At 33.9% G+C, this 72,089-nt stretch overlaps 2 long non-coding RNA genes across 2 annotated transcripts; one reads left to right on the forward strand and one right to left on the reverse strand.

The window, feature by feature from the left end:
• Positions 1-21,839: 21,839 nt before the first annotated feature.
• On the forward strand, positions 21,840-23,532 carry LOC131942549 (uncharacterized). The gene is made up of 3 exons (XR_009386775.1): positions 21,840-22,026; positions 22,474-22,655; positions 22,778-23,532. It is a non-coding gene; the product is annotated as an uncharacterized LOC131942549 (long non-coding RNA).
• A 5,386-nt stretch (positions 23,533-28,918) lies between these two features.
• On the reverse strand, positions 28,919-52,473 carry LOC131942597 (uncharacterized). The gene is made up of 3 exons (XR_009386791.1): positions 52,329-52,473; positions 41,806-41,929; positions 28,919-29,078 (listed from the first exon to the last, which is right to left on the reverse strand). It is a non-coding gene; the product is annotated as an uncharacterized LOC131942597 (long non-coding RNA).
• Between the last annotated feature and the right edge of the window lie 19,616 nt (positions 52,474-72,089).

The following is a 72,089-nucleotide window of genomic DNA, read 5'->3' on the forward strand; positions in this document are numbered from 1 at the left end:
TTACCAGAGACATAAGAACGCAGTACAGCGCTGTCAACTTTGACACGACTGATGCAATAACGCAGGTGTTGGCTGATAACGATCAGAAAGCCAAGGCGTAGTATCCTGGGAAGCGATACGATAAGAACGCAATACGGTCTGTCAACTTTGATGTGACAGGATGCAGATGGCTTATTAAATCGGACTGTACGACAGAAGCGGCGTAATTAACATTCTGATGCAACGATTAGAATCGATTACGATTACGATTATGATAGAACCGAATACGATTACGAATACGAAGGGGATATATAGGAAGGCGACGGCTGAGCTCTCTCTCTCTCTCGATCAGTCAGTCAGTGTGGCAGTATCAAGTTGGTTATTGAACGGGTTAGCCGTATTGTGTTAAGAAGGACGATAGACATGTGCATTCAGTTATGTGAAGACTAGTGAGGACTGTTGGGGGTCAGTTGATTCCGACTATTATTGTGAAGCCTTTCTTTTGATTCATTATATTATTGTGAAACATTTCTTTGATTCATGTAATAAAAGGATCAATAGTGAACCTGCATCTTCGAGTATCTATACTGTGGTCGATGTTGTATAGAATGAGTGGTTAGACTCGTTAACATTTGGCACTACAGGCAAATAGACTCGTTACATATATATATATATATATATATATATATATATATATATATATATATATATATATATATATATATACATACATATGGGAGGGGGTGACAATACGAAGTGCCGCACCGGGTGAGACCCGACCTAGCGACGCCACTGGCCTAACGGCTGACGAAGGGGCCCACTGATAATTTTTGCATAGGGGCCCAAAAATCCTAGCTACGCCACTTCACTGACAATACCGTTTCTGTAGAGACTAAGTCTCCCGGCAAAGCGGTCTCATTGAATATGACATCTGCCAGTGAGACCCCTTCATCAATATTCTTTAGAGTTAGCTTATCCAACACTCTTATGTAATACAACGTATGCATCTCTTGTTCGGCAGGCCTTATTTTTATATTAGTTTATCTATTATAAAATATAGTATGTTTTAATTTAAGGGTCATCTATCTATGACATCCATAATTGAGTCGGTTATAGGCTGTTCCAACTCATTGTGTGCGGAGAAGGGTCCACGTTGTACCTTCCTAACTGCAATATGCTTGTACCGCACCGGGTGACACCATTTAGGGGGGTGACACAAAGGCAAAAAATAGCAAAATATATAGAGAAAAAGTTGAGGGGGTGGGGGTGCAAATCGAAAGCTTGGGGGGGGTGCAAATCGAAAACTTGAAAGTTTGTCCCCGGGAAGGGTCGCAACGCCTCTGGGGGGGGGGGGTGACACCATTAAGTGCCGCACCGGGTGACACCCGACCTCGCTACGCCACTGTGCTTGTAGGTTATCAAAACAAAATGCTTTTATCATGTTAACATCATGTATATCATACATTTACACTTCTGTGCTCGCTTTTAAGCAACAGATCTTTTCTGTTGTAAATTAAACATTATCAAAACTTTAGAATTGGTGGAATTTAGCTGTTAAGGGCTCGATTTGTTTGTGAATTAATGTTGGTTCATGAAAAAGTAATTTCATTCGGGTATTAAAAAGAGGTTATGGTGGTATTGGAGGTAGGACACAATGGTTACTTTTATGCCAATAGTGGTCATATCATTCATTTTTCTGGAGCCAATATGTCGGGAGTCATTTTGTCAAAAGCCAATATGTCGGGAGCCCAATTGCCGGGAGCCAATATGTCGGGATCCCATTTGTCGGTAGCCAAAATGTCGTGAGCCCATTTGCCGGGAGCCTATTTGTCTTGAGCCCTATGTCGGGAGCCAATATGTCGGGAGCCGCTTTGTCGGGAGCCAATATGTCCTGAGCCTATTTGTCAGGGGTTAATATGTCGGGAGTCCATTTATCGGGAGCCTAAATATCGGGAGCCCATTTGTCGGGAGCCTATATGTCGCAAGTCAATATGACGGGAGCCCATTTGACGGGAGCTAATAAGTCGGGGCCCTTTTGACGGGGCTATTTTGACGGGGTCGGTTTGTCGGTAGTCGATTTGACGGGGTCGTATTAACGGGGCCGTTTTGACGGGGCCGATTTGTCCCGGGCCGTTTTGACAGGGCACCGTTAATCACTCACCGTAACAGTGAGGTAGAACACATTTCGGCGACCACCAAGGTGTCAGGGACGCAGAAAGAGTGCTTTGGATAGCGACCTAATTAGACTATCTCAGGGGCGTCGCGTACGGCTCCTGGCACAGAATATCGTGTGCCGCTTTGTCAATATTGTAGAGTGCTCTATAAAAATAACGTCGGCGCTTACCGGATAGCGCTGGGTAAAAATTGCGCCCTGTCGGAGTGCCGCTGGAACCCCAACCCCACGTCCACAATTGTGTGGTCTGGCGGCATGGTTGTTCCGCCCCTCATTATATCCAAGCTTTGTTACGTCGTATAACACTTATACTCATGGGCCAAATTAAAACCTAGAGGTCAGTTTTTGTTTTGATACAAGTGGTTCGTGCAACATCTTGAGTTGGTGTGTTTTCAGTGGAAAGTTGCATTTTCAAAACAATAGTTGGGGTTTAGCGCATCAGTTTTCACATTTACTTTTACATTTCTCCTATCGATAACCTTACCATGAACGCAACATTTTGCCTCGTCATCTGGGTTTACCAAAAACATTTCTCCTGTGACGTCGCTAGGTCGGGTGTCATAATATGTATTTAAATATGTTTTTTAAGTATTTAAATGATTTTGAAGCTACTCATTTTGGGCGTAACTTTATCTCCTTATTTCATGTTTATGACAATGTGGAAAATAGCGACCAAATACTTTTTTTAAAAAACGTTTGTATCCGCTAGAAGATCCTTGTCGATGTATTAGGTGTCACTCCCCCACCCATCCTTTTTGTCGAGTGGTGTTAACTTATATTAATCCACCTAGATAAAGCATTGAGGAGCATAATACTAACAGTTATTGGCTCAAATGTAAAAAACTATTGCTTTTGAAGAAAATTATTAAATTTATTGTCAGCCTCATTCCAGTAGTCGATTGACATATAATTTATTACGATTCTCAATAGAGAGCTTTTCCCTCAGGTAAAAGTTACAACGTTTAGTTAGTGTCAACCTCCCCCCCCCCCCCCCCGTGGTAGCTTTAAACTGCACATTCAATACAGACGATTTATCTATAGTAGGTTTCTAATACGGCTGGATGTGGCAGTGTTTTCTCTATCGTTAGCAGGTTTACGTCATATTGTCACCCCCCCCCCCCCCCCCCCCCCCCCCGCACCCCCTCTGGTCAGGATTTGTCAACTAGACTCTTAGAAGATTATTTAACTGTAATTAATCATTCATTTAGTTGGAAAGATCATTGTTTTTCTCTATATATTTTGCTATTTTTTGCCTTGGTGTCACCCCCCTAAATGGTATCACCCGGTGCCGTCTGCACCCCTGCCTCCTCCCCTCGCGACGCCTCTGCATTTTACCCAATCTATGACGTAAACACGCCTCAACCTATGTTTCCGCATACATTGTAAGCCTGCTTCTACCAGTAAATGAGTCCACGTGTACAAGCATATCTAAGAGTTAAGTTTAATATATTTTTCTGTTGCAAACCTGTATGACTATGGCATCGTAAGAGAAACAATGATTACAATTGAAATGGGCACTAATTGTTATACAAATACGTGGGTAGACAAAAGAAAAATCGAATAAACGAGTTTAATACTCACCAATAATGAACTCCAAAATAATGTTAAAAACAATGTCGTGATAAACTTGTCTTCCATTTTCAGTACATCTGCATCATACTAAACCAGGAAGATAAATGAGATAACCATTCAGTCGAAGCATGACTAGGTTAAACTAGGAAGTAAAACAATATAATATACTACACCTGGCTCTGTTTTACTGTGTCAATAGCTTGATGATAGTTGTAATTGCAAAGTGCAGCAATACCGTATATACTATTTTATTTCGGCATTAAGAACTTGCCTAACAGATCTAATGGCTAGGCCTATAGTGAATATTTGTAACAAACAGCGTTTGCCTAGAATTCCTGTCAAGTACATCATTTCTTTTTTAGCTTTTATGTAAGAAAATCAGATCAACCCAACTTCTTCTGCACTATGAATAATATATAGCAATAAAGAATTTTTATATAGATTTTTTGTATTCCTTTCGTGAATCGATTCGTGTACTAAATAAAAAATAAAATTTCTCGACTATTCTTATATAACACAAAAAGGGATGGCAACTAATGCAATCGATATTTAAAATGTTTTTTAATCAATTTTTAAAATTTTAAATTGTTTTGAATATAATAGAATCCCGTAAAAAAATTGCGCACCAAATAAATAGCAAGTAATGTGTGTATAATAGTGCTGAACTTTAAAACGTTATAAAGAAAAACTAGAAGTTTTTTCAAAGTGTTAATTAATCAACTAATTACGTAACATTTTATGTCACAATACATTGTCTTTGAGTTTTGACTAACGCAAAAAAATTAAAATAAGTAGAAAGTGTTCTAAATACAGTTTGCGAGTTTCCGACAATTACGAACGATACACAGAGAAATCAAATTAAATTCATATGCATTTTTTGAGAAGTCGGAAATAGCAAAAAGTACTACACAATTTGCCAGAAACCAGAGAATTAGATATGTTACTTATATGTGAAATATCGTCTACCTTGCTAAAGCAGTACTCAAGTAATAGGCTATTAAGAAACAGAAAGAATAAGTGCCACTTCCGGAAATCGCTTAAAAGTTGATGCATATAATTTGAAATTTGATATATTACACATCAACCTAGCTGTAACGGCACTAAACGTATCGTTTTTACGGACAGACATACAGACATACGACATATAGAGAAATTCGCAAACTAAGTTTTTTTTTCCGACTCAGGCCGGTGTAAAACTTCGAGCTTTGTGAAAAATTCGATTTCGATTTTTTTTGCACGAATACAAAAGTTTTTCTATGCTCAGTATAAGAGAAATTTTAAAATATACAATTAACATTTATTTGAATAAATACGGTATAAAATACTATGCGATAATATCATTGTGCTCCGTCAGAGGCTTAGTTACCGTAAGGTGGGTGGGTGCAAACTATAAGGGGATGTGAAAAGCGGGGTAGAAAAATAAATATAAAAGTTGATTCATAGTTGCATTTATGAATTATGCGAAGTCGCAGTAAAGAAAAATAAACTTACAATAATCTCTCATTTATTTTTACGATTAAACGTATATCTTTAAATAATTATACTGTTTAAACACAAACCCTACTATAACTAATTTTATAGGCGTCGCAAACTAAGTTGACGTATTTCCCCTCGTATTTATCGACCCACTTAACATTATCAGGACAACGCCTTTTGTTAATAAAACGTGATTGTTTCATTTAAACTTCCTATTCACGCTCTCCATACAGGATGTCTATAATAGGAAAAAAATCTATTTATGTATTTATATGTCCTGGTGTAAATATTAAAAACTCAGACTGGTATCCAACTATTGCAGCTTATTCATATTAATGATGATTACTTTTACACTTACGCGTCTTATTATGCCTATGCCTATGCCTATGCCTATGCCTATGCCTATGCCTATGCCTATGCCTATGCCTATGCCTATGCCTATGCCTATGCCTATGCCTATGCCTATGCCTATGCCTATGCCTATGCCTATGCCTATGCCTATGCCTATGCCTATGCCTATGCCTATGCCTATGCCTATGCCTATGCCTATGCCTATGCCTATGCCTATGCCTATGCCTATGCCTATGCCTATGCCTATGCCTATGCCTATGCCTATGCCTATGCCTATGCCTATGCCTATGCCTATGCCTATGCCTATGATTATGCCTATGATTATGCCTATGCCTATGCCTATGCCTATGCCTATGCCTATGCCTATGCCTATGCCTATGCCTATGCCTATGCCTATGCCTATGCCTATGCCTATGCCTATGCCTATGCCTATGCCTATGTCTATGCCTATGCCTATGCCTATGCCTATGTCTATGCCTATGCCTATGCCTATGCCTATTCCTATGTCTATGATCACGATCACGATCACGATCACGATCACGATCACGATCACGATCACGATTACGATTACGATTACGATTACGATTACGATTACGATTACGATTACGATTACGATTACGATTACGTTTACGATTACGATTACGATTACGATTACGATTACGATTACGATTACGATTACGATTACGATTACGATTACGATTACGATTACGATTACGATTACGATTACGATTACGATTACGATTACGATTACGATTACGATTACGATTACGATTATGATTATGATTATGATCTCATTCGTGGTCGTTGTCGTGGTCCTGGTCCTAGTTACATCACAATAGTCATAATATGATTGTCTTTGTTGATGTTGTCTTCGTTCGTTTGAACAAAATAGGAATTTTATTTTTATTTTTTTATTTTAAAATAATTTTTCATGTTCTAATATATTATTTATAAATACGATTACATAATAAAAAGACAACACAGACTATAACTAGTAATGTATTAATTGTTAAAAAACCACCAAAAATGTCATTACATTAATTTTTCGTAATGTAGACAATTTCTCAATGCTAGTAGGCCTGTCGGTATTTAAAACTGACGTTTGTAATGGCTAGTTTTGAATAGCTCAGTGCTTCTACTTCTGTTTCCCTGAGTCTTGACATGATAAGGAACCGGTGATATTTGCTTCAGAAATATTATTATAAGCGGATTCAGGAATTACTGTCTCAGATTAGTCAACTAGTTTAACAGGCAAAAAAAACAAAATGTCGTCACCCTAGAAAATATATTCTAGTTACGATAATCCTGTTGCATGACACAGGTATAAAGACAGTCTAGCGATTACATCAAAATTTGACCAAACACAAAAACAGTATTGTCTTTTCCCTTGTACGCTAATTATTTTTCAGCGCATAGGTCATCTTCTAGAATGGTTTCAGCTTGTTTCAGCAGTTTTCTATCCGTCATGTTAAACGAAATGAAATTTCTGTACTTGTAAGAAATAAAAATAAAATTAATCTGTTATAAAATAAACCGGGAGTGATCGCCCCTAAACGTTCTTGAATGTTCTTATATAACACCACGGGGGATGGCAACTGGGGATATAGACATGATTTTTAATCCATTTTTAATTACTTCAACATTTTAAATAGAGTAGAATCTCGTAGAAAACAGGATTTCACACCAAGTCAACGGCAAACAATCTGTGTTTAATAGTGCGGAATATTTTTAGTACTTTATAAATTCACATTCGTTTTTTGAGAAATCGGAAATAGCGTAAATTACTACTTCCGATCAACAGAAATAATTCAAAATTTGACAGAATGCAGAGAATTAGTACTTTTACTTAGATATGAAATTTTCATTTATCTATCCGAAACAGTACTCAAGTTATAGGCTTTTGAAAAATTAAAAAAAAAGAATAATTTTCGTTTCCGGTTATCGGAAATCGCTGCAAAAATTATACAGAACTACAAATTAGATATAATACTTATGTATGAAATTTCGTCAACCTAGCTGTAGCGGTACTCAAGGTATCGTGTTTACACACACAGATACACACACACAGACATACCGAGAGAATTACAAAGTCCAGTTTTTCCGACTGGATTACGCATAAAACGCCGTAAAATTTTGATATATCTGGATTTATATTTTTTGTCCAATCAAAATAAGTTCTCTATACTCCGATGTGATGAAGGACTGGGGTGAAAAATGGTGAAAACTGTCAAAATTTCATGTGATTTGTGTACACGATTACAACACTTTCTCTATACTCTGTATACGAGAAAGTAAAAACTGTGAAGAATTTTAATATATAATGACACATTGTAAATGCCTTAAATATAATGTTTAAAAGTGCTATCTATTTTTTTTCCTTAAGTTTTTGGTAACATATAAACCTGTCTTGTTAAAGTTAAGCGCCATAAATATCGAAACGACCGATGCAAAAATTTAAAAAATAATATTAAATATTATTAAACAATATTATACAGCAATTAAAACCTATTCTATGTGCATGCAGAGATCAAATTGAGCGATGAATGGAAATACAACAAAATAAGCTAGAACTAGCTTAGGCTATCTAGGTTATGCAATAACTTGGGGTTAATTACATAATGTATTGGAAAAGGTTACTGAACGTTGAACATGTGTTGATAATGATTGATATTATGCATACAACAATACTTTTTATATACAAATTCAACCATAAACTTAAGGTTATTTTCACCATAAAATAATTTACCACTAAGAAAAACAAAATAAAGTCTAATGATTATTTTTTTGAAATAAAACACATTTTAAAGCCTGTTCTGGAGTCCCTTTGTTTTTCGCTAGCTTTTGTTTTAAGTGTAAGATGAAAGCACGTACCAAATTTCAGGCTGACATGTGCACGACAAATGCCCGATTGTACACATTCGGAAAAATGTCCTTCGGGTCTAAAGGATTCGCGCAAGTGTGTTTTAAGAATACATACCATTCACAAATACTGTTAATGATAATTATTGCGGCACTCATGAATGTGGATTTCAACAATAATTAGTGTGTGTGCTTTTGAATTTCGATTTTATGCCTTCTTACCTTCAACCTGATCTCCATAAAAGTTGTTGAGAATGCACGTTTGTGTAACGTGGTAATGAAATCCTCTTACATTGCGTTAGTCGGCATTGATGCTCGGGAAAAGTACGCTAGAATATTACAAAGCTGAGGCAGACCAACTATTGGTAAATCAAACGTTTGCTTGACTAGAGAATCTAGCTTATTTTTATCATTTTTATTTTACCTTTCAAAAGACAAATAAAAAGAACGAATCCGAACGCTTAACGTTTATGTATTCTTTAAAAAGTAACAATATGTCAATAAACTCTTGGCAAAAATTACCCCTTGCTATTATTAATTTAAAATGTAGTTATATTTTACACTGTTTGTGGATATTTTCGTTTTTAAATAAGAACAACTGCGATTTTGTATTAAATGCATTCATTTGTACAATTGAAACCAACCACTCATATATTGTTTTTGTAATCCTGTGCTGTCTATGATCAATATAGATCTCAATGTATGAGGTTCCAAAATGTTAAAAGAAACATTTTTTATCTTCTGTAAATTATTCTGCCTTTAAGATCACTCTTTAAATTTAGAATAGTGTGATACTACTGTTATATATTGCTTTCCTCAACATTTAATATGTATACTTTGTTTTGGCTACGTATACCAATTAAAATATATATTATAATACATTGATAAAATAATACTTCACTGTCTAATATTTTCAACAAAGTATTAAAAGAGTTATTATAGTAAAAAAGTATTTAAACATCTAGAACATTGTCATTCACGGCAATGATTGTTTAAATGCATTTTGTGACTATCAATTGAACCTTTTAAAATGCAAATTATATAAAGACATTTTAGTAAAATACATTGTGTATTTTGTAACAATAATTTAGGGAAAATTGATGAAGAAGTTCACAACACTATCGACGACAAGACGAACAACGAACAAGATGAATAATATTCAAGACGAAGAAACGTGGTGTAGTTTTGACGATGTAAGCTGGTTCGATCAAAACAAGGAGGCTATAGATGGTGATGTAAACGCCCCATGTCTACCACCCCGACCAACGGAAAAACAATACATTGAGCTAGCACTTTTACCGATTGGAAACAGTGAGGTAATTCAAGGTGAAGACGTTACACCAATTGCTAACGAAACAAATGAAAATAGTCCAGACACTATAACCGCGATAGACATTACATCGACTTCGATACAAACATCGTGTCTACATCACGACAGTCCTGTAATAACGAATCCTCATATATCTGATGTTACTGAAATTGGCAGAAGTGCAGACAGATTGTCAGTTTTGAGTGGAAGAACACCAGCAGTCGGAAGAAGAAAGCAAGCAATGCAAATAGAAGGGGAGACAACAATAGAGGTTGCCAACACATACGCCGTGCCCGAGGAGAAAAAAGGCGCTAACGATGAGCACACGTATTTACCTTTTGTACAAGGTCAACAATTGGAATCAGACGCTGCGAAGATTGACTTAGGTGAGCTCGATCATGTGAATAATATGGCACCATTGAAAAATTTAATAGCAAAAATAACTTGGACTGATTCTGAGACCTGTGATACTACACTCACTTTGGATGGTCAAAAAAATGAGAAATCATTTCTTTTAGCAGAACCGAATACTGATCTTTCGAGTGCATCACCACAACATCGCGACACTGGACAAGGGGTGAGGGCAGAAGACAATGACTACATAACTCCGATACCACCAGAATATGTGGATGTTTCTTACACAGCAAGCACAAGTGATAGCGATGAAAATTTTCTTTGCAAGCCGCTGTCTACAAACGATAGATGTGATGATGGCAACGGCAATGTTGAAAACATCGCTATCCGTTCACCAACCACCGACTTATGTAATCTTCCATTAAGGTGTGCTTACCTTGATTTTGACAGATTGCAGGTTCACATTGATGACATTAATGATCTTCGACGTTACGGCAATAACGAAAAACTTGAACAAACTGATGATGACAATGAGTACATAACTCCTATAGACATTGCAATGAGTACATAACTCCTATAGACATTGACAATGAGTACATAACTCCGATTGACACACAAATGGACTGTATGCCCTTGGCGCAGGTATACCATGAGTGGGACTGATCAAAAATAGAATCAGAAGAAGTTCAGAAAGGTCAAGGACGGGAAAGTAGTTATGTGGTATTTGATGGCGCTGCGCAACAACGCGTCGTGTGTTCAGCGTTATATTTGTTTCATAATGCATTTGTTTGAATTTAAATATTTAGTTTTAATAAATCCTTTTTTTTTTAATTTATAAGCAAAGTTTATAGTAGCTACTATTCTTTAAACACCAACTATTTTTTTTAAATTAAATAAATAAACACGGTTATTATTACCATTATTCTTTACACACTATTTTTTAAGTTGCCTATAAATTCTTTATCTTTGCTTATTTAAACTGAATTTTTTTTTGCCTTAAAAGCTATAAATGTTGAAAAACAGTTTTGACCCATGGTATTTTATGTAATTATAACTAGTGTATTGAGGAGTAAACATTTTATGGTTTTAAATGATTAATTTTCAATTTAATAATAAAACAGCCTAAAATTAATTAATCGCATAAATGTCATTTTTGTAATAAAGGGAACTAGTTTCGACATGGCTCTACTGAACGTGTGACTGATTACTCCCCGTAAACAATAATACTGTTAACCTGTATTTGTGATGCTTTTTCAAAAACATGTTTATACTATTATGAACCAAATATATGTTCTTAACCCGTGATGGGCCGAAATAGTGCACACACGAATTATTTTTATACATTTAATTTTAGATGGCTTTGTTTGCACGTAAACCATTTTCTGCAACAATCACATACAATATTCCTTTAATATCTTTACTTTTTTGCCATTTTTTAAAATTCATTCAGGCGCTCAAATAATATCGAGAAATCATTTGCCTTGTGATTTAAATGTCAATATTAAAAAAATAACAATTATTACATCTTTTTAATTATTTGATTTAGCTTTGGCCTTTGTTTTTGTTTTATTTGCTTCTATTGTCTATCTGCCAATATTATAGATCAATATATCATACACAATTCAAAGCTAGAGCTATATCTTTTGTTGCTTTTTTGTGTTAGGGATATGCCAATAAACACTTAAACAAAGCAGTGTCATTTTACACATAAACATAAACTGTGTATAAAAGGTGAAGACACAAAGAGAGAAATAGAGAGAGAGAGAGAGGGGGGGAATATATGTTTATGATTCTTTATCATAAAACGGTCTCTTATTTGCACTTAGACTTAGAGCACATACTAATCTCCCACAGAGCCTATCCCACCATTATTACACCCAATCTTAACACACACGAATCGCCGACAATTGTAATACAGGTAATTTATTTATGACTTTCTTAAAAATAATAATTGGTATTTTGACCCCCCTCCTAATCTTTCCCGATTTGTAAAGAATTCTTTATTGCCTGCTTGTGAACATCCTAAATGATTAACTCCTAATAAATGTTGTATATTGTCAAAATTATTCATCTTTGATATTGTCATTTTTTTTCAATCAATAGACAATGCAATCCCACGTTTAGAAATCGATTGTCGGCTGTACTACTTTACACAAAACACTTAGTCCATCACTACCCTATCACCTGCTAACGATCTCCCTTTCTTCCCCTGACACTTTCACATTGTATCAAATCACGTAAGGTACATTCTTAGCAAAAACCTGGTCACTATTTTACTACATTTTTAACAACAAGAATGTAAAAGTAATATTAATTAAACATGCTAGTTATGCATTGATTGCCAATTTATTATATTAGGCCAAACAACCAAATAACACCCTACACACAAACCTTATACACCATGCCCCTAACTTACACCCTCACTCACCCTGCCTTCAAGTGCCAACTCTAAGCGTTAGGGATGAAAAAGTTCAAGAAGAGTCGATAATTGTAGGCTTGTTGAGTTTTAATTTTCAGTTAGTACCTCAAGCAGCATGCTAACATAGAAATTTGTAATTATTTTTTCTAATTATATAAGATACTTATTATAATTATAACTTAAATATATATATATATATATATATACATTATACGACGTAGAAACCCCCCAAACTGATTTAGTGCCTTTAATAACAAATTTCAAAAGAACACTTTTTAAAAATTAAGTGATACATTTTTTAGCTTCTAATAGAGAAAATATATAAGCTGTTCCGAACTCGCAATACAAAATGCATGGTTATGATTTATCAAGTTTTTACGGGATATTGTTTTCGTTATGCATTATTTCTGTTGAAAATATTCAAGTTTGTCAAAACGCTTACAATTAGTATGCATTGTGTTTGTGAGGTATTTTTAGAAACTGGAAAGCAAATCTCTCAAGTTGAACGTATAATTTTATCATTCTACACAACAAGTACTGTTGAAGTTGAAAAAATATAAATGAACTGTCCACAGTTAGAATAGTACAGTATATATAATAACTTGAGTTACACAAATGCCAAAATACTTAAAATAGTATAAGAACAATCCATTAACTGATGTAGTTACACCTTACTTTATTTAATAGTGGCCCTATACTATCACGCCCCCATCGCATACTATTTAAAAACTTCCATTCTCTCCCAACAGTCAATAAGTACTATTAACAAAAGGAATGTAAAAAAAAAATCGTTGATCGAACACAGTCTTTCAGTTCGCCAAGTTTTCTCATTTCACACATAGTTTACTCCATATACAATACCTCTATACTCAGAGTTTCTTCCAGGCATCTCTCTTTCCCCCCCCCCCCCCCGCCGAAGTAGTTCTACCGCACCTCCCCATCGAACGAGATGGAATTTAAATAGTAAAAATATAACTTTACTAGTGTTCCCCCCTCCCGGACAATGTAGACCGCTCCCCCCCAAATAAAAAATATCAAGTGCCCCCACCCCCTGGAGAAAAAAGTCTGGAAGAAACACTGTATATAGTTCACGCAAAGTACAGTATGTTACAAAGTTTATTAAATTGCTTCAGTTTATTTTAGTTCTTAAGATTCTAAAAGTATATATTTTTAACAATTCATTGGCAATTTTAAAAATGTGTTGTTGCTATACCCTAACACAGCTAAATCTTTCAATTCAAACAGATTACCATAAAGGGTCGATAATCAAATGTTCTGACATAAAAAAAATATTAATCAAGAAATGTATTAATATTCAAATTGGGAGATGTATACACATAATCGTTTTAAAAATGATAAAAATAATGTAAAGTAAATTAAGTTGTTTGTCGCATTTGGTCTTTCCTAAGTCACTACAGGAATCAAGCGCATAAAATGTATAATTAATTAATGCCAATGCTATATAATATGATTTTTTAAGTTATCACATGTTTTATAATGTATAGCTTAAAATTTAATTTAGCGTATACATAAAAACCGCTTTATTGAAAGCAAAAAGAAACAAAAGCATAGGTTGCTTAAGACATCGTTGGAGTTTTTTGTTTTAACTGTAAATGATAATTTAATCCACTCTTTGCATTGTGCGTGTGCCGTTGTATTTATTAAAAATGCATATTTGTATTATGTTACCTTAATATGTGATTATACTTTTGTATTTGCTGTATGCCTATTTGTATTTAGAGATGCACCTACGAATTTCCTTTTTTTTTCAAAACACAATTTAGAAAAACATGCCATAACAAGGGACTTATAAATCATTTTTAAAAATGTCATCCTGTGTTTGCAACTTAGCTTCTAAATTTTGACTTCATGTTTTAAACCGCTATTATCTCCATACGCCTTTAACTGGTGGAAACTAATTAGATTATATACTGTCTTACTGAAGTAGGTCCGTGACGCGTTGCTTGCCATTTTCTGGTAAACCCTCCCCAGCACCATGCACCTTCTTGTCGGGTAGTAGGGACTTTAAGCGTTCATCAATAAATTCCTATTCCAAACATATTATCTACCCCCTAACTAAACATACTTACTGTATAAAACAAATTGTAATATTTAATATACATTGCTAGAATACAATTGCAAAGTCTTTAACTGCCAGTACTATTTGATTTTTTTTTAAATTGTTTAGTGAAGTACGTTGTTTTGACCCTGAAGTTGTGTGTAGCGTACACAAAATTTGTGTTATCTAGAATTAATGTAAGCGGCACATACGCGCTGTTATACGTTTCGCCTTTCTGTAACTTTCAGAGTATTTTTCTAACTTGTTTAACAAATAACATTAGAGTCACTCTCCCCGGTGTTGAGGTCCACATTACTTGGCAGAAAACATCCGAGGAGTTTAATGACGTCATCACATTCTAAGTACGCTGTACACCTTGCTGATAAAGGTCAACATATATATGAAAATATTATCTGCACACTTGAAAAATCATGTTGAAAAATTTACATGGGTTGAAATGTGATTTAATTAAATCAAACGTTTATCTGCAAACGTGTTGAAATGTCAGCTACCGGTTCTTTCTTCTTAAAATTCATTGTTTTTAAAAGCGTGTATTTGTGTCCTAATTAAGTTTGTGTTAGTATTTGCAAAATGATGCTTGATAAGAACAATGAAGATGACCTTGAAATAAGATAAGTTTTAATGTACTTTGATTACATCAACTTCTGTGAAGGTGGGTTTTAGCTAAAATTGAACTGTAAATTCTCTGAATTCCAGCTGTTGTTAATACATTTAATACTTTTCTTTGCAGTAAAGTTTATGTACGACCCTTCAAATATTTTGCGAAATGTTTGTCAAAGACTTATGTATTTTCAGCAATATTAATTCGCATATTTAAAAATAGCACTACCAGTATTTGCATGTATGTATTTATGACCTTCACGTTGTGGCTAACCCGAAAGTCTCGAGTTCAGAGGTCACAGAAAAAGGTGAACTTGGCGCATACAGCAGTTCTACTCGGCCAGATCAAAAACCTCTAGCTGCTGTTGGCTACCACTAGCCATTCCGGGGGGGGGGGGGGGTCATGGGCTTGGTCCGACTAGTGGTACTCTTCCGGAGCCACGTGAAGGCCGCAGCTTAAAGTCAAGATATCTGGTTAGGGTCAAGAGCAAACCCTTCTTGGTTCCAGGCAGTCTTGCACCTCTCCTCCCCCACGCTATTATGCAGGGGACTTGGGAGTCCGACGTACCAGGCTCTTCGGAAGCTCTTTCCTCCCATGTGTCTCAGTAGCAATGTATAGTCTCATTTCGATGTTACAACACGTAAATTAATATCTTTATGATTCAATTTTTTATACTTTTATTCAACAAAATATTTTTATTCTGTTATAAAATGTTTAATTACATCAGCTTCAAGTCATACTTCCATAATATTGATAATAAAATGCAATCAATTACCTGAATGTTATTCAACTCTTCAATATGATATTTTAAAACATAACCTTATAAATTAACAATCGTATGCGTTATTAGTATTTATTACAATAATGAAATATAACTATGAAACTATTTTTTTTTTGTGGTTATTCTAATCAAAAATTTAAAACATTGTAATTTTTAATATCATTTTTTTCTTGAACGTCTTTGATTCCACGTTCTTATTCCGCATGTCTGTAGAAAAAAGTCTCAGTTCATTATTGTGCGACGGTATTTTATTTTATAAAACTGTATGTTAATAATTCATATTAATTGCAACATCAATAGCAATCAAAATACTGTTTACGTTCTCACTTAAAAATAATTCATTTTCCTCATTTATGTTAACCTCGTCGTTAGCTTTATCCAAAAGTCAGCAACAAATATCCGTCCTGCATCCATGTATTGTATTAATCACTTTAGTTAAACTGTTTTATGTTAACATATAATATTAATTTCATTCAACTATTATTAAAATTCACTTTAATCTTATTGTAAAATATACTACATTGTCCAGTCTGCCTGAAGTGAAATAAAAATTAATAAAAAGCAAGTACTTTCAATCTATTAATATATTTTAGTAATATATAATATAGACTACGTTTTAATTTAAAGCTTACCTTTTTGAACATGCTATAATAAAAAAAAAATTCTATTTTAGAAAGTAAATCCACAATAGCAACTGTGTTGTTGTCTCGTTACGCTGTTCAAGTCTCCTTCTGGTTGTCAAGAAATTAAGAATTATCGCAATTTTAGCAATTTTAATAAAGGGGCTGGTATATATATAAATTTATACATTATTAAACGATAATAAATGATCGATAAAAAACTATGCCTTTTTCGTGTATAACTAACCTAAATTTAATAAAGCAACATGATACTGAGCTTTTAAAACGACTTTAGTTAATGATTTTGTGTAACGCCTTTAGAGTTTAAACAATAAATGTATTGATGCTTTATTTTGAAGTTATTTAACGCTTTAATGTTTTTTATAATTTTAAATAATCTGTAAATTACTAGTTAATTTTTGTTTAAGTAAATAACATCTAATTTAACAGCCTTAAATAATAATACAGCGCTACACTTAAATGTGTTACAAAACAAAGTATATCAAACAAACAAAAAATACTTACAAAAAGCATATCAACACACTCCGTATATTTTGATAATCGTTTTTATCCATCATGATGACCTGAATGATTTTCTTCATTAAATATAGATGAAAAAAAATGGTTTGAAAAGACGAAAGGAATATACCCAGAACACAGGTTAAACAAAAAGGGAACTTGTTTCACAATTTATCTTTTAAGAATGTCTAAAGTATTTGTTTCTACTGTAAATAGTTTAGTTATTTTTTCATTATGTTTGAATAAGTATATTTTTAAAACATTTAGTTATTAGCAGTTACATGATTGTTTTGTCGAAACTCACTTTGCTTTAAGACAATTAAACTTTACGTGTCAACTTGTTATCTGCCATTTAGGCCTGCTTTTCTTTTTGATTTGCGCACAGCCAATGACAATTTACAACGCATCAGTTGTTTCATTTTTCAAGTTTTCTCTACTATATGAGTGGCTGTCTCCAGCTATTGAGCTTCAGCAACCATGATCTCCAAGTCTCTTATCATGAGTGATGTATATATATATATATATATATATATATATATATATATATATATATATATATATATATATATATATATATTGTACTTTTGAAATTAACAGATTATATATAAATTGTTTATTCAATATTATATACTTACACATTTTTTGTTCGTCGCAATAACATCCTGCGATGTTAAGCCGCATTAAAATTTAAATCCAGCCTTTTAACTCCAATGTCGAATACCATGTTCATCTAATGGAACGTTTGTTAAAAAATGAGCAATGTCTGAAAAAGTTTGGGATTATTCTAGACATATAAAAGAGAAGGGTTGTTGTCGTGATGGGGTTAAAATCGGTGTCTCACATATACATGAATAAATAGCTAAAATGAAAAATTGGCCGACATAAGCAATAACGGAAAAGGACATTAGGATGAGAACCAAAGGCTGCTTGACTTACGTTGGTTCAAATAAATAGAACCGCCCGAAGCATAGTACAGTGGAGTGGAGTGACTGCTGGCATTTACTGCTTAAAGGCTACAGAGGAATATTTAAAAGTTAAGTCGTAAATGCATATATATATATATATATATATATATATATATATATATATATATATATATATATATATATATATATGTGTGTGTGTGTATGTATATACTGTTTAAGGGCTTCAACATAATTTACCGAACAAGTGATGTAACGTCAGTCCGTGTTATCCACAGTAATGTAAAACGCACCAGAAAAGGATTCTTGGCCCCAATTCAAGTTTCCCAATTCAGCCAAATAGCAGCTCCCGTTATTATCTACCGATTGACAAAGCAATTTAATTATTTTTTTTAAATCTACTTTACGGGATACACTAGGGTGCTTTTTTAAAGTTATTCATCTTTTTATAAGGTGTAATGAAATTTAGTTTTCTCTGAGAATAATTTAATATACTTTTTTTAAAAAGCTTTTATAAAAATAACTAATAAAATTATATTTCTAGAATTGTATTTATTGTAAAACTAAATTAAGATTTTTTTTTGCTTACCTTCTGTACTATAGTGCTGTTTAATGTATTTGGTAATGTTGTCTTCGTTCCGTAAACTAGGTTCTCGCAAATTCTTCCAAACAAGACGAAATTTACGAAGCTACTTCCAAACGACTCTTACAGGTAGGACTATAACGCAACGCTTTCTTATTTTAAGAAATGGAGGGAATACAAATCGGCAAAGGATTCGCTCCAAGGTTCGTCAACGGAAAATAATGTTAGCGCCCGCATGCATATTTTTTGTAATGCAATTATAATAAGTTTGTTTCAATATAGCCAATACACTGGCCCATTAAAATAAAACTATATATAGTTGCATTAAAGTATATTAATTATTCGTTTTATTAGGCTAATATAGTTAAAACTTATAGGAGTTTTTTTAAACAAATGTTTGCTCTTATTTTATGGTATATATTAAACACATTTTAAGAATGTGTAAACTCATTTTATAAAACTACTAACTTTATTTATAAATGTAGTATGACATTATAATAAAGCAACTATTCATTTCTAGACAAAGCGTACTACAATTTTGTAAAATAACAATAATTAGTCAGTAATACATAATATGAAATTTAAACTGGGACAGTGTTATATTTTTTCTTTACGGGTGGTTGAGAATATAAATTCCTGGATGGAGGGGGAAAGGGCACTGATTAAAATAAATATTTACTATATATTTTTTCCTATTCTTTTTTGCGGTTTAGGGTGTGATGACGACATGTTTGAAACACTAAACTGTGTAAACACACCATTATACAAGTAGAATAAAATTAGACTGTTTTAAAGTTTTAAAAAATCCTTTCATTTGCCGATTGGATCAGCTTTACATAACATGATATTATCTAAAACATATTTACTTTTGATTTCGTAATTGGCATAAAATCCTTTATATGTATTCAATCCATTAGTTTTGAACTCCAGATACAAATAGTTTCTGGTTGATTCTATTGTCCAAGGTTTCGCTGAACAGAAACTCCCAATTACTGTTGAATTCTTTGATGAACCGTCGTATATTTTAAGATTGTCATGGCCACAATCATCCCCCAAGTCGAAATCCGTAACACTGTATTCGAAATTATTTATTACAATGTTAAATGTATTATATTTATTTATGATTAAGCACAAAAAAATAATATTTCTTAATTATTAATACTAATTTTTATTGATTATTTCTTACAGCAAAACATGAAATAAGTTCAACATTATTTTCGCGGTATTCAATTGCACAACAAAACCAACGTACTTGAGAAGAATATAAGTATCATCGTTGCCCTGTATAGTCCAGGTGTAAAACATGTTCCCCAGGTAACTAATTGGATATCCAGGACTAGCGATGACACCTTTAGGTTCGTTCAGTATGGTGTGGGTATCTGCATAGGTCAGATCATGCAAATTGTCATTTATAAAGAGAAATGTGTGCTGATATTGATGATAATAGCACACTGAATTTCCAGTCAGCCGATGTTGCTATAGTTATGTATATACAAACATATATATATATATATATACTTCTTTATATATATATATATATATATATATATATATATATATATATATATATATATATATATATATATATATATTATATATATATATAATATTAATAGTGTGCAATATAAGATTTTTTCTGCCTTTCCCTATTGTTACCCAAGAAACGTGAGGTAGAAAAAGTAGTGTCCATCTGTTTCAAAGACCTCGGTGATCAGCACTTTATACAATCGCCTCCGCTACGGTGTGAAATTTTTAATATAGAAGTAAAATATAATGACAAATCACAAAGTGAAGAAACAGAGCTATAAATGTATTCGAAATTATCAGAATATTGTTTTGTAGCAATGTGTTGCTAGTTTGGTCAAATTTTCGAAGCATTTATGAACAGAGTAATTCGTCTAATTTACTTCTTATACGTATGTGTAATAGGTGTTGCTAATCTTTTAATGCATAGAGCTCAACAGTTTTTCTTGTAAGTGTTCGCACAAGATTTTGTGTTTGTGCAAATACATCTGCTCCAAAATGTTCATACTTACCTTGTGTATAAAACTCTCCATAAAATCCTTTGTATGTATTGGAACTATCTGTTTTAAAAGTGACCAACAAGATGTTTGTTGTCGATACCATCACAGCTGAGTCTCCCCTACCACAAACTTTCCTAAAACTTCTAGCATTCTCAGTAGCTCCGTCGTACACGGTGATATAGTCTGTGCCACAAGATTCTGTTTCCACAAACGATATGCTACAAAACATTTGTTTTAAGAACAAAGTGGTTTAGTACAATGTTACCTACGTAAAAGGTACAACGTTTTAGTAATGTAAGTGTTATAAATACCTACTTTAAAATTATATTAGCTTTAGCTCGAGTTGATAGAGTCCATGTATATTTTTGTTTATTCAAATATCGTAAGGGATATCCAGGACTTGCCAACTTGCCAGACTCATAAAGTGTACAGCTGCTGTCTGTTTTAAGTTATATAAAAAGTACTATACAACATACAGATGCAATTTACGGTATTTGTTAACAGTGAACAAAAAGTGTATTTTTACATTCTCCTATACAGTGTTTAGACAAAGTATTTTTATCATGCACAAAAATCACATGACATTTGACGCCATTTTTACCTTAGCTTTTTATCATTTATGGAGTATTTATGGGCTACGACACGAGCAATTTCAGGTAGGAAGACGAAATTTTGTATATAAATGCAATATCTTATATTGGAATTACTGGCAAATGTTTAGTGACCTCAAAAAATCGAAATTGTACTTTATTTCTTGATTAAAATATACCGATCAGTTGAGTGCCTTTTTAATTAGGTTAACGATAATTGAAAAAATAGGTATAAGATTTTATTCCCTTTTTTCTATCAAAATTTAAACGAATTGCGGTGAGCGAAAGTATTACTTATTGCTATTTCCAATGACTGAAAACATATTACTTCAACCGGACATATTTCTTCAATTTTTTTACGCAGATCAAATGTCGATGACAACGTACTGTGACATACAGTTCGACGTAATTATATATTTAATTAAAATAAAAAAGATAAATAATTTTTTTAAAATAAAGTACAAAGTTTTAGTTCAATCAAAATACATGATATCACAATTAACTGTATATCAATAAAACGATAACAAAGTAACTTTTGTTAATATGTGTAATGAATATGCTAGGAAACTCTAAGCTGGAAATAGCATTATGTGTAATTTAACCCTATATGGCATAGCGTTGCAGTTTTGCAACAATACTTTAGGAGTAATCAATTACTGTACTATTTAATATTTTGTTTTGTTTTCAACTTATTTTACTCCGGATAGCACTTTTTAATACATTTTATACCGGAACTCTTTTGAAAAGAAGATTTTCTTTTTAAAATCGGCCATTTTTAGAAGCGATCTACACTTTTCTGCTTTTTGCTAAAAGGTAAGTATAAAATTACGTTAAAACCTGGTTAAAATTATAATAAACTAGCTGAAAAAAATATATTTACAATAATAACTATGCATTAGTACTAATTTAGTTGATTCACAATAAAATTCTTATTATTTTATTAGTAAGAGCTAGGTTTTGTATTGTTGCAGTTCAGTAATGCAACTACATGCAACGGAATAAATAAAAATGGCTGCTCTGAGCTAGACTTTAGTTTGCTTGGTAATTATTTCTACACACAAAATAGTTTATTTTATGATGTGAAATACATTTAGTGTTGTGGTATATTATTTATAACTACTAGATCTAGTTTTTGCCTATAATAATCATAATAAATTATAACCTAACAATAGTTTTATTAGTTTTATTTATTATATAATTATATAATATTTATCGCTAAGAGCTAGGCTAATGAATAACCTTTTGTTTTTATTTTATTAGGCTTTCACATATTCGTAACCATGGTTCCAAGAGTCTAAGTTTAAAGTCTTCTACCATTTTATTCTGAGCTACTCCTTTTGGCTCAAAAGATAGTGAGTTGTCCAATGATGAAATAGAGAAAGTAAACAGTACCCGGGACCTATCGGATGTTGGTGATGAAGATTTGTCTGACGCAGTTGAAGGTAACATATTATTATTGCATACTTTAAAGGTTTGCTTGTAGATTATTAAAGCATTTATTGTTTTGTATACAATTATTGCATAATTTATAACCAAATAATGTTCTCAAAATGTATTTCTACAGAGTATGCCCATTTGCGAAAAATGATGAAACTCCTCAGGACCTTCTCAATTGTCTACACCAAGGTCTTCATTAGCAACAACAGAATGATCAGTCCTAGTAAACAGCAAATGTTCCACCATTTCCTGATCCTAGGAGAGAAGCCAAACATCAGAGGCGGCCATTGGATTATTTCAACGACATCTTTATAGATAATCTGTGTTCGGACAGTTGTGTATCAATCCAACCTGTACTGTCCTCTAACATGACATCAACAGTCCTTTAGCACTGGATAAAGATTATTCCTGGAAATTAGATTTTACATAAACATTGTAAAAAATTCCTAAATGCCGAGTGTATTGGAGCCTTGCCACTAAGTGTGTTACGGTCACATACGTCATGACCATCAACAGATTCAAGCGGATAAAGAATAATCTGCACCTGTCGTACAATGTCCTCAACAGGACAAACAATCCATTAACACTGAATAAGAATGAGCTAAAACATTTCCTAGAAATTGTGTGTATTACATAAAGATTCTAAAAACTCTTAGATGCAGAGTGTATTGGAGCCTTGCCACCAAGTGTGTTACGGTCACATACGTCATGACCATCAACAGATTCAAGCGGAATAAGAATAATCTGAACCTGTCAAACAATGTCCTCAGCAGGACATAAATCCACTAGTACTGGATAAAGATGAACAAAAACATCTCCTGGAAATTGTGTTTTACATAAACATTGTAAAAAAAATTCTAGATACCAAAGATCTTGGTGCCTTGCCACCTCACAGACATAACCATCAATAGATTTGAGTGGATTAAGATTAAGCTACACCTGTCAAACAATGTTCAAAGGGCAGAAGTTGACCAATATCGGAATTCTGTGCTTATCAAACCCCATGCCATCTGAGATTCTAAGTATTCATGAGCAAATCGACCCATTCACATATCGTAGGCAAAATCAGTCCAACCTACAACCATAGAAAGCCATATAGATGGGCTACAAAGTTTTTGTTGTGTCCAACAACTTGTACAATCCAAGATTTTGAAGTGCATTCGGGTAAAGCTACAAAAGGACAAGATGACAAAGTGCTGTTGCTAATATTGAGCGGACATTATTACAGAGTGTTCCCCAATATGTTGGGCTCAAGATTTACATAGACAATATCATTTAGTTCATCATTTAGTTGCAGGTTGTCCTGCAACAACAATGCACAGAAGTTTTTATTTGCTGTAGCAAAAAAAATAAAAAAATGCTAATAAACTTTTTACTAAATAAACCTGCATGTAATTTTTCAGCTGTTTTTTTCTCTTTCAGTGTACATGATTTTACTGTTCTTTTCATCATAAATAAACTTACATGTTACTATTGTTACTCTCAAATGATTTGTACAAGTTATTTACATTTATATCAACAATTCTATATAAATATTTTTTTTTCTTATTATGGAAAAAAAGTTTGACCCTTGCGCATAGTTGCAGAATTGCAACGACCAAAATTGTTGTGATATTTATCATCTATTCAAAAAAAAAATTCCCTACATCTCAAGTTAGTCCATTTGCTGTAGAAATATGAAGTCAAAAAATTTTTACCAAGTAAACCAATAATTCATGCAATAAAGGGTTAAAATAAAATGCATAATAGGTATATATTATTAAAGGCTATATCTAAAATTTTAAATGTTTTACCTCATTCTACATATAATTAATCATTATCAAATATTGTAGTATTGAACAATTACCTCGTATCTCATAATTTCCATAAAATCCTTTAGGTGTGTTTGACCTATTCGTTTTAAACACAACCAACATGGGGTTTCCTGTTGAAGCCATTAACCCTAGAGGTACTGATGAGCAGAAATTTCCAAATGATGTGGGTCCGTCATAGATTCTTAGGTAATCATACTGGCAGTCTTCTCCTAAGTCTGAAATACTGGGAAAACCATACCTAATTTTATTTTAAACTTGCTCTCATTGTGATAGAACTTACCTTTGCAAATTACTGTATTCTCAAATATTTGACGAATACTAAATAACGGGGCTTTAATTTAAAAAATGTAAATATAAAAAGGCAACTTACTTAAGGACGATATAACTGTCAGCTTTGCCCTGTATAGTCCAGGTGTACATCATGTTGTCAAGTTTGCCAAATGGATATCCCGGGCTGGAGATATTACCTTGAGACTCGCTCAAAGTGATGAGGTTATCTTTGGCTGTCACAATTAACTTATGTCAGTTATTCGAACAATTTTAAAGACGTATCTTTTAATGAAATTCCAATAGATAATATTTCATAATTTTTGATGATGTAAAAAATGTATTTTAAATATATATTAAAATATATATTAAAATCGTCTAAAACTATATTTAAAATGAATATCATGTTCAAATCACAATAGAGCAAAAACGATACATAATCCTAAGAAATCATCTAGTTCAAGGCGATTTTATAATATATATTTTAAAAAATCAACCACTTTAAAAAAAAAAAAAATATTTGTGAAGCTCTGTTTTTATAGCAATGTGCTGTTGTCATGTTTTATTAATTAATGCCATTAATTAATGCCAGATTTAATATTAATACAATTTTGTAGACATGTAATTCCAATAGATAATGTTAACAATGACAACAGGAAAAATGATTAATTTCAAATTCACTTTACAACTATTAAGTTAGAGCTAAATAGAAAATTTAAAAATGTAATAACTTGAAATTATAAAATTATTAACTGGCTGTCAGGCTTCCAGCGATCAGGTGAAAGAAGAGGTTGTACATTCGTCCATCCTTCAAACTAACAGACATTGTTCTTCCATTTTAGTTTAACATTTAATCAAATAACCTACGTTTTTAGATACTGCATGGGACAGATGTGTCCCTATTTTCCATAAGGGAACAATTATCGATAATAGGCTGGGTTATGAATAATATCAAAATTTTTATTTCAAAATGGTTTTTGGTTGCTCTGTTTAATTAGAAGTGAAAATGTAAGTAATGAGAACACACTTATGTCCCTTATGAGTGTATAAGCATATAAGAATTGAACTTTTCGAAGCAGTTATATGATGTTATACAACAACGTGTCAGACCATATTGTTTGTTCTGTTCTCGTTCTTCTCTCTTGCACATTGCGCACACCTCATGATTTTTTATTTCTTTTTTTAGTTATCATAATGCATTTAGATTGTGGGGTTGGAGAGAAATTCCTTCCTTTATGTAATCCATAAATGAGAGCTTTAGCTATCTTTTTTCTGTGTTTACGCTGGGTTATTTCATTGAACAAATGATAGCGTTCATGTCTCCCACTTACGTATAAATGTCATTTAAATTTCAAATATATTTATCATGGCATTGCACTAGCAAGTTATGACACCTTGAGATCAGGTTCAGTGTACCAGTAGTCTGTATGTTGGAAGTGTATGATAACCATTGCTAGTTTTATTCCTAAAATTTCATGTTTCTTATGAATCAGTTTAAAGTGGTATTTTGTATGTTTTATTTACAGTTCGACAATCTGAGATACCAAGTTTTCAGGATATTTGTTTTAATATGCTTAAAAAGCATTGATAACTCAATGACAGTTAACATATATTATCTTCCGAAAATTGTAGAGAAATAATGTTTTCCGATGTCTCCACTCGTGTCAGCTTCCTCTGTATGAGAGTTTTAAAATCGTCTATAATCGCTCCCTATAAGGGGGAAAGCTAGTGTGCGTCGTGTATTTTATGCGCGCTGTGTTTTAAAAGTTTTATACAAGGTTATGTGTATTTTACAAAATGACTGCACGGCAAGCTCAAAACTACGGAGCGACAGGTTCAAAATTACCGCGCAGCCCAAAGGGAACATTGATTTATGAGATGTATGCAAAACAAAATCACCAGGAAAAGATGTAAGCCTTATCTAGTAGTGACAATCGTTACATTATCACTCCCACATAGATTTTGTCGACATGTTTACTTTCTCGTATATACGAAGTATAGAGAAAGTCTTGTAATCGTGCAAAAACAAAAATCGAGATTTTTGCAAATCTCGACGTTTTACGCCTCACTGATACGGAAAAACATAATTTTGCAATCTTGTCCGTATGTCTGTCTGTATGTCTGCGTGTGTATCTGTAAGCACGATAACTTGAATAACGTTACAGCTAGGTTGATGAAATTTCATGTATAAGTATTTTATTAAAATCGTAGATCACTATCAACGTTTGAACAATTTCCGATAAACGGAAGTGGTACTTTTCTACTTTGAATTTTTCAAAAGCCTATAACATGAGTACTATTTATGACAGATTAATGAAATTTCACATGTAAATAAAAGATCTAATTCTCTACCTTCTGTCAAATTTTGAGTAAATTTCGTTAACAGGATGTAGTAATTTACGCTATTTCCGATTTAAAAAAAAACTAATGTAAATTTATAAAGTACTAATTATTATTATGCACATTTTATTTGGCGTTCACTGGTGGGCAATTATTTTTTTACGAGCTTTTATTCTATTTTTAAAAGTTTAACTATTTAAAATGGATTAAAATTTATGTCTATATCCCTAGTTCCCATCCCCTGTTTTTTATATAAGAATATTCGAGAAAGTTTAGGTGGGATCACTCCCGGTTTATTATCTAAAAAACTCTTCGTTAAGAACAAATTGTTATCATTGTCATTATCGTCTATAAACAGTATTTGCTCACTTTTTTTTCAATGATAAAAGCTCTGCGACTACTTTTTTTTAAAAACATTTACATTAGTATACCTATTAAAAAATTAGTTCCTTTCAGGACCATATGGACCATATGTAAATAATATCCAAAGCAACACATTTATTTTTTTCGGAAATACATGTCAATAAAATACCTTGGTCCCCAAAGGGTTTTAGCAACGTTTTTACAAGCAATATTTCGTGGGGCGCATTAAGGGGATGGAAGGGGGTACACATCCGAACTCTGACCTTGTGGGTAAGGGGGTGGGGTGAGCCAAAAGAGCGGTGTTTTTTGACAATAATAATCGAAGTGATTTTATAGGATTTGTTTCTTAATTGTTCAAGTCAGTTAAACTCATGACTGTTCAAACGAAAAGTCCAGAGTTCAAACCCTGGGTACATGAGGCTCGATAAATGGGTGAAAACCGCTCATTTAGAAAAAAAAACAACTAAAAAATCAAACTTCTGCTGCCTTTTAGTTTGTTCTTAGATGGACAAAGGCTATGGAAGCAAATAAAAAAAAAGTCTAAAATCAAAGTCAATGCCCTATATGAAGCACAGCAAATCGACACGTACTTAATTGTGTTGGAGAGAATACCATCTAATACTAGAATCTACAACGAAAAAGAAGACGCTTCTTGATAAATCTTATAACCATTTGAAAGAAAAAACAATGTACACATGTAAACATATCAACATATAAAATTACATTTCATCAACAATTTTATTGTTAAGAAATACCATAGCTTGTAAAAAAAAGTATGTATTTAAACAAGGTAGATACCGTCTTTTACTATCATGCAATATCCATAGTCTGCATACATTGTATTAAAAAGAAAAAAATACCCTAAGTTAGAATTTATACCAGCAAAGTAACATTTTATTAGTCACTGGGATGGTTATTTGAGGGGATATTGTTAAAACCAGTATTTAGATTTCAATGTACTAAATAATTGTTTAAAGTTTTATAAGTGTATCATGATTAGTTGCTTTTTGTGATAATTCAGCATTGGCTTCAGTACGTTAACATAATTTCTTCCTTGAATATCTACATTCTTGATCGGTAACACCATTATTACTAAATATAATGCTTTCATCTCTAAAGTATTCAGGTATTTTGAGTTTATATATTGTGAACCAATCCGATATTTTCCAGTATCGAGTCAAGGAGAAGTAATAATATTAAATGCTAAATCAAATACCCTTACTAAACCTAATGTTTTGTTACTGTTTTTAATTGTTTGTCTTTGGTTATCAATTGGATTGTTGGAGTTGTGGTATAGTTTGGCGATCAAAGAAATAAATGTGTAGGGGATTCTAAATTGCTTCATAGTTTTCCATACTAATGACCTGTCTATAGGCCTGCTGTGACAAGCAATTTTTTAAATCTATAACTAGTGTATGTAGAAATAAAAAAAAATTACCGTGTGAATAGAACTCTCCATAAAATCCTCTGTACGTATAACTGCTATCTGTTTTAAAGGTGACAAAAAGGTTGTTTGTTGTCGATACAATCACATCTGAGACTCCCCTACCACAGACTTTCTTAGAACTTGGAGCATTTTTAGTAGCTCCGTCGTACACGGTGATATAGTCTATGTCACAAGACTCTGTTTCCACAAACGATAGACTATAAGAAAAATAAGTGTTAATTAGTACTTAGGCTTTCTACAATGTCACTTACATTTTTAATTCCACGTTAATGTATGGTCAGTGAGATATGAACCTACTTTAAAATGAGACGGGTATCAGCACGTGCTGATAGACTCCATGTAAATTCCTGATTATTTAAATATCGTAAGGGATATCCAGGACTTGCCAACTTGCCTACCTCATATAGTGTAGAGTGTCTGCCTGTTTTATTCGATGGAATTAAATCAGTTCAAGGACAAGACAAAAATAAAATCTGATTACAATGCACATTGACTATGCTTTTAATGGTTGTACATACTTGGTATGATCTAACATAACTTTCCCCATAGTTGGATACCCCAGAGTGTACAGAGTTTATATTTAGTCTAACAGTAACTTTTTGGCTCTCCTCTATAAAACATTTGGCAACGTATATTTTTATAGCAATACTTTCTGACATAAATTCCTTTTACATAACGTAAACTATGCACACAGATCTGTTATATCGAAACGAAAAAAATGATAAATTTTAAAAGTATTTTAAGTTGTAAATACGTAAAACATGAAAAACAAGACATGATAAAATACGTGTCTGCTTTTTTAAGCAAATTATAAACATAAACTGGTTACGTATCTAGAAGGTATAATCGCTAAGACCTCATTTAGCACAAATCAAAGAAAAATGTTGAGTCTTGCTGCGTACAAGTTCTTATAAAGTAACGTTATATCATGTATTTAGATGTAAATTTTCCTTTACGTGCTAACTTCGCATGTCATAAGTTATCTTAACGTGTCATCACTCTACAAATATTACGTCGCCTAACGTAATAGCTACTGTCCTGACTTAACACACTTTATGAAAACATAACAGGATAATGAATAATTTACATTATTTTCCTATATTCTAAACATTTTGCCAAACAATCAGATAAATTAACCAAATTTAGATTATTAATTGGATTGTTTCCTTTAGTCTAAAAATATCCAAACAATTCCAAAGCCACGAGTTCTCGAACTAATAAAAATATTTCCGTAAAAATTTAAGTTTCGGAGGGCAACTCAAATCTAAAAAAAAGTCACACTTCTAAAAATAACAGAAATTGAGATCGAGCATCTAATAATACAAAATTAGTAACGCTAGCCAATTGCATCAGTCACACTAATGTTTCGAACACGTAAAATGTTTTTTACTTTCTCGTATATACAGAGTATAAAGTATTGTAATCGTGCAAAAAAAATCGAGATTTTTAGAAATCTCGACGTTTTACACCTTCCTGAGTCGGAAAATCATAATTTTGTAATCTTGTCCGTATGTCTGTTTGTGTGTGTGTGTGTATGTGTGTCTGTAAACACGACAACTTGAGTACAGTCACAGCTATGTTGATGAAATTACATATCTAAGTATTATATCAAACTTGTAGATCCGTAACAACTTTTCAGCGATTTACGATAACTGGAAGTGAAACTTTTTTTACTTTCAATTTTCGAAAAGCCGAAAACTTTTTAGATAGATACATAAAATTTCACGTATAAGTAAAAAATATAATTCTCTGCCTTCTGTCAAATTGTGAGTAATTCCCGTTGAACGGAAGTAGTAATTTACGCTATTTTCGATTTCTCATAACACGCATGTGAATTTATAAAGTACTAATAATCTCTCTCACTATTATGCACAATCTGTTAGGCGTTCACTTGTGCAATTCTTTTTTCTACGAGACTGTATTCTATTATAAAAAGTTTAGGTGATTAAAATGGATTAAAAATATTGTCTATATCCCGAGTCTCTATGACCCGTAGTGTTGTATAAGAATATTCGAGAAAGTTTGATATAATACATATATATGAAATGCCATCAATCTATCGTATACGAGAAAGTAAAAAAAAAGTAAACATAGAACACGTTATTTGGTCTATGTACAGGGGAGGTAACTTTTTGAAGTATTAATATCTAAATAATTTTTATACTATTTTAAACATGATTTGTTTATATTTAGTACAATAAAATGGCGGCTTCCATCATAGACTTTGTGAGCCATTCAAAAGTTTAACGCGTTCTAATTTTCTGTCGGCTATAACTTAAACAATACGTCCGTTTGCTGTTTTTATTACGTTCCAACACTTATATCAATTTTCAACTGTCTTTTTCATTTAGTTTTAAAAATAAAATTTCTCTAGCTCTACAATATGTCCAAAAAAGTTATCTATTTATTTATAGATCTAAATATCAGGTGGCCAAGAAAGTTATTTATAGATCTAGATATAGAATCTAGGTCAATCAGCTCTACAAAAATAGAGCTTTCTTGGCAGACCACTATCATAGCCTGTGACACGGAAGACGCGGGCTGGCGTGACCTCTGAACCCTAAAGGTTCAACGCCAAAGCTCTATTTCAGTTACAAAATAGCTACTATTTGTCTGTATCGTCGTCCCTATACTTGTGTCGCTTGTCTGGTCGAATAATAGTCCTTGTTGTGTCTATAAGGCTAGGGTTCAGAGGTCACGCCAGCTCGCGTCTTCCGTGTCACAGGCTATGATAGTGGTCTGCCACAAGAAGGAAACAGATCCAGCTTTCAGTGTCAAAATTACGTGGTGATACGTCTTGTACAAATGTTGAGAGAAATCAAAACAAGCTGAACAATAGGATAACACGATCTTTAGAGAGTTATCGTAGCAGTGGCGGAACTAGAAAAAAGGGGCCACCCCGCAAAAAAAAATTTTTAGGCCCCCCCATATAAATATATAGACCTATATATGTATATATATGTATATATATATATATATATATATATATATATATATATATATATATATATATATATATATATATATATATATATATATATATATATGTATATGTATATATATATGTATATATATATATATATATATATATATATATATATATATATATATATATATATACATATATACATATATATACATATATAGGTCTATATATATATATATATGTATATATATATATATATATATATATATATATATATATATATATATATATATATATATATATATATATATATATATATATATATATACTCAAACACAACATACGAACACAGGATACTTATTCATGTTGGCCTGTTCGTGTTATGAGAAATACGTGGGTATTTTTTAAAATAAAACAAATTACATTCATTTGTGTAAGTCAGGGGTCGGCAACCTTTTGAAGCGGAAGAGCCAAAAGTTACAATTTTCAAAATTTCACTGGTTTTAAAGAGCCACTAAAAATTTTTTATTTTAAATATTTTATTTTTTTATTAAGATTATGAGTATGTGTGCAAGGAGCTGGAGAGCCGCATCTTGATATCAAGGGAGCCGCATGCGGCTCGCGAGCCGCAGGTTGCCGACCCCTGGTGTAAGTGCATTAGTCTGTTTTGTGAAAATCAATTTTATATTATCTTTGCCGTATGACAAATTTAACCTCCCTTCGGTCAAAAGAATATAAAACATGAAAGCTTTCTGTAAATAATGGTGTCTCGTGTCATGTTTATTTTTAAGGTTTTTTGTATTTATTTTATTAATTTTAAATACATTTTCTTTTTATACAGTGTCATTCTTTAGTAAGTAATTTATAAACAAATAATAATAAAGAGAAGTAATTGCTTTTTAATTTGTTTAGTACAAATCTATTAAAAAGAGGCTTATGAGCATCACTATTCGACTATTTAAAAAAGGGAAATAAGTCATGGAAGTGGTTTGAACGTTTGCTTATCTTTGATAAGTTTCATTGTAGGAGAAAGATGACTCGGCTTTCACAGTGGTTTAAAAACGAAGGAAAAATTAGCGTGGGGTGGTGTCTACAGAATCAAGATAATCCAACCGCAGCTACGGTAATCTTTTTTACAAATCGAACATTAAGCCAAAAATGCAAGAACATTTTTTTTAACTATAACAATTTTTTTTATGGTCGGCCGTGGGCCCCTAAATGGCGTGGGCCCCCCCCCGCATTGCGGGGTCTGGCGGCACTGTAGTTCCGCCCCTGTATCGTAGTACAGAAAGGAAGAGGAACAACGACTCAACGAAACTACTTAGGTCGAAAGAGGCATTTCGAAATGCATGTTTCAATCGGAAGCACAGGCACAGAACATTCGCTTGCTCATAGCATCATACCTGCTGCTTAATCCGACAGTACATGAAAAGCTTATCCAGATGACTCACGGAGAATTCTTTCAAATGTTGGATTATCTTTATGTGTGCTTTAAGAACTACACCTGGGCCGGCGACGTCCAAGCATATGCTGCTTTCTTTGTTTTTGACCGATCCATTATTAGGATAGGTGGTCTAAACTAGCATTTCCACCAGTTCACAGAAATCCAACATTTATCTCTAAAAGAGTTATTACAGTGGCTCTCTCAAGCCACATGGACAAGCTCAGAAGTGGTGGAAACAGATTAATCCAAAAGAAACAGGTGAGAGCCCTTATACATTCTTCATCAGGTGAATCACTTCATGGCCATGCTACAACGAACTGACTCAGTCGCAGACCTTCTGTACCTTTCCCCAATCAATCTCAACAACATTCCCATTGAAGAATATAGAATACGTGAAACGGATTAGGAATTTTCTCTATAACTCCTCACTGAGTCAAAACAACTTAGTTTTTCAATTGTGTATGTATCTCTTTGTGTCTGTGTGTATGTGTTTATCTGCCTGCTTGTGATAATTTTATGTGATACTGATTAAAGCAGCGTACGATGCTAGAGTCCATGACACTTTCTGAAAATTAAAAAGATTTTAATGGATATCCAGTACTTGCCGAATTGCCTGATTTATTAAGTGTACAGCTTCTCTCTTTAGACACCATTGTGTAGTATCAGAAAATTAGGTTTTAGATAATGTGAAATCAACAATATTTTTTACGTATTCCATTTTAAAATATACCTGTCCAAATTTTTGTAAAAATTTGAACATTGCGTTCACCTATTTAAAATATAAGCTATGGTCATTTAAAATATATTAATACATTCAATAATAATAATAATAGATTATAAAGATTCAACGTATTTTGGTATACTGTTCGATATAAATCAACTTCTTTTCTCCTTTCTTCTTCTTCGTTCTTAATTATTAGTGTTGAAGGGGATCGAGATTTATCTGCCAGTGGGTTTGAACTCGAGACTTTGTTCGAATTTACAAACCATGAGCTTTTTGCCGACTCGACCACGCCTTCAACACAATTAAGCGTTACGTGTCAACTGGTTATGCGCCATTGAGGCCATTGACTCCGATTTTAGCCTGCTTTTCTTTTTGGATTTGCTTCCATAGCCTTTGTCCAACCAAGAACAAACTACAAGGCAGCAGTTGTTTAATTTTGGAGTTGTCTCTCCTAGAAGAGTGGCTGTCCCCAGCTAACGAGCCTCATCTGCCCGAGGGTTTGAACTCGAGACTTTTCGGTTTAGCAACCATGAGCTTTACCGACTCGACCACGCCGAACCCTATAAATCAACAATTTTCAACAGGAAACACATATTTAAAATAAAACCTAACGTTCAATAAAACTGTAAAGGAACACATAGTTTTACAAAATACTTTCTTTAAATCTCGTTATATTGTAAAAACAAAGAAAAACATTCACCTCTTATCTCATAATTTCCGTAAAAGCCTTTGTATTTGTTAGAGCTGTTCTTTTGCAACACAACAAACATGGAGTTTCCCGTTGAAGCCATTAACCCTGGTGGTACTGACGAGCAGAAATTCCCAAACATCGATGATGACATTGTGGGCCCGTCAAATATTCTTAAATCATCGTACTGACAACTATTTGCTAATTCAAAATCTGAAATTCTGTAATGAAACAAATGTAGTGTAAATCGTACTTGCAATTTTATTGAACTCACACTTGGAAATGATTTAATTATTAGATACTTATACCTTTTAACTTTTGTTTTAAGTTACTTCATTTCTGTGTAATATAGTACTTTGAAATAAAGGCAACTTACTTAAGGACAATGTAACTATTAAGGTTCCCTAGTATAGTCCAATTGTATATCCTGTTGTCCTGGTTTACAATCGGATATCCCAGGCTAGAGATATTACCTTGAGACTCGTTCAGAACAATATGGCTATCTGTGGTTTTTACAATTTTGTCATGATTAAGGTACTGTTAAATCACTTTTCATTTTAAGGAAACTGTTGTTTAATATGACAATAACTAATGGTGCTTTTAATAAATTTGTAAAATTGCATAGTTATTTTACAACATTTTAAAACTTTTTATGTAACGAATTTTTAAAAAATGTCATATCAGAGCATTCTGATAATTTTAGCATTCTTAGCGCCAAGTGCTAAATGTACTTCTAAGCATAGTACAATTATTTTTTGTCATAAAACTAGTACATTAGTACATAAATCTTCTCATTACGCTCAACACATTCTTCTATATCACTACATAGATATGTTTTCGCTATTTAGAATTGTATAATAAGCGCTTTATTTAAATACTATATACAAGCTTGATTTTGCATTGTAGCCTTTTTTTACTTCATTTCTATATCTTGGCATCGCATTATCAACATATGAAACATGGAGATCAGGTTCCGTGGACTAGTAGTCTTCAAACTTAGAAGTACATTGTATACCATCACAAGTTTCATTCTAAAAAATCTACAGATGTCTTGCGAATGAGTTTGAAAATGAATAACTAAATGTTTACTATTATCAATAATCAGAGCTACAAAACACTCAAAATAACAAGGATTTTATATGCCAAATAACATTGGGATGTTCATTACAATCAACATCTATTGTAAATTTCCCATAACCATAGTCAATAGCTTGTATTTGAAAGTGTGTTTTCAGAGGTCTCTAGTAAAAACAAATCTTGCTCCAGTCTCTTTTATCAAATCTCACGGGGACATTTGATTGTTTGCTGGGCAAGTCATGTGTTATTGATCATAATGTAAAGTATCAGCTTCGGGTCTAGGACATTACCCCTCCCCGTCAAATATCTACACCCCACCCTGATTCTGAAGAACCCTGCCCTTAATCCCAAACTCCAACCCTATATATAACCCTAACATCAAAACCTAAACTCAACTCTAAACCAAGATTTAACCCTAACATTAGCCCTAACCTAACCCTAGTCCTAACTTATTCATACTTAGACATTGGGTAATTCCTCCGAGATGGAAATATCGGGTGGGGAGGGAGTATGTCCGAGTGGTAATTGTCACTGTTAACGCTCTTTCTGAGGGGAGAAAATCTATTGTGCATCGTATATTTGTGTGCGGGGTGTTCTAAAAGTCATATACAAGATTACATGTATTTTACGAAATGACAGCGCGGCATGTTCAAAACTACTGATCGGCTGCGCGACCATGCAGATTAGAGGGAACAGTAGTCTATATAATAACTACATATAGTTTTGTTATTATTAACCAGTTATTTTTTGTTAGTTTCCGGTAAGTAAATAACCTACGTTAACACAATTGCAATGGCAGCATTTAAAAACTTGTGTACACAAGTTCACAACGTCCTGTCATGCCGGCTGAGGTGCAAGAACGTGTGGTTTTGCCTTTCATTTTCCATTATAGGATAATTTTAAAATTCTCTCTTTTCTTGTCAGCTGAGTAAGCTAGATATTTAAATGTAATGTCAAATGTTCTCTTAAGGGGTAAGGAAGTTAATAGTGTATTTGCAATAAAAAAGTATATTAATTTTAAAATCCATAATTCAACCTACTATATTGCATGTGAGATTGGCGATGTATGCAATGTATGCAAAACAGAATGACTAGAATAATGTGTAGGATTTATCACTGTGGTGACAATCATTTCTGGGACTTGACAGGTCATTCAATTATGTCTTCTACACGACTTACTTTGTCGACATTTTTCTACAGAAAATTCACACTTTTTTTTATCAAAAAGCAAGTTGTTTTTATCGGCATTATTGTCTGTAAACAACATTTGCTCAGTATTTTGGTCAGTGATAGTAAATCAAAGCTTTCCCTCTATATATATTCAACTGCCAAAAAAGTTAGCTCCCTTCCGGACCGTAGTTATGTCCCAAGGAAAACAAATTACTCTTTAAAAAAAAACAAGTAAAACTATTATGAAAAACAAATGTAAATAAAATACCTCAATATTAAACCTTTGAAGGGGGTCGGCGTGGTCGAGTCGGTAAAGCTCACGGTTGCTAAACCGGAAAGTCTCGAGTTCGAACCCCCGGGCAGATGAGGCTCGTTAGCTGGGGACAGCCACTCTTCTAGGAGAGACAACTCCAAAATTAAACAACTGCTGCCTTGTAGTTTGTTCTTGGTTGGACAAAGGCTATGGAAGCAAATCCAAAAAGAAAAGCAGGCTGAAATCGGAGTCAATGGCCTCAATGGCGCATAACCAGTTGACACGTAACGCTTAATTGTGTTGGAGGCGTGGTCGAGTCGACAAAAAGCTCATGGTTGATAAATTTGAACAAAGTCTCGAGTTCAAACTCACTGGCAGATAATTCTCGTTCCCCTTCAACACTAATAATTAAGAACGAAGAAGAAGAAGAAGAAACCTTTGAAAAACCACCAGTTATTTATCTCTGTTACATTAAGTATTTATTATATACACATGTAAACTGTATCCTTGCGAATGATGTAAAAGCGGAAAGTTTCCATAAATATGACAACAAAACTATCTCATATATACTAAAAACAGCCTTATTTAGATAAATTCTATCATGGAATAATTTTTTTAAAGCTAATTCAACAGTTCTATGTTATTCCAATTTCGTTTGGCAATAATATGAACATTTTGGACACCGGTGTCCCTTGGTCCTCAAAGGGTTAATCACGCTATTGAAAAGAAAGAGCACGTTTTTTTTAGCTACCATTTTACTATAAACACTTCGCTTTACAAGCGCCACTTCTATTACATAAATTCAGAATAGTTAAAAAAAGGTTAGTATGAGTCCAAATGATCAGCACGTACATATGAAGTTAAATGTATCGAACAAGTTAAGTAAAAACAATAGAAAATACTGTGGGGAGCTTTTGAAACAAATACTTTAATATGAATATTGTTTTATTCATTTACCAGCTTTGAGGTGTGAGCAATACAGTTATCTTATCCATAATAATATATTATTCTTATGATAATAAATAATATTTTAAGAACACAAAGAACAATAATTAATACAAAAAAGTCAAGAACAATACATTAGTTGAAACAAATAATACAGCTGTAAAAATATGCTGTAATCTAACATTTAAAATGTTCCGTCCATTACTATTACATTTAGTTTTTCTTTGATCAAATGAAATCGTAATTTTAAAAATTATTTTTATAACGTATTCCTTTTCTTTTAGTAATCTTTCATTGGAGATGGTGTTAGGCCAATAGATGCCTTTTATCCTTCGTAGGCATTTGGAAAAAGAGTCCATCAATCCGAGGGTGATAAATTTTACTCTTCAGCATTCGCTGCCATAAAATCTTGCGCTTAGGGATTTACTTTGCAAATTCTTCTTTTTGTCAGTAATGGTCGTGTTTTACTTTTTGACAAAGACAATACCTTCTTTAGACAAACTAAATAACGAGTATATATCATTGTCATCTAAAATCCATTAATTTTTATTCTAGTTATTACATACATTGACACTTATTCTATTGAATCTGTATCTATTGTTTCTCGCCCCGTCCCCAACCTCGACTCTGTTCCTTGCAGTATTGTCCTAGAAAAGCTACTCAAAAAGTCCCGTGTCCATAAAATATGAGTGTTTTAGCCCAGACAAATAATATTCAAATCTTCACAAGGGTCAATAGCGTTAATAAGCATTTTATAGACTTCATGTTTGATATTATCTGTGTACGGAATTCAGAGGCGTCTGTCCAAACATCGGATATTTTATTAAAACGACCTCGAATCCTCTCTATAGGTCTGCTTTATCTATTTTCCCACGTTTTCTTTAACTTGCTTTCGCGTCTGTTTGGTTTTCCAATCAAATCTTGCGATCGAAATTTTGGGCACTTCCAAGTTAGCTAGCGCGCTGAAATTTTCAGGGAAGCTTTGTTTCCGATGACAATACAATATTCAGTTGTTATTATTACTAAATTGATCCATGGAAAAATTTTATTGATCATTTTAGACCCCTATATATTTGTACAAAAAAGGGACATAACCTAGTAATTGTAATTTTATGAAAACAAGGTTCGGTACTCTCCCTCTTATGGCTTAGTGAGTAGTGGTCACGAGGTGTTTGTGTACAAACCTATACAAATCTGACTGATCAGGAAGTAGAATGTTGATGGTCGAATGGTTTGCACGCGAGGGCAAAATGGTGAAAGAAACAGTAACACAGAAAAAACGTCCATTGGAAAAGGCAAGTGTTTTTTAAGAGTTGTCTTCGTTTACCCAAAAAAAAGTGAATGCGAAATGATAAAATCGATAGCAAGATTTTAATGCAAACAATCAGATAAAGACTAAAAAGTAGAAAATAATTATAATTTAAAAAGTTTTTAAAAACCCACGGTTTTTGATTGAACTAAATAGTAGAAAATAAATGCTATACATCACAATAATGCAAACGATAACTCTACTATAAGCGATGAAAAACGTGGGGCGCCGTGATTTTCTTACAGTTTCTAATACTCTTGATTCCCTACAAGCTCCCTAATAAAAGTCAATAGTATTATCTAATCAATAGTAATATAACTTTTACATCTTATATTAACAATAACCGATAAAAAACCCATTACTTCGGCGCCCCACGTTTTTCATCGCTTATAGTAGAGTGATCGCTTGCATTATTGTGATGTATAGCATTTATTTTCTACTTTTTAGTTCAATCAGAAAACGTGGGTTTTTTAAAACTTTTTTAATGATAATTATTTGCATCGATGTAGTCACCTCCCTATCCGAAAAGTTATCTAACCAAACAATATAGGCTACATCTCCTTAGGAAAATTAAAATGTTAAATGGGAAATTTTGGAGAGGAAAAACTATTGGGGCGTTACAATAGTAATTTCACAATCCCCTTTTCTAAAATATGTACCTGAAGCTCCCGTAAATGCTGGGATTTATATATCATTCCCCACTGTTGTTGTAAGAACGCGGTGATTCATTCTTTTCAAGTAAATCATGACCATTGAAATTATTCTCCTCAGATTATTTCTAGTATTAGTCTGCTGGTTGAATTTGCAGATCCTCTTTATTATTATAAGTAAAATTCTTACTTCTTAGATATTTAAAAGGTAAATGTATTTAAATAAAATAATAAATAAATATAGTATTTAGGTTAATTCATAATTGAATTCATACTATTGAATACACCAATATCAATTTTAAACAAAAAAAACAATTGTTGATATAATCATCTACGTGTTTCTAGCTATTGTATTTTCTACCAGAAGTTTCGATTTATTTATTCTAAATTTAAGTCTGTCTATTAGAATTATTAACTGTCTTTCTAGCGTCACATAAGTGCAATAAACGGTCCTAGGTGCTTTGACCACAGTTGCTTTGACCATAGGGGGTTTGACCATAGGGAGTTTGACCACAGAGGGGCTTTGACAACAGATGGGCACTTACCCGAGATTAAAATTTAATATTTCTATTAATTTTTATTTGCTTAATTATTTTTTTTTATCACAAAACACACACGTAGTCCAACATTTTCCAAATACAATTGTACATAAGTTGTTTTGAAAGAGTTGTTATACGTTTTATAAAAAAATTTTTTTTTTCAAAAAAGACACAGGCAGGATATTGGTTACCGGGGCTGTGTAAAAGATGTGTGGCTAGTTGTATTTTCTACCAGAAGTTTCGATTTATTTATTCTAAATTTAAGTCTGTCTATTAGTATTATTAACTGTCTTTCTGAGGCTATGTCTAACTGAGACTGTTTTTCTAGCCTTAATTATTTCTCCGATGTTATTTTTTAATATCCTCATGAGTGAAGTTTAAACATGCCAATTATTGTTTAAAGTGTTATATGTGTGCCATGATTATTAGTTGCTTTTTGTGATAATTCAGCATTGCCTTAAGTATGTTAACATAATTTCTTCCTTGAATATCTACATTCTTGGTCGGTAACACCATTATAAGTAAATATGATGAAGGTGTCATCTCCGAAATTAAAGTATTCAGGTATTTTAAGTTTATATATTGTGTTCCAATTCGTTATTTTCCAGTATCGAGTCAGGGAGAAGTAATAATATTAAATGTTAAATCAATTACCCTTACTAAACTCAATGTTTTATTACTGTTTTTAATTGTTTGTCTTTGGTTATCACTTGGATTGTTGGAGTTGTGGTATAGTTTGGCGATCAGAGAAATAAATGTGTAAGGGATTCTAAAGTGCTTCATAATTTTCCATACTAATGACCTGTCTATATGCCTGCAGTGACAAGCATTTTTTTTAATCTAGAACAAGTGTATGTAGAAATTTAAAAAAAAAATTACCGTGTAAATAGAACTCCCCATAAAATCCTCTGTATGTTACAGAGCTGTATGTTTTAAATGTGACAAAAAGGTTGTTTGTTGTCGATACAATCACTTCTGTGACTCCCCTACCACAGACTTTCTTTGAACTTCGAGCATTTTTAGTAGCTCCGTCGTACACGGTGATAGAGTCGTGGAGAAAGTATGTGTCACAAGACTCAGTTTCCACAAACAATAGACTATAAGACAAAATAAAGGTTAATTAGTACTAAGGTTTTTCTGCAATGTCACTTATATATTTGATTCCACGTTAATGTTTGGTCAGTGTGATATGAACCTACTTTAAAATGAGACGTGTATCAGGACGTGCTGATAGATTCCATGTAAATTCCTGATTATTCAAATATTGTAAGGGATATCCAGGACTTGCCAACTTGCCTACCTCATATAGTGTAGAGTGTCTGCCTGTTTATTCGATGGAATTAAATCAGTTTAATAACAAGACAAAAATAAAATCTGAATACAATGCACATTGACTATGCTTTTAATGGTTGTACATACTTGGTATGATCTAACATAAATTACATAACTTTCCCCCTAGGTGAATCAGGGGCGGAACTACAGTGCCGCCAGACCCCGCAATGCGGGGGTGGGGAGGGGGGGGGGGCACGCTATTTAGGGGCCCAGTTAAAAAAAGTAAATTTTCTTTCATTTTTGACTTGATGGTTGTTTTGTAAAAAATTACCATAGCTGCGGTTGGATTATCTTTATTCTATAGACACCACCCCACGCTCTTGTATATTCTTTTTCCTTTTGTTTTTACGCCATAGCGTTCACGGGAAAGACCAGGGCCGCCCATGCAAAATTAAATCCCCCTCCCACCACCACACCCTGACCCCCACCCACTCCCCACCCCCTTTCCCCCTCACTTATCCCAGAAACCTTCTCGAGAGTATTCATCAACTCCCTGAAGTTTTATGGCACCCGGATAAACTGTATCGAACCTCAATCGTCTTTTATTTGAATATACCGTATATAGAGAGAAAACAAATCGCGCCCTTTCGGGTCGCCACCCCTGGAAATTTGAAAAAGAATATTGCGCAGAAACCTCGCTAGAGATATTCTCAACATCTTCCCAAAGTTTTATGGCGATTGTGTAAACGGTGTCACTGCAATTCACTTTTATTATTTTCATACACCACATGTAGAGAAAAATCGCACCCTCCCGAGGCGTCGCTCTTACGAAATTAAAACAAAAAATTGCAGAATCCTTTCCTGGAATGTTCTAATCAACTCCCCAAAGTTTGATGGTGATCGGATGAACGCCGTGTAACCGCTATCGACGTATATTTTTATATTCCGTTTAGAGAGAGAAAATAAATCGCGCACTGCAGGGGCGCCACCTCTACAAATTTGAAAATGTTTTTAAAGCAGAAACCTCCCTAGGAATGTTCTCAACATCTTCCCAAAGTTTCATGCAATTCACTTTTATTATTTGTATATACCGTGTATATAGAAACATCGCACCCTCACGTAGCGCCGCCCTTGCGAAATTATAAATGATTTGTTTTACAGAAACCTTTCGAAGAGTGTTTTTATCAACTCTTCCAAAGTCTCCTGGCTATCGGATGAACGATGTCAAACCAAAATCGACATTTATTTATATACAGTATATAGAGAAAAAACAAATTGCGCCCTGCCGGGGCGCCACCCCTGCGAATTTGAATTTTTTTCCCCTCAGAAACCTGCCCAGGAATATTCTTAACAACTTCACAAAGCTTCATGGCGATGTGATGAGAGGTGTAGTAATGCATAAAAGATACACACACACACAAATATACATTGCTTTATATATATATATATATATATATATATATATATATATATATATATATATATATATATATATATATATTTCATCTACCTATTGTATACTAGAAAGTAAAAAAAAGTAAACAAAGACCACGTTATTTGGTCTATGTACAGGGGAGGTAACTTTTTAAAGTAATAATTTCTAAATAATTTTTATGCTATTTTAAACAGAAACGAAAATTCACAAATTATAGCATTCATTTAAATAAATATTACTTTATTAATCAAGTTTTTTATTGTATTAAAATGTACAACTTAACTGCAAAAGTAAATTTAATATAATATTTGCTTAAACTTGGAAGCCTTTGCAGTTCTAATAACTTTGCGAGTTAATAAGTTTTCAAATATTCCACCAACATGTGTATGGCATAAAATTACTCAGACTGTTATTACTTACAGCCTATCACCAATTAATTAATCATTTAAATTCTCAAGTGTTTTGAAAACCTAATCGAAGATAGGCAGTATGGATAGTCAATTTAGATGTTAAGAATTAAAGTTAAACATAATTGGACTAACAGTAGACTATATGGGTAGCGAGTATTTGCTGCTTGTTTTGGATGTTATTAAATATGGGTAATGCCTGCATGACGCGGCGAAAGCAGAATGACGTAGTAGACAAGAATTAAAGAAAAATGCATGTTTTTGGTTGTCTGCACGTATGTAGGTAAAATGTTATTTGGTAAATCAACAGAACATTTAAAGAACGTTCTTCTCCTTTGAGTTTTATCGACTTAGTAGAAATTTCACTCACTTCGCTAACTATACATATACATATCTGGTGATATTTGAGTCGCCTGCCGTCTAACGGGTGAGTAGGCCTATCGCTGAAATGGGTACAAGCCTACCGGTCCGAATATTATTCAGGAGTTAAATATAGTATATTGGGAAGGCGTAATTGTACAGTGCATGCTGCACTAAGACTTTAACTTATAAACCACAGAAAAAGTTATGTTAAACCAAGATTGTCTACGTACGTCTGCAATCGCGAGGTGACTTTTGCATAACTGTGCTCGCATGGTCTAAGATTGCACCTTCTGTTCTGTACTAGGTGTAATGCTCTATATTTGAGTACAACATGTGGTATACGACACGTACTTGTGTCTGCCTACACCGCATAGATTCTAAGATGAGGGTTAAGAGACAAAGTAACTTAGAGAGAAGAAAACAGATCCAGCTTTCAGTGTCAAAATTACGTTGTGATACGTCTCATACAAATGTTGAGAGAAATCAAAATAAGCTGAACAAGAGGGTAACACGATCTTTAGAGAGTTATCGTAGTACAAAGAAGAAGAGGAATAACGACTCCATGAAACTACTTAGGACAAAGGTCAGAAACCCCCTGGACAAAAACCACATGGACATAAACCCCTCGACATAAACCCCACGGACAAAAACTATTTTGTCCAGGGGGTTTTGTTTTTAATTAGTTTGTTTATTTTTAAAATAGCGTAGCACAGCTAGTGTGTACAATAAATAAGTGTTAGTTTAAAAAATATATTGTATTACTATACTTGCTTTACATTTTTTTCTATCGTTAGAGAAATCCTTATTGTTTTTACCTTGTCTGTGACATCCACACCATTTACAACCTATTACATTAATCATCAAAGTTGTCTTTATGTACAGTTTTGGCCAAGCCCATTAACTGAGGGGTAGGGGCAAAGCGACAGGTGTTACAAAAAATCAATACTTGTTGTAATTAACTAAGCGCGTTCATGCGAAAATTTACCGAGGGGATATTTATGTGCTGGGAAACATTAAATCTATAATTAGCGCACTAGCTGTTACAATTAATAGTCTATGAGCAAGGTCGTGCGAAGTTTTACTGAGAGGTTTTGTAATTGGTTGCAACCTTTAAATCTATAATTAGCTTAGCACACAAGCTAAAACGTTCGTGACAGGCAATCAGCGGGCGGTGATTGATTATCTCACGTTTGCGATGTTTTCACAGACGATCTGACACCAGGGCCGTGCACAACATTCACAATTTATCACAATAGTCAGCAAACTTGATTTTGTGTATAAAATATTGGCTGCCATTATATCAGTGGTCAATTTTTTCGTTTGTTTTTTAATTTGTTTGATTTTAATTAGTTTTTTTAATTAGTTTGTTTAATTTTTGTTTAAAAAGGAAGTACTGTTTAATTTTTGTTTCGATTGTTTTTTAATTAGTGTGTTCATTTGTTTGTTGTTTTTAATTAGTTTGTTTAATTTTAAATGATGTGGTATCATTTATCATTTTAAAATTTGAATTTTAAAACTTTGCGAGGATGTTTACGAGATAGAAAACAGTTCGTTTTATTTTAAAATGAGGTATTACTATTTATTTATTTTTTCGATTATTTCTTATTTAGTTTGTTTATTTATTTATTTATTTTTTGTTTTTTAACAAAACCTTAACTTCAACATTTTCGATCATGACATCATAAATGTTTTTTTTTTAATAATATCATATTTTGTATTTTAAAACGTTGCAAATTGTTTTTGTCTTTTAAAATTTATGTTTAAATAGGCCTATTCATCGAAATAATTATTTTTAACATATCTAGTGTTTTCATTAGTTCATAACAACAATACGCATTGAAAAACATTCGTGCGAAGCGCGCCATCTGTTCTTTGTGTGGTCAGCTATCTAATTACATCTATAATTAACTTTGACTCCATGTTTGAGTCGATCTATACACCTGTCAACAGCTGTTAGATACATTATTTGTAGTAACGTTTATTTTATTTACATAATTTTTTTGTTATGTTTCAGGTTACACCATTTGTACTGCTTATTGATTATTAGAAGAATTTTTAATACTTGTTTGTTGATTATAAGTACGTTTATTTATTTACATAAGTTAGACTATATTGTAATCACGACATTTTCATTGGTTTTTATTTTTTCACCATTTGTAAACTTTAAGGTTCTATAACTATATCATGTTGTTATACCACTTTATATATATATATATATATATATATATATATATATATATATATATATATATATATATATATATATATATATATATTTAAATACATTTTTGTTTATGTTTTTATAATTTTCAAAAAAATATGAATATAGAAGATAAACAAATAAAATTTGGTTTCTGTGACCTCGGCATATGAAGTGATAGTGTGTTCATCACTATATCCAGCCGAGTTTACTTTCCCTAACGTAAGTTAGGAACGATCAGTACTCAGAGACCTATTATTGATTTGGACCCGGATTCGAACTCTGGACTTTTTAGTTTAGCAACCATGAGCTTTAACACCCGACCACGCTGCCTCCTTCATTCATCACTAGATAAATTCCAATTGATTTGGTTAGAATATTTGTCAGTGGAACTTGCAGTTTATAATCTAAAGCAAATTTTACTAAGCTGGTCAAAACATAAGATATTAAAAAATAAAATAAATTGAGTTGTAAAAATAAAATTGTAATTAGACGTATTGCATTATGTAAAAGTAAACCTTCTTAGATTAAAGAAGTTCAAGTCAAAAAGAAGTTTTAAGAAAACTGTAATACTAATGCGAACATGGCAAGGTAGTCTTATGCAAGTCTATTTATATATTCCTCTTCCTTCTAGTTTTATTTAGTGTGTATGTAATTGACATTGTTGTTGTTTTAGCCCCTAAGTTCAGTTTGCTAAACTCTCCATAGCAGTTGCTACGGTTAAAATTGATAAGACCTATGCTTAAGTAATCCAAGTTTATTACTCGTTGTTGCGTTTTGTTTATCGGTCTACCTTGACCTTTAAGACATTTGGCCAACAGAGAGGATATTTCTGACCGAAAATTTAGAATAAAAAAATCTTTGGACTAAAATCACCAAGTGTGAACGAGAACAGAATAAATAAAGCCTTACTAAAATAAATAATTTGATGTGATTTCCTTTTATATGTGCGTGTGTGTGTTGTGTGTGTGTGTCCTAAAAAAAGGTGTATAATGTAAACTTTTGGACAACAAGAGTAGTATATTAGGTCACTTTTGGAGCGAATGGTGAGGGTGGAGCCGCAGGTACTACGAGATAGTAAAATAATCGGAGGGGGAGGGGGAGCCGCAGGTACAACGAGATATAGTAAAATACTCACCCACCTGGTGGTGGTGGAGAGGGATGGTGGTGGTGTTGGAGGAGGAGAGGGGGAGTAATGGTGGGGGTGGAGGAGAGGGGGAGTAATGGTGGAGGAGAGGGGGAATAATGTTGGGGGTGGAGGAGAGGGGGAGTGGTGGTGGCCTGCGGGAGGGGAAGCCTGGAGCAATGACATATAGTAAAATACACCACCTGGTGGTTGTGGTGGAGAGGGGTGGTGGTGGTGGTGGAGTAGAGGGGGAGTGGTGGTGGAGGAGAGGGGGAGTAATGTTGGGGGTGGAGGAGAGGGGGAGTGGTGGTGGCGGAGGAGAGGGGGAGTGGTGATGGCCTGGGGTGGTGGTGGTGGCGGAGGTACAACGAGATATAGTAAAATACTCCAGGGGTGGTTAGGTGGTGGTGCAGGGTGAGGGTGAGGGTTAAACATGTTATACAGTAAAATACTCCAGGGGGTGGTGGTGGTGGTGGTGGCCGCAGGTAAAGGTTCACTGAGTGCATTGGGACGTACGCAGCATCGCCGGTATGCTGATTTATGGGAATGCACCGGTTGCCACGCTTCGTTCAGCGTCGTGGTTTTTTATGACCCAGTGGAATTTCGATGTGAATGCTATTCCCACGGGGTTGTCTTTCCTCACGCAGCTGTAAAAGCAATTTAGCCTCCGCGAAGGATTTGCATTTATTTGAATACCACCTGGCCAGCACGAGACAGGCTGGCGCCACACTTAGGCCGACCAACCGTATAAATGAACGCGAGAATTTTGTTCTAAGCCACTTCGACTTCGGACTCCAAACCAAACATCACCTCCATTTAACCAGTCTGAGACAGCCATTGACCCGAGACTAAACCTACGTCGGCTTAGGACTCAAGCAACACATCCACCTAAACAACCACGGAGCGTATACTTTGTGTCTGTTTACGGAACCTTAGGAATTAACTTTATAGGTAAGGTTAATGTTACTTTTTTGTTTTGAGGGAGCTAACCACATTAAAATACCCTTTTAATTAAATCGTTTTCTAAATAAGAATTCAACTGTATTCGCTTTACTTTTTTAGTGTACAACCGACCCATCGAGACAGCCGAGTCATCCACTGAACCATTGAGCTACCCTCCTCTCCGATCCACCTACATCCAGCTACACCACTACAGATCCGGCTTAGACGTTCAAACCAAACCATAGGTAAGTTTAATTTTTAATATAATCTTTTTTATTTTAAAAAGTTGTCAAATGTTTTTTATTTTATGTATTTTATTTTAAAAAGTTGTCAAATGTAATTACTTTATTTGTTGTTTTTTTAAAATGTTTTTCATGTTGTCGTTGACAAAGAACTGTGACATTAAATTCGACGTAATTATATATTTAATTAAAATAAAAAAGATAAATAATATTTTACATAGTACATAGTTTACGTTCAATCAAAATGCATAATAATGCAATTACCTGTATATGAATACAATGATAACAAAAATAATTCTTGTAAATATGTGTAATTAATATGCGAGGAAACTCTAAGCTGTAAATAGCATTATGTGTAATTTAAAGTAAAATGCATAATATGTATATAATATTACAGGCTATATCTTAAATTTTAAATGTTTTACCTCATTATGCATATAATTAATCATTATCAAATATTATAATATAGAACAATTACCTCGTATCTCATAGTTTCCATAAAATCCTTTATATGAGTTTGACCTATTCGTTTTTAACACAACCAACATTAAGTTTCCTGTTGAAGCCATTAACCCAGGTGGTGTTGACGAGCAGAAATTTCCAAATGGTGTGGGCCCGTCATAGATTCTTAGGTAGTCATACTGGCAGTCTTCTCCTAAGTCTGAAATACTGAGAAAGCCATATCTAATTTTATTTTAAACTTGCTGTCATTGTGTTAGAACTTACGGTTACAAATTACTGTATTCTCAAATATTTGGCGCATACTAAAATACAATTTACAAAATGTAAATTAAAAAAAGGCAACTTACTTAAGGACGATATAACTGTCAACTTTGCCCTGTATGTTCCAGGTGTACATCATGTTGTCAAGTTTGCCAAACGGATATCCAGGGCTGGAGATATTACCCTGAGACTCTTTCAGAGTGATGAGGTTATCTTTAGCTGTCACATTTAACTTATGTCAGTTATTCCAACAATTTTAGAGATGTATCGTTTAATGAAATTCCAATAGATAATATCTCATAACATTGATGAAGTAAAAAAGGTATTTTAAATATATAAAAATCGTCTAAAACTATATTTAAAATGAAAATCATGTTCAAATCACAATAGAGTAAAAACTATACAGCATCCAAAGAAATCATCTAGTTCAAAGCGATTTTATTTTATATTTTAAAAAATCAACTACTATTTTTTTAAACGTATTTGTGAAGCTTTGTTTAAATAGCAATGTGGTGTTGACATATTTTATTAATTAATGCCATTAATTAAGGCCAGATTTGATATTAATACAATTTTGTAGACATGTAATTCCAATAGATAATATTAAAAATGACAACAGGAATAAATATTTAATTTAAAATTTACTATACAACTATTATGTTAGAGCTAAATAGAAAATTATAAAATGTAATAACTTGAAATTATAATATTATGAACTAGCTGTCAGTCTTCCAGCGATCAGGTGAAAGAAGAGGTTGTACATTCGTCCATCCTTCAAACTAACAGACATTGTTCTTCATTTTAGTTTAAAATTGAATCTAATACTTTTCAAATGATAATCAACATTAGATTTCTTGATAACCTAATTTTTTAAGATACAGCATGGGAGAAATGTGTCCCTATTTTCCAGAAGGGGACAGTTATCGATTATAGGCTGGGTTATGAATAATATCAATATTTATTATTTCAAAATGGTTTATTGTTGCTCTGTTTAATTAGAAATAATAAAAATTTGAGTAATGAGAACATATATATGCCCTTTTATCAGTGCATAGGCATCTAAAAATTGAGCTTCTCGAAGCAGTTATGTGATGTTATACAACATACATGAACGTGTCAGACATCACAATATTCTTCGTTCTGTTCTCATTCTTGTCTCTTGCACATTGCGCATATCTTATGATTTTTTTTCTTTTTTCAGTTATCAAACTGCATTCAGATTGTGGGGTTTGAGAGAAAATCTTATCGCATTTAGCAGGTCTACATACCGTTTATGCCTCTCCCTTACGTTTAAATGACATTAGATTTCACACACACACACACATATATATATATATATATATATATATATATATATATATATATATATATATATATATATATATATATATATATATATATATATCTTGGAATCGCATTAGCAAGTTATGACAGGTTCAGTGAATCAGTAGTCTCAATGTTGTATGATAACCATCGCTAATTTATTCCTAAAAATTCATGTTTCTTATAAATCAGTTTAGAGGGGTATTTTCTTATGTTTTATTTACAGTTCGACAACCTGAGATACCAAGTTCTCAAGATATTTGTTTTAATATTCGTAAAAAGCATATTGAGAAATTAATTACAATCAACACCAATTGTAATCTTCCCAAAAATTGTAGACAAATAATGTTTTCCTATTTGTCCACTCGAAAACAATAACTTGCACTAGTATCCTTTTTCAAACCTCACGAGGATGTTTAATTGGTCGTGGTTTTGGCAAATCCAGGTGTACTGATGTTATAGATACGTGTAAGCTTCCTCTGTATGAGAGTTTTAAAATCGTCTATAATCGCTCCCTATAAGGAGGATAGCTAGTGTGTGTCGTATATTTTATGCGAGCTGTGTTTTAGAAGTCTTGAACAAGGTTATGTGTATTTTACAAAATGACTGCACGGCAAGCTTAAAACTACGGAGCGACAGGTTCAAAATTACTACACGGCCGCGGGACCGCGCAGCCCAAAAGGAACTTTTATTTATGAGATGTATGCAAAACAATCTCACTAGAAAAAAGATGTAAACTTTTACATAGATTTTGTCGACATTTTCATCTATAAAGCACATTGTTATCATTGTCATTATTGTCTATAAACAGTATTTGCTATTTTTTTTTCAATGATAGAAAATGAAGGCTCTGCGACTACTTCTATTAAAACATTTACATTAGCGATACCTATTAAAACATTAGTTTCTTTTCAGGACCATATGGACCATATGGACATGATATCCAAAGCACCACATTTTTTCGAAAACACATGTCAATATAATACCTAAATAGTAAATCGTTGAAAGAAAACCCAGTAATTTCACTTTTTTGCACTTATAATATTTTTATTTGAAATATTAAACTTTTGCTCTGCTAGTGATCTAACGCTGGAAAGTTCCCATAAATATATAATACTGAAACCAGAATTATTTTTTTATATTCTCGTGAGTGAAGTTTAAATATGTCAAATATTGTTTAAAGTGTTATAGTGTGCATTGATTATTAGTTGCTTTTTGTAATAATTCCGCATACTATTTGGTTCGTTAACATTATTTTTTTTTCTTGAATATCAACATTCCTGGTCGGTAACACAATTATTAGTAAATAAAGGGCATTTATTTTAAATATGCTAGAGAATTAATGTATCATCTCCGAAATCAAAGTATTCTCGTAATTTGACTTTATCATCTGTGCTCCAGTTCATTATTTTCCAGTAGCGAGTCAGCGAGAAGAAATAATATTACATTAGAAATCAAATACCCTTATAAAACCCAATGTTTTATTACTGTTTTCTTTTTTTTTTTTTGTCTTTAGCTATCACTTGGATTGTTGGATTTGTGGTATAGTTTGGCGATCAAAGAAATAAATGTGTAGGGGATTCTAAAGTGCTTCATAGCTATCCATACTAATGACCCGTGTACAGGCCTGCCGTGACAAACAATTTTAAAATCTGTAACAAGTGTATGTAGAAATTTAAAAAAAATTACCGTGTGAATAGAACTCCCCATAAAATCCTCTGTATGTTTCACTGCTATCTGTTTTAAAGGTGACAAAAAGTTTGTTTGTTGTCGATACAATCAGTCCTGAGACTCCACTACCACAAATTTTGTTAAAACTTGGAGCATTTTTAGTAGCTCCGTCGTACACGTTAATATAGTATGTGTCACAAGACCGTGTATCCACAAACCATAGACTGTAAGACAAAGTAAGTGTTAATTAGTACTAAGGTTTTTCTACAATGTCACTTATATATTTGATTCCACGTTAATGTATGGTCAGTGAGAGATTGACCTACTTTAAAATGAGACGTGTATCAGCACGTGCTGATAGATTCCATGTAAATTCCTGATTATTCAAATAACATAAGGGATATCCAGGACTTGCCAACTTGCCTACCTCATATAGTGTAGAGTGTCTGCCTGTTTATTCGATGGAATTAAATCAGTTTAATGACAAGACAAAAATAAAATCTGAATACAATGCACATTGACTATGCTTTTAATTATTGTACACACTTGGTATGATCTAACTTAAGTTACATAACTTTCCCCATATTTGAATACACCAGAGTGTACGGAGTTTATATTTAGTCTAACAGTAATTTATTGGCTCTCCTCTATAAAAGCTTTGGCAACGTATATTTTTATAGTAATATTGTTCTGACATAAATGTCTTTTATATAACGTAAACTATACACACATATCAGTTATATCGATAGAAAAAAATGATACATTTTAAAAGTATTTTAAGTTGCAAATACGTAAAACATGAAAACCAAGACATGATAAAATACTTATCAGCTTGTTGAAGCTAATTATAACCATAAAATGGTTACGTATCTAAAAGGTATAATCGCTAAGACCTCATTTTACACAGATCAAAGAAAAAAACTGTTGTCCTGCTGCGTACAATTTCTTATAAAGCAACGTTATGTCATGTATTAGATGTAAAATTGCCTTTACGTGCTAACTTCGCATGTCATAAGTTATCTCAATGTGTCATCACTCTACAAATACTACGTCGCCTAACTTAACAGTTACTGTCGTGAGTCAACACGCCGTATCAAAATATAACGGGATAATGGATAAATAAGAGATTTCCCCATATTCTACACATTTTTTCAAACAATCAGATAAATTAACCAAGGTTAGGTTATTAATTGGGTCGTTTTATTTAGTCTAAAAAAATCGAAACAATTCCAAAGCCTACAGTTCTTGAAATAATAAAAATTTTCCGTAAAAAATTAAGTTTCGGAGGGCAACTCAAATCTAAAAATAAAAGTTACACTTCTAAAAATAACTTTGTAACGCGAAGAAATCCTTCTATACAGATTCTTCACATTGCGAGTGATGCAATTGGCATATTATTTTAGACGATCAAAACATAAAATTGAGATTCAGAGTCTAATAATACACAATTAGTAACGCTAACCAATTGCATCAGTCACACTGATGTTTATAACACGTTAAATATTTTTTCTTCTACGTGTAAAAGAAAAAAAATCCTGTTGATTTTTGTCACTTTAGATAAGTTTCTTTCAGGCATCTCTTCGTAGGAGGGGGGGGGTGCTGAGCCATCCATAAGAAAGTTGACCGCCCCCTCCACCCAAACGAAATGGAATTTATTTATAAAATATATACTTTTAACAGTGTACACCCCCGGAAATTTTATTCCGCCCCCAGGAAAATATCAAGTGCTCCCTCTGTGTGAAAAAATTCTGTAAGACACTGCACTTTACTGAATAGCGCAATCCTGTGAGCACCAGGGTTCTTACATTAGTTTTAAACAGCCATGGACCGTACTCGGTAGTGTAACTGGAGGATCTCAAGAGAGCCCCTCTACGTCATTGACACCAGGGCAGGCACCCAATTTTGTTTTACCTCACTATTACGGGAAGTGATTAACGTACACTCAAGGCTATTATACTGTAAGTAAACCAGTGCCCCGATAAAAATTATCTAAGAAATGATAGACTTAAATTTAAACTCGGTTTTAGGGAAAAAAAGGTCACACGTCTAAGAATACATGACTGGTAACGCATTTATGAAACGCTTCTTCAATATTTACTTCTTTCCCCGCGGCATTTTATATTTTAACAGAAATAGTATATCTTCTATATGTAATTAGTACACATTTTTCGGACACAATTATGATTTATGTGAATGGGATACATTCAATTTGATTTTGTTCTAGTGTTCGCATTTACCCTCCAAACTAAAACAAAAATCTTACTCTAATAGCAGAGACTTTCATTGACTAGCGGGGCAAAAATTAACCAAAAGAAAACCTACATCATGGAACTTGGACGATGGGCCAGCAAACAAAATTACTCACTAAATATAAATCTGAAAGGTACAAAAAAAAATTAAAAGTTGACACATAACCCACTAGAACAATCCACATCACACTAACGATGACGAATGGGAACAAGTCTCCATCAAAATAAAAAATACCATAGCACTCTACAAATTTAGCTCAACAACAATTGTTGCTAGGTAAGCTATAATGAATTGGTCTACGACATATTCCCGAAAAACACTTACCCGAACGCTGTTTACCGGAAGGCCGATTTCCTGAATGGACAGATCTACATGAATTCTTTTATTTCGACTGACAAGGGTTATATTAAACTACAGTAATAGAAATCGGCAGTCAACAGAACGTACACGCTGTCAATTTGTAGCCAATATTTATCGAAACGATGTGAGTGAAGCGGAGGCAAATTGCAAATAAAATGCGACAAATACTAATAGCAATAGACCAAATTCAAAAGTAATACTAACATTTAATTGAAATATTTACTTATTAATTATATCTAAAATCTAGCTCTAAACCTAATCATAATGTAAATGAAATTTGATTCAGTTTTAGCTAAGAGTGACTTTTTCAACCAGGCAGACATAGAATCATTAATCTAATTATTTAATTAAATGTAATATTAAAATATAGTTTTGTATTAGATTCAAACTACAAAATAATAAATAAAAATAGGCCTGATAAGAAAAAAAGTTACTGCCTCTAAGATCTAAAAAATCTATCTCTAGATTGTATTTTTTTATTTAGCAAACGAAATTATCTGAATTTGAAATAGATTGTACAACTAGACTTATATTTAGCATCTGCTACTTAAATTAAATTTTAAAAGTTTATACTATCAAGTAGTTGATATTTTTGTTGTAGAAAGCGTTAATGAACTACTTAGTCCTACCTACTATGTGTCTAATTACAATATGTATCTGAGACAGGATTCTCTTTAGTGAAATTAGTAGCAGTTCAGTGGTACTGACTATCATATCAACTTTGTTCTCCCTGCTGAGCCCTGAGGGTAATAAATTACATAAGAGATGCTATCTCTGGTTTGCTGAGATCTAAGAGCTGCAATCCATGGTAACAACAATGAGATGACGTTGTATGATGGGTTAGAAACAAGTGAGAGCTGGGTATCAAGTATCATGAAAATGAGACATTTTGAGGAGAGGGCAGTGGTGCTGATTCTTCATTAATCTCCACTCTGCTGGACCATGATGGTCAGAAATTATATAACACACCGTCTCTGCTGGGCTGTGATCTAAAAATAATAATCCAAGTTACCCTAAAAAAGGATTAGTTTTATGTTGGTTTAGAAACAAGTGGGGGGCGGGTATCCTGTAGGTAAGACATTTTAAGGTGAAGCATCGGTATAATGTATCGTATCACTTCCCTGCTGGACCATGAGCGTCATAAATTACATAGTATGCTACCCAGATTTGCTGAGATCTATGAACAGCAGCGGTTGTTAATTTATAAGTAGATTGGAAGTTTTATTTGAGGTTTTGTAGGGTTTAAGTGGTCTCACGTTTGTTACTGTAGTGTAGATCTACTAGATGAATGCTACTAAATCTTGTACTCAACTAGAGAATCTAGAATTTATACTAACCAGATCTAGATTTGTTTCAGCGAGAACTATTACATATGCATTTAGCTCAACAAAATTACAAAAATCAATAATACGGCTCCCATTATATAGGACAAAAACAGTCCCTTTTGCGAAGAATGCTATCAAAATATTAAACGACAACGAAAAAGAGTAAACACGAAAAATCTCAAAACATTTACAAAACTCTAGAACAAAAACTCTCAACCCCATTATACAACAGAATACAATGGTGTAGGAAATATGCTCTAAGAGACACAACATAAATCTTTAGGAACCTTCTCCTTAAAATCATCACATATAAAACTAGGTAAATAACATATACACATGTATAATACAACACCAATAGCGATAAATCAGAAACTCTCTAGTCTACTATCAGACAAAAACAATAGAAATAGAAACATACATATTTCTAGAATGCCCTACTATCAAGATTTAAAAAAAAACGATCGTGAGGACCAAAATTTGTGGAGAAAAAAATACGTAAAACGTGGACAGAGCTATAAATTTAAATAAGTTCCTAAAACAAAATGCAGGACGGATTTAGAAGAAAAACAACTGTAGTGCAGGGGCTAGCGAGGGGGGGGGGATGCGGACCGCACCGAGTGACACAATGACACAATTTATGGGGGGTGACACCAAGGCAATAAATAGCAAAATATATACAGAAAAATGATAATTCCACGTAAAAAAGTAGTTATTTAGAATGTTAAATAGTCTTTAAAGAGCAAGTTTGATAAATCCCGACACGGGTGGAATGAGGAGGGGGGGGGATGACACTGTTACGCTTATGCTTGTGCGTGTGAGAAGGTTTGAGTCACTTGACTCGGCCAACTACCATTTAGTTCATCTCCAATACCAGGGAGAGAAGTTTTAACCTTGAGAACCAATACGGCTATATCACGTTCAAACCAATCTACGACGCTCAGAGGAGATAAGACGAACTAAGTACTCCTTTGTACGAATCTCTATTACGAGTAAAATGGCCCGTTGAGGAAGGATACAACGGGCGCTAGGTTGATAGTGCTGTCTATTTTCTCTAAACCAAAACCAAAGCCATCACCTTAACCTCAAATTGAATCGGAAACGACACATTTCTTTGAAAACGGAGTTTTTAGCTAGAATCGTCATTTAAGCTTGATCTACACTAAGGTACCGCGCATTGATACTAAATACTGTCGTAGCCACACCCCTAAGCCATGCACCTGATCTCAATCATGACAAAACTCGCATTTGGAGTTTCTTTCAGGCGACTCTACTTGGGGATTGGGGGCTCCGCCCCTCCCCCCTTCCCCCCTCCACCCCAAAGCACGTCTACCGTCCCATTCAACGCAATATAATTATATAAATTTTCCAGTTTCCGCCCACTCCTAGAACATTCCACCCCTGCCCCCGAAAATTTTCAAGTAGCCCCCCCCCCTCCCTCTCCGGGGATGAAAAAGTCTGAAAGAAACACTGGTCGCATTTGTAGATCATTCAAACTAACGGTAGAAACTGTGCACGCATAACACTTTTTAGATTAGAAAATTTAAAGTTCCCCGCTTCTCGGAGGAAAAAGTCTGAAAGAAAAACTGGTGTCGCGCTTAGCCACTACCCGAAGAATTCTATGAAAGAAACTCTAAATGCAAAACACTGTTAAGTTTATACACATTAATTATGCCGTAATGTCAGTCTTTTTTATTATAGAGTATCGATGACGTCATATCTATTGAGTTGGGGTGGGGGAGGGGGGGGGGGATGGCGGCTTTGATGTTCTTCTGGGGGGAGGGCTTCGCCCCTACCCGAAGAATTGTATGAAACTCTTCACGCAAACCACTACTAAGATTAGACAAAATTGCCTTTTTATTCAATGTTTACTCGAGAATCAATGACGTCATATTACTCCGGCTTGATATTTTCTACTCTATGCTCAATACGACGTCATATTTCGTTTTCGTTTCACTGTGAAGGTTTTTAAATTGCTTGTGTTTTCTCTAGAGCGTTCTTGTCAGATACATAGATATATACATAGATAGATAGATACATAGATAGACAGACAGCGAAACTATTATATAGAACGAGAAAAATGGCCCGTTGAGGAAGGATATAACGGGCGCTAGGTTCATAGTGCTGTCTTTTTTCTCTAAACTAAAACCAACCCCCCCCCCCTCACACACACATACACTCCAAAACATGTCTACTGTCCCATTCAACGAAATAGAATTATATACTTTTTCCAGTGTCCGCCCCCTCCCCGAAAATTCTACCCCCGCCCCCGAAAATTTCAAGTACCCCCACCCCTCTCCGGGGAGGAAAAAGTCTGAAAGAAACACTGGTCGCATTTGTAGATCATCTATATGCTACTAAAAGTGAAGTTTGTTTACATGTTTGAATATTTTTTTTTGTTTGTTTTTTTTTTTTTTTGTTTGGCTGATTGACAATTGTACATTGTTGCAGTCATCGTGGACAGCTGTAAAATAGTATGTAGGTATAGACATTTTTTTGTTTTAAGACAGACTGTTAATTACACATTTATTTAAAGACGTTAATTAATTTATTGATTTATTCATAGGTAGATTAACCACATATTTTTAAAAAGATTACAAAAACCACTAGACTCGACGGTAACAGTGACGTCACATGATGTGTTTATTTTTTACATCAATAATGGCCGCCTATCGAAGAAGATTGTGTTCCCATTCCAATGTTTAACGCATTCTAAAGCTAATTTTCTGTCGGCTTTAACTTTAACAATACGTCCGTTTGCTGTATTTATTACGTTCAAACACTTATATCAATTTTCAACTGTCTTTTTCATCTAGTTTTACGATAAATTTCTCTGGATCTACAATCTGTCCAAGAAAGTTATTTATAGATCTAGATCTAGATCTAGAATCTAGGACAAATCAAAGATTTATTAGTTATAAATACAATCCAAAAAAAAACGAGACTTAAGCAAACCAGTCGTAGATCTAGAATATAGATAATTATATCTAGATTTAGATAATAATGAGTTTCTATATACTAAAATATTTAAGACCTTTATTATTTTGTATAAATCTTTGTTTCGACTATGCTAATTTTGAAATGCTGGATGCAGGGCCTATTTGCGTAGCTTAGGGCCTATTTGCGTAGCTTAAGATTCATACGCGGCTTCGATACCGGTAATTTTGCTAAATTATAAACGTAAATTCTAAATATAGCTCAGTCGTAGATCTAACATATAGATAATTTTCTATCTAGATTTAGATAATAATGATTTTCTATATACTAAACTATTTTAGACCTTTATTATTTTATATAAATCTTTGTTTGGAATATGGTAATTTTGAAATGCTCGCTCCGGGGCCTATGAGCGTAGCTAAAGATTAGATCTGGATTCTAGATCTAGCAAGAAAAACTAAACTTAAGACTTAAGCAAACGAGTCGTAGAATCTAGATCTAGATAATTCTATCTAGATCTAGATAATTTCAGACCTTCTTTATTTTATATAAATCTTTGTTTGGCTAATTTAAGATAAAATTTAATTTGAAAGTTACTACTACTAGACTTAGATATAGATCTATGCGCGTAAATCAAGTTGCATAAGGAGACTCAAAGTTTCAAACTATAGTATAAAAAATCACTTGTGACGTCACGAGAAAATATCTAAGTTGGTAGTGTAATCGGCTCTCATGAGGGTGGCACAGGTTCTAGACCTATACAACAATGATTTTTTTTTCATTTTTTTTAGATGTCAATGATAAAGATGCCTATCTGAACTTGGCAGGATACAGGGCAGGTGAAGTAGAGTTCATCTGTTTCTTTGTCCTAAGCATATGAAAGGATAGTGTGGTCAGAGACATGCTCGGCTAGAATCGTTTTTTAAACGATAAAAACATGTTGTCTGAGACTTGGCGGGACACTGGGCAGGTGAAGTAAAGTTAAGTAGGTCACCTGTGAAGTCAGTATATGAAGGGATAGTCCGAAATCGGTGTGTTTTCTGTGTTTTTAAAAGATAAACAACATATTTTTAATTGTGGGGTCTGTTTTTTGTGACGATAAGTGACACTGCAGTAGCTTAGCGAGGAGGGGGGGGGGGCGTGGGGGCATATGTCCCCGGGCGCCGACCTTAGGGGGCGCCAAAACGGGTTGGAAAAATAAATTGAAAGGTTGAGGGGGGTGCAAATCGAAAGTTTGAGTGGGGGGGGGGGTCAAATCGAAATCTTGAGGGGGGGGGGGGGATGCACATCAAAAGTTTGGGGGGGTGGTTGCAAATCGAAATCTTGCGGGGGGGGGGTCGAATTGAAAAGTTTGTCCCCGGGCGCCGGGAAGGGTCGCTATGCCTCTGAGTGACAGACGTGATGGTTTTTGATGGATGACCCCCGAAACCCACAGTTATCCAAGGGATGACGGGTAGTCTAGTACAAACTAAAGGAAGAATCTGGGCGGGGCTTCGCCCCTACCGGAAGAGATGCTTGAAAAAAAAAACTGCAAGCTAAACGCTTTTTAGATTAGAAAAAGTTCCCCCCTCCGGGGAGGAAAAAGTCTGAAAGAAACACTGGTGTCGCGCTTAGCCACTACGCGAAGAATTGCATTAAAGAAATTGCAAGAAAACCACTTTTTAGATTAGACACATTAATTAGGCGGTAATTTTATTATAGAGTATCGATGAAGAAATTTCTTTTGAGTTGGGGAGGGGAAGGGGCTCAGACGTTTTTTCGCGTGGGTGGGGCTTCGCCCCTACATGAAAGAAACTTCACGCAAACCACTTAGATTTGACAAAATGGCCTTTTTATTCAATGTTTACTCGAGAATCAATGACGTCATATTACTGTGTGCACTCTCCGGCTTGATATTATTTTCTACTATATGACGTCATACTTCGTTTCCGTCTGACTGTGCATGTTTTTAAATTGCTTGTGTTTTCTCTAGAGCGTTCTTGTCAGATACATAGATACATAGATACTCAGATACATAGATACACAGACAGCGAAACTATTATTATAGTCGAGAAAAATGGCCCGTTGAGGAAGGATACAACGGGCGCTAGGTTGATAGTGCTGTCTATTTTCTCGGTACTTTAATTTATACAAAATATAGTCAAAGCATATCCCTAAACCATGCACCTAATCTCATTCATGACAAAAGTCGCATTTAGAGTTTCTTTCAGGCAACTCTACTCACTTCAAAATTAATTAGGCTGTATGGATGGATGGATGGATGGATGGATGGATGGTTGGATGGATGGACGGATGGACGGACGGACGGACGGACGGACGGACGGACGGACGGACGGACGGACGGACGGACGGACGGACGGACGGACGGACGGACGGACGGACGGACGGACGGACGGACGGACGGACGGACGGACGGACGGACGGACGGACGGACGGACGGACGGACAGACAGACAGACAGACAGACAGACAGACAGACAGACAGACAGACAGACAGACAGACAGACAGACAGACAGACAGACAGACAGACAGACAGACAGACAGACAGACAGACAGACAGACAGACAGACAGACAGACAGACAGACAGACAGACAGACAGACAGACAGACAGACAGACAGACAGACAGACAGACAGACAGACAGACAGACAGACAGACAGACAGACAGACAGACAGACAGACAGACAGACAGACAGACAGACAGACAGACAGACAGACAGACAGACAGACAGACAGACAGACAGACAGACAGACAGACAGACAGACAGACAGACAGACAGACAGACAGACAGACAGACAGACAGATAGACAGATAGACAGATAGATAGATAGATAGATAGATAGATAGATAGATAGATAGATAGATAGATAGATAGATAGATAGATAGATAGATAGATAGATAGATAGATAGATAGATAGATAGATAGATAGATAGATAGATAGATAGATAGATAGATAGATAGATAGATAGATAGATAGATAGATAGATAGATAGATAGATAGATAGATAGATAGATAGATAGATAGATAGATGCATACTCTTAGGTGAATGGCTTGAACTTTAGGGAAAACTGTCGGTTTTACTCAAAGCCCTCGACGAGGGCTAAAAAGTGACCGCGAGTGAAATTCTCTTTATTTGAGCTCTATTACGAAAAAAAAATTCCTCCGACGACCCCCCTTGAAATTTTGTGAGGTGGTATGAGAACGCCTTGGGGTGTCACAAAAAACTCGGCATATCTGGGAAAACTTCGTAAAGGGGTCAAAACTGACCAGTTGTTTTTCCCTATATAATCTTTGTATTTTATGGGAAAAACAGAGGATCATTTCAACGCGGATTTTAGGGTACTTAAACTCAGTATATCTGGCTAATTTTTTGCATACTCTTAGGTGAATGGCTTGACCTTTAGGAAAAACTGTCGGTTTTACTCAAAGCCCTCGACGAGGGCTAAAATGTGAGCGCGAGTGAAATTCTCTTTTTATGAGCTCTATTACGAAAAAAAATTTCCTCCCACGACCCCCCTTGAAATTTTGTGAGGTGGTAGGAGAACGCCTTGGGGTGTCACAAAAAACTCGCCATGTCCTGGAAAAATCGGGAAATGGGTCAAAACTGACCAGTCGTGTTTCCTTATATAATCTTTGTATTTTATGGCAAAAACAGGGAAATTTTAACACAATTTTTAGGTTACTTAACGTCTTTACATCATGCTAAGTTTTTGCATACACTACTATAGATGACTATGCCGTATGGAAAAACTGTTGGTCAGACTCAAAGCCCTCGACGAGGGCTAAAAGATGATCGTGAGTGAAATTCTCCTTATATGAGATATATATATATATATATATATATATATATATATATATATATATATATATATATATATATATATATATATATATATATATATATATATATATATATATATATATATGTATATATATATATATATATATATATATATATATATATATATATAAATAGACGAACGATCCCCTTAATATTATATGACGTCGTAGACCTACCTGGAAGGTAACAAAAAAAATTTATTCCCGTCGGAAACAGCCATTATAGTCGTTAAATATGTTCATATACCGTAATTTCTTATATAAGCATAGCAACTGTTTGTAAAAAAAGAAAGTAAACAAAGACTTACGTCATACGTTCAGTTTTCAAGGGAGGTAACGTTTGTAAAATTATTATTTTTCAAATAATTGTATACTATTTTAAACAGAAACAGCAAATGACGAAGTATAGCATTTGTTTTAGTACAAAATTAAGTTGTTAATTCAGTTACGTATCCTAATTAAAAAATAATAAATTTCAAAAGGCAATTTAATATAGACTATGAGATATACTGTACATGGAACCTGTGTAGTTCTAATTTCATTTTAGTTATAAATTGCGTACTTTCCAATATTTCTCTGAGAACGGTATTTAAATAACAAACAAAAACATTTTTTTTCCAAAGTTAGCATTACTGTTTAAATATTAAAGCACTCCACACCCAATCCATCGCTAAATAATTAAGTATTCCAATTCTCAAATGTTATTTAAAAACCTAAGCGAAGCTGGGCAGTATGCCTAGTATAAATATATATATATATATATATATATATATATATATATATATATATATATATATATATATATATATATATATATATATATATATATATATATATATATATATATTCATAAGCCTATTCATAACAGAATATTTGTCGATAATTCTCATTGTAATATATAAAAAGTTACCTCTTATCGCATAAGTTCCATTAAAGCCTTGTGTGGAGTCTTTTAACAAAATGAACATTGAATTTCCTGTTGATGACATTAGGCCAGGTTTTACTCTCAGACTTGCAAACGTCAGTGAAAATGTTGTCGGTCCGTCATATATTCTTAGGAAGTCGTTCTGACTGTTATCCCGTGATTCAAAGTCTGAAATACTGTAACAGAGATAATGTTTAGTAATTTTGGCATGATCACATCTTGGTGGAACTTACACTTACAAATATGTGAACCAGGTTTACATTATTGGTGTGAATAACAAAAAGCTCTTCCCACAATGTTTTTCAGATCCCATTTAAATTTATGTACATATAATATAAATACATATATAATATATATATATATATATATATATATATATATATATATATATATATATATATATACTATATATATATATATATATATATATATATATATATATATATATATATATATATATATGTATATATATATGTATATATATATATATAAATATATATATATATATAAATATATATATATATATATATATATATATATATATATATATATATATATATATATATATATATATATATATATATATATATAAAGCAATGTATGTCTGTGTGTCTGTGTGTTTGTGTGTGTGTTTGTCCTTTACTACACCTCATATCACATCGCCGTGAGACTTTGGCAATTTGTTGAGAATATTCCTGGGGAGGTTTCTGCGAAAAAAAAAATTCAAATTCGCAGGGGTGGCGCCCCGGCAGGGCGCGATTTGTTTTTCTCTATATACGGTATATAAAAATAAAAGTCGATTTTGGTGTAACACCGTTATCCGATAGCCATGAGACTTTGGGGGAGTTGATTAGAACAATTCAGGGAAGGGTTCTGTAAAAAAAATCCTTTTTTAATTTCGCAAGGGCGGCGCCACGAGAGGCTGCGATTTTTCTCTATATACGTTTTATAAAATTTCGGTTTCACACCGTTCATCCGTGTACCATGAAACTTTGGGGAGATGATTAGATCACTCAATGGTAGGGTGCTGAAAAAAAAAAATTTTGTTTAATATTGCAAGGGCGGCGCCCCCGGGGAGCAATTTTTTTCTCTATACACGGTGAAACTTTGGAAAGTTGTTGAGAATATTTCTGGGGAGGTTTCTGCGAAAAAAAAATTTCAAATTCGCAGGGGTGGCGCCCCGGCAAGGCGCGATTTGTTTTTTCTCAATATACGGTATATAAAAATAAAAAGTCGATTTTGGTTTAACATCGTTCATCTGATAGCCATGAGACTTTGGGGAGTTCATAATAACACTGTAAGAAAGGGTTCTGTAAAAAAAAATATTTTTGATTTCGCAAGGGCGGCGCCACGGGAGGGTGCGATTTTCCTCTATATATGGTATATAAAAATATTAAAAGTAAATTGCAGTGACACCGTTCACACGATCGCCATGAAACTTTGGGGAGTTCATTATAAAACTCTAAGGAAGGGTTCAAAAAGAAGTCATTTTTAATTTCGCAAGGGCGGCGCCACGGGAGGGTGCGATTTTCTCTCTATACAGTATTTAAAAATAAAAGTCTATTTCGGTTTCACACCGTTCGTCCGTGTACCATGAAACTTTGGGTAGATAATTAGATCACTAAATGGTAGTATTCTGCAAAAAAAATTGTTTAATATTGCAAGGGCGGCGCCTCCCGGTGGGGGGAGCGATTTTTTTTCTCTATACACGGTATACAAAAAATAAAACTCGGATGCGGTTCATCCGAGTGCTATGAAACTTTAGGGAGTAGATGAGAATACTCCCGAGAATATTTCTGCGAAAAAGAAAACTAAAGTTTCTTATGGGCAGCGTCATACTTTCGTCAACACACGGTTTGGCGCCCAGAGTTTTAGAGCGACGATGTTGGCACTTGGCATCCGTTAATCGAGCGTCCTGCATAGCGAGTAAGGGGTACTACTATATTCAGCTGTAAAACTACAACAGGCTTCTAAAATTAACTTTGTAACGCGAGGAAATCCTTCTGTACAGTTTCGTCACCTTGCCAAAGAAGAAAAAATAACTTTTTGAATATGAGGAGCCTACTGTAGAGTTTCGTCACTTTGCGAATGATGCAATAAGCATCTATTATTAGACAATTCAGTCAGAAATTGAGATCGAGCAGCTAATAATAGACCATTAGTAACGCTAGCATATTGCATCAGTCTGATGTTTAAAACACGTCAAATAATTTTTTACGTGTTAAAGAAAAAATCCTTTTCGTTTGTGTCACTTTAGCGAATGACGAAATCAGCATCATTATTAACAGGATGCTATTTGGCACGATGGCGCCTGTTAGTTTTAAGGAGTCAGGGGTCGTACGCCGCGCCTATGCGGTAGTGAAATCGGGGGGTGGGGGCCCTGAGAGCGCCCTTCAACGTCTCTTACACATGGTCGGTCACCGAAGTGTGTTCTACCATATTATTTCGGTGAGTGATTAATGTACATTCAATGTTTTCATGCGGTAGTGTAGGTAAACCCGTGCCCCGATATTTATGATCCAAGCGCAGGCATTGTTTACATTTAAATAACTCACTTTTAGAAAAGACGGTCACGCGTCTAAGAAAATATGATTGGTAACGCGTTGGTGAAATCCTTCTAATACATTTCTTTAAACTTACTTCTATCCCCGCAGCAACGTGCGGGGGTCGGGCACGCTAGTATATATATAATCGTACCAGATGCCTTACTGGCTGAAAACACTTTGCTTTACAACTGTACGTGACGACAATGAAAAGATCAAGCAAAACGTGCTATTACTTCCCCTTAGTTTCAAACCGTTTAAAAACTAAATTATTTGCCCTTAATAGATGTCACTTATTCGACTAGGCTCAACGCTTGTAAACACATCACCAGAATGATAAGTTGGGGGTGGTAGCGATATGGTTTGTAGTGCATTCATGAAGAGCATGCCAAAAGAGCGAGAGAGGTGGAGGTTCGACGTGCGTCTACGTCTTGTCCCGCATGGTCCCTCCATGAAGAAAATTATATTTATAAATGATGTCAATGATGTGTTACCCATATTGTAGTTTTACATACGTGATCTCGTTTTCTTATTAAATTAATAAGATGTCATCAATACTTTAATAATACGCATTTTAGACATGTGACACCAATATAATACTAAACTCTTTTTTGCTTACAAGTTTGTATCTTCTTTGTTTGGTTATATATTTGCCCAACTTAGAGATCAGAAAACATGATATACACATTTAATAAAACATAGGCAACCAATATCTAACAGGAAAAATTTAACCATACTATATAAATTTTTAGTCAACAAAACACCATATTAAATGCACACACTGATTAAGAGACTTTCATAATTCCGTTAAAAACCCAGTTGTTCAATTGCATTTATTTTGTACTTTTCGAGATTTAAACTTTTTATTAATTGTGTTTCATGTAACAGACTGTATTTGGTATATTGTATTAGGAATGAAACGTGTATTATAGTTGAATACCTGGCCATTGGAAGTGAATGCCTGAGCGATCAATCACTGTATGCTTTTTGGAGATCGCTCGCTGACTGCTGGGATTAAGGTAGGGCTATATCATTTGGGTAAATTAAACGTTGAGGGGACCACCTAGATCAGGGGTCTCCAAACTACGGCCCGCGGGCCGAATGCGGCCCGCGATGTCCTCTCATCCGGCCCGCGGAGATCTTTTTGTCCACGGAAAACCGTTTGTTGGTGATGGCTGAGGATCTTTGCCCAGAAAAATCAAAAACATGCCTGGAAGAAACTGGCCCCCGAACTGAAATTTGATAGTTAATGCGGCCCTCGGACTGAAAAGTTTGGAGACCCCTGACCTAGATAAATGCAAGGGAAGCTATGTGTGTTGACGGTTTGAACTTGAAATGTATCCAGTATTATTCCTATTCTATCTTGTGTATTCATTCACTTGATGTATAAGTGCTATATCAAACGGTGGATGTTTGATTACTGAATGAACTATATTCTTTGTGTATTTTACTATCTATAATAATAGTTTCGCTGTCTGTCTGACAAGAATGCTCTGTCTGACAAGAACGCTCTGTCTGACAAGAACGCTCTAGAGAAAACACAAGGAAATTAAAAACATGCATAGTATTTCGAAAAACGAAGTATGACGTCGAAACATTTAGCATGGAGTTGAAAATAATCTCAAGGCGGAAAGTGCACACAGTAATATAATGACGTCATTGATTATCGCGTAAACATTGAATAAAAAGGAAATTTTGTCTAATCTAAATGGTTTGCGTGAAGAGTTTCTTGCATACAATTCTTCGGGTAGGGGCGAAGCCCCACCCCCCGCGTAAGAACGTCTGAGCCCCCCCCCTCCCCAACTCAAAAGAAATTTCCTCATCGATACTCTATAATAAAATTACCGCCTAATTAATGTGTCTAATCTAAAAAGTGGTTTTCTTGCAATGGGACGGTAGACATAATTTTTTTTTGGGGGGGGGGGGGTGGGGGGTGGGGGGGTTGGGGGGGTGCTGTGTTTCTTTCAGACTTTTTCCTCCCCGGAGAGGGGTGGGGGTACTTGAAATTTTCGGGGGCGGGGGTAGAATTTTCTGGGAGGGGGCGGACACTGGAAAAAGTATATAATTATATTTCGTTGAATGGGACGGTAGACATGTTTTTTTTGGGGGTGGGGGGTGGTGGAGGGGTAGGGGGGGTGGTGTGTGTGTGGGGGGGGGGGTGGGGGGTGGTGTGTGGGGGGGTGGGGGGTGGTGTGTGGGGGGGTGGGTTGGTTTCAGTGTTTCTTTCAGACTTTTTCCTCCCCGGAGAGGGGTGGGGTACTTGAAATTTTCGGGGGCGGGGGTAGAATTTTCTGGGAGGGGGCGGACACTGGAAAAAGTATATAATTATATTTCGTTGAATGGGACGGTATACATGTTTTTTGGGGTGTGGGGGGTGGGGGTGGTGTGTGTGTGGGTGGGGGGTGGTGTGTGTGGGGGTGTGGGGTGGGTTGGGGGTGTGGGGGGTGTGGGGGGGATGGTTTTAGTTTAGAGAAAAGAGACAGCACTATCAACCTAGCGCCCGGTGTATCTTTCCTCAACGGGCCATTTTTCTCGTTGTAAATAAATTTGTGAAATCAAACAGTACTTTATTAACTATATTTTACGAAAGAAGAACTCAAAATAACATCAAAATCAGCAACAAAGTTGATTTCTCTCAAATGACGTCATTTTGCCAGTGTTTTTGTGTTACTTGTAAGTTTTATTTAATGTGTATATTTTTTTTTAATTTTTCTATAGAGCATTGGTAGCCAATGTAGTATTAAATGTGTCAATTTTTTATTTATTTAGTTATAATCTTCTTTTCCAATAATTTCGTTCAATATGTGGTAAAGCAAATTGCGTTTTGAAAAATAACTATTTATAAAATATATTTCTCAAAAAAGTATAATATTTAATGATGTCGTTCGGTGTGTAGTAAAGCACATTTCATTTTGAAAAAAAAACTTTTAATAAAATATATTTCTAAAACAAGTAAACAGTTTAAAATTTATAGGCCTATAAATCACGTGTAACGGGTACCGATGTCCAGTCTATATATAGAAGACATACCTTTACACATTGTCAACTTACTCGAGGAGGATATAGCTATCAGCTTTGCCCTGTATAGTCCAGGTGTATATCACGTTGTCCAGGTTGTCAAAAGGATATCCAGTGCTAGAGATGTTACCTTGAGGCTCGTTCAGTATGATATTGCGAATATTGCGATCTGCTGTTGTCACATTTTATTAATTAATGTCAGTTTTAATATTCATATAATTTTGTAGTTGACATGTAATTCCAATAGATAATGTTAAAAATCATCATCACAGGATTTTTTTAATTTAATTGTATTTTACAACTATTAAGTTAGAGAAAAATCGAAATTATAAACCTTAATAGCTTAAAATAACACAAATGTAAACCGACCGCCGGTCTTTCAGCGAGCAGATGAAAGAAGGTGTGTACATTTGTCCATCCTTCAAACTAACATACATGTTTCTTTCAGCTTAGTTTAAAACGGTCTAAAACTGAATCCAATAATTATAAAACGATAATAAACATTATATTTCATGAGAAAAAATCTGTTGTATAATTTTTAACCGAAATGTCCAGAGTTCAAACCCCAGGCAGATGAGACTAGTTAAATTGGGGACTGCTACCCAACTAGAAGTTTGTTCTTAGATGGACAAATGCCATGGAAGCAATTAAAAGAAGAGTAGAATGAAATTAAAGTCAACGGCCTCTATGACGCATAACAAATTTACACGTAATACTTAATTGTGTTGGGGGAAATTCCCCAATACTAGAATCTACAACGAAAAAGAAGATGTTTTAACCCATGGATATAAACCTTTTTTACTTATTTAAATAGGAAATTCAGTAGCTTGTAAAAAAGAAGTTATGTATTTAAACAAGGTAGATAAAGTGTTTTACTATAGTACCATATCAATAGTCTGCATACATTGTATTAAAAAGAAATATATACCCTAGATTAGAATTTATACCAACATATCAACATATTATTATTAGTCGCTGGTGTGGTTATTGGATAGGATACTGTTATAAACAGGATTTGTATTTTCAATGTACTCAATGATTTTAGACTATTTTTAAAGTTCAAACCACGACAACCCAACCTTCTTCAGTTATCTTTAGGGCGATCTCATCCATGACGTGTTATGTCTTCAATGACAATGTGATATCCACATCAGATTCCGTCTATGGTTATTATTAACTGTCTTCTGAGGTTGTGTCTAACTGAACCAGTTTTCCTAGCTTTAGATATCTTCTCCGACGTTATTGTTCTAATATCCTCATGAGTAAATGTTTAAACATGTCAAATATTGTTTATAGTGCTATATGTGTGCCTTGATTATTAGTTGCTTTTTGTGATAATTCCGCATCCTATTAAGTTCATTTACATTATTTTTTCTTGAATATCTACATTCTTGGTCGGTAACACCGTTATTAGTAAATATAATGAAGGTTTCATCTCCGAAATTAAAGTATTCAGGTATTTTGAGTTTATATAGTTTGCTCCAATCCGTTATTTTCCAGTATCGAGTCAGGGAAAAGTAATAATATTAAATGTTAAAACAAAAACCCTCACTAAACCTAATGTTTTATTACTGTTTTTGATTGTTTGTCTTTGGTTATCACTTGGATTGGTGGAGTTGTGGTATAGTTTGGCGATCAGAGAAATAAATGTGTAAGGGATTCTAAAGTGCTTCATAGTTTTCCATACTAATGACCTGTCTATAGGTCTGCTGTGACAAGCAATTTTTACTTTCTCGTATATACGAAGTATAGAGAAAGTCTTGTAATCTTACACCTCACTGATACGGAAAAACATAATTTTGCAACCTTGTCCGTATGTCTGTGTGTGTGTCTGTGTGTGTCTGTGAGTGTGTAAACACGATAACTTGAGTACCGTTACAGCTAGGTTGATGAAATTTTATATATAGGTATTTTATCAAAATCGCAGATCCGTATCAACTTTTGAGCGATTTCCGATAACCGGAATTGGTACTTTATCTACTTTGAATATTTCAAAAGCCTATAACTTGAGAACTATTTCAGATAGATAAATGAAATTTCACATGCAAGTAAAAGATCTAATTCTCTACCTTCTTTCAAATTATGAGTAATTTCCGTTGACCGAAAGTACTAATTTACGATATTTCAGATTTCTTAAAAAACGCATGTAAATTTATAAAGTACTAATAATATTGCGCACTATTATGCACATTTTGTTTTGGCGTTCGCTTAGTGCGCAATTATTTTTTCTACTAGATTTTATTCTATATTTATAAGTTTAAGTTAACAAAAATCATGTCTATATTCCGAGTTGCCATCCCACGTAGTGTTATATTAAAATATTCGCGAAAGTTTAAAGGAGATCACTCCAGGTTTATTTAGATCTATAACAAGTGTATGTAGAAATAGAAAAAAAATTACCACGTGAATAGAACTCTCCATAAAATCCTCTGTATGTTCCAGAGCTATCTGTTTTAAAGGTGACAAAAAGGTTGTTTGTTGTCGATACAATCACATCTGAGACTCCACTACTACAAATAGTTTTAAAACTTGGAGCATTTTTAGTAGCTCCGTCGTACACGGTGATGTAGTCTGGGATAT

Source organism: Physella acuta, unplaced genomic scaffold, assembly GCF_028476545.2.
Source record: "Physella acuta isolate Inbredline_101_S28 unplaced genomic scaffold, ASM2847654v3 ptg000412l, whole genome shotgun sequence".
In the NCBI taxonomy this organism is placed as follows: Eukaryota; Metazoa; Mollusca; class Gastropoda; family Physidae; genus Physella; species Physella acuta.